The following is a 51,652-nucleotide window of genomic DNA, read 5'->3' on the forward strand; positions in this document are numbered from 1 at the left end:
GCTCTGGCCGTCAAAGACTCAGACAGATATTTTTAAAACGTTTTGGCTGTGCTTGGTGCCGTGTTTCTCCCCACTTCCTCTGGAATCAGTTCCAAAACTGTCCCGGGTTCCCCCCGTCTATCTCCCCTAATAATACGTTCCTCCCTGTTTACTCTCTTTGCGCGGCCGGCTTGGGTGGGGTTCTTCTCCTGCGCCAGTTTCGTACGCAAGTGGCGTAGGGCGGGTTTGATAGACAGCTAGGGATAACCAATAGCGCGGCAACGTCTCTGACTAGCTAGCCAATGGCGGAGCGGACCGGCGGCCGGGAGGAGGCGGGGCGAGACTCAATCAGGGCAGGGAGGGGGAGCTGTGGAATGGCGGACGGCCGGGCTGGCCCGCCCTGGTGGTAACGAGCTGAGGGGGACGGAGGGGACAGCCGCGGAGAGAGGTGAGTGCGCGAGGGGCGAGCGGATGCTCCCCGGGCCTCCCAGGCCGTCTCTTCCTGGGGAAGAGAGGGGGAGGCGCTGGGGTGGGCCGCTAGGCCCTTGCCAGATAGTGAGCTATGGGGCTGAGCCTGTCACTGTTTCCTGCCACATAGTGAGTGCCCGCCTGGTGCGGGCCCCGGTGCCCCGGGCCGGGAGGCTTGGGGCGGGCCTGGGTCCGGCCTGGGGACGGGGACAAGGAAATGGCTTCGTCCCCGGGCTGACACTTGCCCAGCCCCTCCCGGGGGCCAGGGCTCAGTGCAGGGTGTGTGCCTGGGCCGGGCTGGCCGGAGGGGCTGGGTCAAGGGGGAGGGCTGGCCTGCCCCAGGGGTGGGCAGAGGCCCGGGCCGGGGTAAGGAAATGCCGGGCTCCCGGGCTTTCCCGAGGCCTCGCCGGTGTCCGCTGTCCTGGGGCCGTTACGGAGGGCTGAGTCAGCGGGGAATGGCTTGGGGAAGTTGGGGAGAAGGGGGGTGCTGCAGGGTCCCCTCTAAGGGGGCAGCAGTGGTGCTGTGCTGGGGGGTGGGGGTCCCTCCCTTTCCGGGCTGGTTGCAGCCTTTACTGCCTGGGTTTGACATCAGTGCTTGTGAAAGCGTGTGCGTGTCAGCGTACAAAGTCTGGCTGGCTCTGAGCTGGTTCCCTCCTTGGTACAAGTTCTGGTGTTTGTGCTTGTGGAGTGTTGCTGCAAAAGCAGCTTCTCCCTCTGGGCTGTCTTCCTGCCCCACAAGTGGGTGCACCCTTCAGTATGTCTGCGTGTACTTTAGAGGTGGGTGTAAGCCCCTTGACTAGTGAGTAGCCACCCGAGCACGTAAAATCGAAAACTACTTGGGGTAAGGTTGTGTGGATGCTGTAGCATGCTTTGGAAGATGTTTTACCCGTTATTAAATCTCTAGGTGTGCTCTGAAAACAAGCTTTGGAGGGTGTAATGAGATATGGTCAGGTCAAATGCATTGACCTCCAGGTGATCTCAGACCATATTTCTTCCAGAGAAGAAATAAGTTGTTAGGGAATGCATTTAGGTTTGTGTTGGGGTCACTCCTTTGGGATACAAATAACCTGTGTCCTTCGGAGAAAGGTAAGAGATAGCAGCTCTTCCCTGTTAGCTGTTATTTGACCTGAAGGACCTTCCTGTGGTACGATTTTTTTTTTTCTGTCAAAAGTTTCACATTTGGTATTATTGTTTTACTTTCATTAGTAGCAACAACAGAATTGGGCATCTCTACATAGATCAAGCCACTGGTGGGACTGCGTGGTGTGTTAATGCCAGGAGTAGGCCTATTCAATAAGATGCTAGAAAATACTGAAAGTCTGTCTTTCAGCACTGCAGATGCTGGTGGGCATGAAATTATAGTGATAAAAAAACTCTTAAGTACAGTACACTGCCTGTAGACAGGGTCATAATTGATTGAGCCCTCTAAACCTCAAGCTTGTGTGTCCTTTCCAAAGATTTGTGAGATGGAAAAGCTGAAAGCAAAAGATGTGGGAAGTCAGCTCTGTGTGTGTGTGTGCTTCCCTGTGACAAAGCTGATGCAGAGTGTTACTTTATGGGAAGTACCGAAGTCTGTATGCTTGGTCACACGAAGAAGGGGAATAGTTATATTTTCCACCCATTTTAAACATCTGCAGAATCAGTTGCTACTAAATGCTGCAGGAATTTAAAATGCTGCGTTGCGACACTTTTCATTCCGATTTGCCCCTTATTGACCTTGAGTGGGTTTTTGTCATAGAAACCGATACAGAGTATAATCCAAAACTTGGTTAAAAACAAACCAAAGCTAACATCTATCCACTGAAAACACAGCATGTTGATAAGAGTGGCTTTGAAAATCCACTTGCATTCACAGCCAAGGACAAGCTTTATCCAGGAAGTGGGGTGGAGCAGCCCAGGCATTCCAGTTCTGTGCATTTTTGGGTTTTTTGTTGGGTTTTCTTTTCTTTTGGAAGGATTGTCCTTGAAAACATGAAGTTTGACAGAGAGAGCTTGACCCAAGCTTTAAACCCCCACCTGAGGCTGATCTTTGGTCAAGCTGCAGTTGTCAGTATGGTTCCTGGGTGGGTTGGTGACAGTAGGGATCAAACCCAGAACTTCCATCTTCCAAAGCATCAGTTTCTGCTTGGGTAAAAGCCTTGCTCTCTTTGGGGTGAGGAGCAGGTTTACCAGCTCCCTGTGCAGCCCAGCTGAGACAAGGTGAAGCCTTGCTGTACTTTATAAGTATGGGTTGTAAGAGGATAAACTTCCAGGGGTGAACTGAATATAAACTTTTCCCTAAACTGCATATTTTTACTGCTTTTAAAAAGAAATGTGATGTCTTTTATCTGTCTGGTAATAAGTCCAAAAAGTAAATGCCCCAAATTCCATTTTATTTATTTAAAAAAAAACCAACCCAACCCTAACCTTCTGATGGCTCATGCCGGTCGGGCTCCTTCCCCTTCACAGCTGTGAAGATAAAACCTTTCCAAGCTGTCTGCTGCTGATCAGGTTTTTCCAAGCCGCTGCATGATGCTGTTAGCAAGACCCCTGCTCCATTTCACTGTTCCCGCACCCCTGTCCCCAGCCCTGCAAAAAATCAGCAGCGCAGCAGAGCAATGCCGCTGCCTGATCTCAGCCTGCGGGCTCACGCCCCGTTTCTTACTTTAGTTTCTGTCGGGTCTACAGTCCTAACAAATCTTTCAAACGCTGGTTTTAACAAAACTATGCTGGGGGTGGGCAGGAGGGTGCAGGTTGACGCTGCAGGAAATAAAGAAGGAAATAACGTGTGTTTCTGGCTACTTTATTTTGTAGAAGTCCTGTTTGAAATGTGCTCTGAAGCGAGTGGCTTGCTGAAGAAGGGTAGAGGCTGGAACTGCAGCCCTTGTGTCTTCAGAGATAACACTGCTGGAGTCTGAAGTAATGAGTTAATAGTAAAGTTCTTTTAAGCAGAGTATAAAACTGGTTTCCCTATGAATAATGTGACACACCGAACAGAAATGGTGTATTTTTAAGTTACAGCTCAGAAGATATTTGTGAGCAGTGATTCATTAAAAAGAATACAACCTTTATGATAACTACCAACCCAGTTTCTCAGCATGCTTTGAATGTATCTCATTCTTCAGGGCTGGTCTAGGAAAAGTTGATTTCATTCACAAAGGTTAGATAATCGTCTGGTGTGGGTGGAGGGGTTAAAATTTCAGTGATTGCCTCATATGCATATAGTTACAGCAGTAAATCCATCTCCTGTTTTTTTTTATTTTTTGTGGTGAATAGAGAAGGTTCTTAGGATTAGTATTTCCACAAAATCAGGTTAGTTTTCTTTGACTGACTGTAATAAGGAAGATTTCAACAAGTGTAAGACTCTGCTTTAATCCTTCCAGATAAAACTATCTTTTGGGCTTTCTGGACTCAAATATTTAATAACTTTAAATGTAAGGTTTCTGTTTGGCCTCTGCTAGGTTTGATGACAGTACTTAGCCCTCCCTGGGTCATCCAGGTGAGCAGTATATGTTGCAGCATGTGCTGCACAGGTCAGTCACAAACCAGGAAAAGGACTGAATAGCAATTGTGTTTGCATGTGTGATGTATAAAATTCCCGCTGTCCCCATACGGAAAGGGATGCCAGCACCTGGCAAAACCACGCACTGCCAAAAGCTCCTTCCGAGGGTTAAAATAGCCAGAATAGGCCCCTGTCTGATGGCTTAGTGCTGGGCTTGCTCCTTTATGTAGTTTCTCAAGTAATGCTGTGCAAAAAGCACAGGAGGCAAGCCAAAAGTGACAACTTTCACTGTGCAGAAGCCTAGGAAAGCAAAATGCAACTATTTTCCCAGGCTGTCTTATGGTGCGTTACTGTTTTCGGCAGCACTCTTGCTTCTAATGGGATCTGTAGTAAGAAATTGTGTATTTAGTCTCACTGTGCAAGGATAAATATTTGTGAGATCAGGCCCTTAGTTACCGTAGATTAACATTTATTTAAATATTTTAGGTATTTATAAACACTGGATTTAAAAAAAGGCGTGTGGAAGTGGCTTCTGGGTAATAAGCAAATGACTGCTCAGAACAGAACCACCCTGGTGACATTTACTTCCTTTGTATTTTTGCAACTCTGTGTAATAAAAAGACCGTGTGTTTTCTTTTTGAGGAGGGGAGGCTACCGGTGCTGCTGATCAGGCTTCCCTGCAAAGGGCGTGCTTGCTAAGAGGAGCTTCTACAGAAGTTTATCAGACTCAGGCCTGATTCTGATTTATATAAGACTTGGTTTTCCATCTGAAGGTCTGCAGGATTTTTTCTTTCCCTGCCTGGGAGGCAGTAGGGGGGAGGTCCCCTCCCAGAAGAACTGAAACGTGAACTTCCACGTTATTTTGTTGAGCAAGCAGCGCAGCGGCAGTGCAAGGCATTAATCACATTCTCCATCCTGAGCTCGCCTTTGCTGCAGTAATGGGCCTGGGAAATAGTTCCTGTAGATCCTACCCTAATTCTTGAAATAGCAGTAAAGCTTTCTGGTATTATATTGCTACTGGAGAAGTGGTGGAGCGTAGGCATATCTCAAGTATGCATCTGCCAGGGGCTTTGAGGAAGAAAAAGGACCAAGAATCTCAATTCTGTCTCCCACAAATGGGGTTGCTGGTGACCTGCTCTGTTCCTTCTGTGCCTTCTGTGTCATCTCCTCTTCCAGAGCAGTATCCCAGCCCTGTTTTGGGGAGAGGTGGTGGTTTAAAGGATGCTGTGGTGCCAAGAGAGGAAGAAGGGAGATGCCTGTGAAGCAGCAGCATTTAGCATTTGTTCTTGAGGGCTTAAGTTTCTGCATGGGAGGCTGTTGCTGTGCTGCCGCTTCAGAGGAGCTACTCTGAGATCACTGGTGGCCTGTTGACTTGGAGGTATTGATTCTACTGTTGGAAGTGGGGCACAGTCGAGAATGGCATGGACAACATGCAAAGAGTTGTCCGCTAAAAATAATTTATTCTTACTGCTGCTGTCAATCAAACCTAAACCATGACTTTATTATTTTGGTTGCTGCTGAAAGTGCTCAATAAGCATCGAGAGCTTCTCTTATGTTGTCTGATGATGCAGCCTGATAACCTTCTTCTCAGAAGGTGCATGTTTAATGAGAGTGGCGATGCATTTGTTTGAACAACTCCTTTATGAAGTGAAGGCACACATAGCTTTGAGATTAAAGTCTCCTAATTGTAAAGTGGAGGGCATAAAAGGAAGCGTCTTTTCACCTAGCATATGATAAGTGCGGGAGTTACTGCCCTGGGATTTCATGGGTGCCGACTGTTTAGATGAGTTCAGAAGCTGATGAGACCAGTTGATGGAAGTGAAATCCATGAAGGACAACAAAAGGTAGTGTTTGTTTCCGTGTGGTCTTAAGGTATGGTGGGATGCTGTGGTGTGAAAAAGGACAGCAGAGAGAACTGTTGCCCTGTGCTTGCCTTGTTCTCATGGTCTTTTTCTTTACACATCTGATACCTGGCCACCAATGGGCAGAGGATGTTGATTTATCTGGAGGCTGGATGACCTAGCATGGCTATTCTGAAGTCCTGTGGCTTAGGGTTTCTTGTCTTGCTTGTTCGCTGATGTTTCCGATGATGTTGCAGAGCAACCTGCCTCTTCTGAGCCTCCATTTCTCCCTGCTCATAAAACTGGGCTAATGACTCTGACCTTTTGTTTGTAAAGCAGAAGGAAGAGGATCAACAAAATACTGGGAGCTTATTTACTATCATTACTGAAATGATGAGCAATGCCACTTTGCGGCACTTCAAAGAGGCTTCGCTTATAAGATGCTGGAAATCCCTAGAGAGAGAAAATGTTTCAGATGGAAAAGGAGGAGGGGGGGGCTATTCCTCCCATTCTCATCTCGGAAGTGTACTCTCCAGCAAGGCATGGAGGTGGTGTCTCCAAGCCATCTCCCCTCCCAGCCGGGCTATTTAAAATAGCTGCTGACAGTCTTTGCTTTTTTTCCGTAAGAGCCAGACGGACTGGTGTCACTGATCGCGTAGGAGTGAGTTCTGCATAAGTTGTTCACATGCTGTGGAGTTTTGTGAAGTACTTTGTTGACCTATTGTATTACCACTAATAAGATTGAATGTGGTTTTAATTTCTCATTTCCTCTTTTCACTGGATGCCCTTTTCCTACTTCTTAGAGTCTTACTTCAAGTCTGTATAGCAAAAGTCTTTTTCTGTTGCTCAAAGAATGAATGATGCTTTGCTTTCAGGCAGCTCCGCACTGGAGGGCTTTAAGTGGCATTCAGAGGAGGCTATCAGCCACAATATCTGATGTATTGGTGTAGCTGCGGTTCATGCATGGAGTGTAAAAAATGGGATTTAATTGGGAGGGAGGGGGAATAGCGGCCCTGGCTGAATGGATGGGTGAAAGTTCCCCGACCACCCCTTAGCCCAGCAAATAGTTTGTTGAGTGCTTGCCAGAGCGGAAGCGAGTTCCCTTTCAGACACCCTGCTTTTGTGCACCGTAAGAAAAAGCACACACTCTTATGGTTTCGGCCTTGCAGCTGCAAAAAAAAAAAAAAAAAGTGAGAGAGAGAGAACTCTGCACACACCCAGATCCTGTTCTTTCAATACCAACAGCTGCTGAGCTGATCCTTTGCTGGAGGAAGGCATATAGCTATAAACACAGCTTGTGAAAAACCTTTACCTTCTGTCTAGGGCAGCATGAAGTAACTGGCCGCTTCCCTTTTGGAGGCTAAATTAAAAAAGCGTCTAATTAACTTATACAAAATAGCCTTTTTGGTTGCTATTGAGAATTCAATATTGTATCAAGGAGGTTACATCTAGGGTCTGGCTTCACATGAGAGGTTTCCATAAAGCAGCTTATTATAGACCTTGTGGTGAGCTTTGATAGAAAGACTTGCATCCTTAGCATCCCTAATACGGTCTAATCTCTCTTCTCCCAAAAACATCACTTCATTGAACTGATCGTTTCAAACACTCTGAAATAGTTTTGGATGCTCCATAGCCTGGAGTTTGCACTGCAGATTACATAAGGTGAGATCACTGCTGGGCTCAGAACATGCAAAATGGAAACAACTACAGCTTAAAAAGAATATTTTTCTGACTGTCCCAAGGAGATTACATAGGCATTTGTCACCAAGTCCAAGCTGAAATTTGATGCTGCTCTGTCAGACCAGGGGGGCTGATTGAAACACTAGGGCTTTGCTGAAGTCTGCCTGGAAGGTTGTCCAGTCCCACTGGCTGCGTGGATGGAGAAAGTGAGTCCGAGGATTGTCATGCTGTTGAGCAAAACCAGAAGACTGCTACTTGCAGCTTCCTGCAGCTCTGCCTGAAAATTCCAAATGGCAACCTGGGATCATGTGCCGTGCCCGTACGTTGCACGCACAAAAGCCAGATTTGGTGTTGCTGTGGAGTTGCCTTGCTGGGCACCTCTACAGAACCACTGGTAATCCCAGCTCTGGGGCAGATCCCTTTTTCCCTAGCCCTGCTGGGTCTTCCCACCCTCGGGCAGGACAGACCGTAGGCGTGGGGAAGGAGAACTGCCTGGAAAACCCCAGACACGTGGTGGCTTTTGGTACTGGTGGGGTGGAGGGCTGCCTGTTCTGAGTTCATAGTGGTACCCATCTCACTTGACTCCTGAGATCCAGAAAGTATATTCATGGTTTTAATGTGGCATCGTATGTATTTTTTTTTTTAACTCTCCACAATAGAAAACCCATGTGTTATTTTGACTTCATTAAGACGCTGTTCATAAACCATTTTAATTTAGGTGCTCAAGGCTGTTCTCTTGTTTTTTTGTGATGGAAATCCCAGCAGATATAACACTTCTGGAAAATATCAGGGAGTCAGTGTCTTTTTTTTTTTTTTTTTTTCCCTTCATGTCAAAGGTTAACTTAAAATATTAATGCTGCAAAGATTCATTTAAGATATTAAAACTGTTCAGGCAAGAATACATGTACATATTGTAATTACTTCCTTTTTCTTACAATTAAAGTAATTGGATTATATTTAATGAGCTATTTACATTTAATAATTAAGAAAAGACTTATCTTTCCAGTATTCCCCAAGTGCAGCAGAAGGGTGGGGGCACTCAGAGCTGTGATATAATTATCTAGGCGTGAGTTGAAACTGAAAGAGCAGTTGAGCTGTATAGAAAACACTTGGAACTGGTTTGTTCCTACTCTTTCATTAATCAAAATAGTGTGTGTTAAAGGAGAGGAGGCTGAGCTTAGCTGCAAATGAGACAGAGTTTATCTGCTGAAAAGGAAGGTTAAAATATGTTCAGACTTCAGGAATAAGTCATTTAGGAAAAAAAAAACCACACCCTCTCTTTCCGTATTAATTACTGAGCGCTGCCCTAGAATGAAAATGTGCTGATGTATTGTGAGAGCTGTGCTTTGCACCGAGCGCTTTGTTAGTGCTAACAGGCACAAGCCTTTCCTCTTGCTGGAGGAGGCTGGTGTGAAGGAGAGGAAGAAAACATGCTATCCTCATTAGCAGTAATTCAGCCTGGGAATGAGCGATTCAGCGGTGTTTGCTTTAGCAGCCGTGCACCATTTGCAGAAGTTGGCCCGTGGTTCTGCGCAGGCATCCTGCAGCGACAGCATGAGGCTTGGGTACCTGCAGCACCTCCAAATGAAGCTGGTGGGAATGGTGCCGCTTGTGTTGCCACCTAAATTGCATCTTTTCTAGTCAAGACCTTTTGAAGTGAATTCAGTGCTGTTACAGACTTCAAGGCTTGGAAAATGAGATCTGGTGGTTTTTGTCCAGAGCTGCTTTTGCCTGGGTTGGGACAGAAACAAATGGATGACTTTGCCAATGAAAGCTCCTCAGCCTTGACCTTTAGGGACTGGTTTTTGGGGCAGAGTGGCAATCCTGTTCTAGTAGACATCTCTTGCTGGGGTTGCTGTGGCTGCTGACCCTGGTGGTTGTTACTGGTTGGGGGACTTGTTTCCTGGGACAGGTTGAGACGGATTCCTTTGGTCTTGTTGGCTTTGGACAGTGGTTTGGGCTCAGACCAGGTGTTGTCAGACCTCCTGCTGATGGACTGAAACCTGCCCACTGCCCAGGCCCCTCCCCACATACTCCAAAAATGTTTGAGAACCTGTAGTGGGGTTTCTGTACCCAAGTACACCAAAGCTACCTGTTGATTGAAGCTTGCAATGCTGCTCTGTGTTGTCACTGACCTTGCATCCTTGCCAAAATTATTCATAGGTTTAACAGAAAGCATTCTGCTCCCTTTGCTGCTCCTGTTTCCTAGGAAGCAGCAAAGCCAGAGCTTTTCTGGTGCTGAAGGAGCCCTGCCTCTCTCCTGATGTATATCCTCACGGCAAAGACCTTGAAACCTTTCTGTTCCGGAGCTTTAATTCCTGTTTAATCAATAGTTCTGTATTCTGAGAATCAAATCCCTGTGACAGCTCTCTTTAATTGAGCTAAACTGCCTTTCTCTTGTCACATCTCTTCTAGAGTTTTATTTAAATGCATTTGTTCTGCCTGTATCCTAGTCAGGTATTGATAGGAACACCAGGTGACCCTCTTTGTTTAACTTGTTTTTCAGCTAAATGAATGGAAACATTAATTAGGGCAGTGGTGTGGTTTTTTTAGGAGTAGGAAAAGCCAAGAAGTCTAGGTCAAACTGCTGGCTGTATTTGCACGCCAGCAGAAGCTAGGAGGATCTGTATGTTCTCCATTAGTGACACCCCCATCCTTCCACCCCCAGCTTGATTTCTGCCAGCAGCTTCGAGCGAGTCCCTCTCCAGGAGAGCAGGCTGGCATTTATTCCAGCAAGATCATCTTCACTAAAGCTGATAACAAAAGTTTAAAAGGAAGAGCCAAATTTTCAGTCACACCTGTGCAATCCCCTTGAGGGCAGTAAATGATGATGATAATGTATGAGCCAGACAAAAAACACAGAAAATGGCTTTCTGAGCCTCTTTTGCATTTTTCAGAACCAGCAGACTAGAGGAGGGAGGGGGGAATGGGGGGAAGGGGGTGGGGGGGAAGAGGATTTTTACTCTGGGAACTGAGCGGGCTGGATGTTTGTTGTCTCAAGGACTCCACAGTGCAAGGTACAATGCTTCGTTATTCTGCAAGATCATGGCTGATGTTTCCTAGTGTCAGAGCATCACTGTGGAAATGTGCGGCACCGCTCTTGCCCCACGCTATTGCCGAAACACTTCTTTCGTAACGCTGGCAGATCGTATCTGCAAAGTTCTCTCGAGTTGGTGATTGAACTGGATTATTAACATACAGAGGGGTCGTGTGCGTATTTGTGCTATCGGCTAGCTGTGTTCTCCTGAAGGCCCTGTGTTTTCTGTAGGTCCTGCTTCAGCAAAGCTTTTGTGCGATGGTGGGTGAAAACACAGCCTGCGCTTTCAGTCTGAGCGGCTGGTAAGAGATGGTGGGCAACGTTTTCCCTGGCGCTTGGAGGTGTTTTACCCGTGCATCTCTACCGTGGCTTTTGGGGAGAATAGACCACTGTGAAAGGAAGCAGCCCTGCAGCTGCCCTTCACTGCTGACTCCTGCTCAGCTGCTGGCAGGCTGGGCTGTTAATGACAGATGAGCCTGTGACGCGTTTTTGGGAATGAATACTTGTTACAGCTGGCGGGATGGAGTAGTTTGTGGCATCACATGGCAGTTTGCTCTATAATTTTACTCCCTATTGCTCGGATGCCGCACTGATTGCTAGGTCTCTCTCTGAGCATGGAACTGTAGCATTTCTGATTGCTGCATCCCACTTCTCTGTGGCTGCATTGTGAGCTTGGATATAGCCCTGAGCACTCAGCAGAGCCTTCTGCTGAATTTTTCCACCCCCCCCTCAGTTCTGTGTGTGTGTGTGTGTGTCTGCTGCTTCCCTTTCTGCTAGTCTTTTGGGGTTACATAAAAGCCAGTCTCTTTCTGGCCATTACAGCTACATGGGGGAGTAGTTACTGCTGAGAGAAGCTTGAAATTTGAAGCAGAGTTGTCACAGACATTAGAAAGAACAGTCAGTCTGCGTTGGCAAGCTACTGAGTTAAGTCTTATTTCATACTGATGGGAATTTCAGATCTGATTATCTCCTTTCTCCCTCATTCCCAAACCTGCTGGTGTGTCTAATCCCCCGATGGGTACTCCTAAAGGCTGCTCTCCAAGGCGCTTAGCTGAAGGCTTGGTCTCCTTGACTATGCTGCTTGTTTGTGTCCAGGCAGAGGATTTTTGTGAGCCCTGCTGAGGGCAGGGTGATTGGTCACCCTGATGTACTTGCAAATCAAGCCTAATTTCCCTCCCCTTCCCCAAAAATGTGCTCTGTCCTCCTTAGGTGCTTTGTGCTACACCAGACACTATGACAGATGATATCTCTGCTGGGGTCCAGATTTATTTGCAGATGGTCCCTGATCTAAGAGGTTGTGTGTCACATTGAGTGGGGAATTACCCAGGTGACTCCCAGTAATGCTATGCTAGCTGGTCAAATACCAGGGAGGAGAACCTTGCCAGATCTCTCCCTCCAACTCACCTGTTATTTACAGCTCTTTGTGTGCGTTGCATACACACATCTCACCTTGTAGTCCTGCCTGCCTTCTCCTCTGCACCACCGTGTTGACTGTGCGATCTGCCTGCTGTACAAAAAAAAAAATAAAAAAATGAATAGGCTGGTTCCTCTCTTGCTGTGCAGTGCTGTTTTCTGCTCTGCTCCAAACTGCTTGTTAAGGAGTATTTGCTCTGAGTTGCTGTTTTCAGTTGAAAGAACTCGTGTTGGAAAGCAAATACTCAATCCCAAAATGTCCCTGTATTGCTTCTCAATACTTGTAATCAAAGTCTGTCTCCTTTATTGTTCGTAACAATTGTCCAATTCTACTGTGCCAGCCCTATTTATTAAAAATAGTCAATAAGATGCAGCTTTGTGCAAGGGGGTTATAGACTGGCAGTTCTTGTTTGAAACAAACCAATTGTACTTGATTCTAATCCAGAACTGGGATTCCTGAGTGATCTGCTACAGCAGAGCTCATGGGGAGAGCGGTCAATGACTTGCTGATAAGAAATCTTAGAGCAGTGCACTTATCTTGAATGTCATAGAATCCTAGAATGGTTTGGGTTGGAAGGGACCTTAAGGATCATCTAGTTCCACCCCCTGCCATGGGCAGGGACACCTCCCACTAGAATTTACCTCGTGCTTTGCTTGAAGTGCTGGGATTTGGAAAGGCAAAAATTGCAAGTCACAGTTTTGGAATTGGTTGGAGTTTTTTTTCCTCCCCTTTACGAGCCTGTGTTGCACCACGCTTGTTCCCCAGTGCCCCACGAGTATTTACAGAAATAATTACTGAAGTCAGAATCCACTTAAAAACTGGTGAGCAAGCCATTGGGGGCGAGAGCTTATTGCGGAGGGAGCTGCGTGTCAGATCGGCAGCCGTGCAAAGCAGCACTACACGGGGATCCTGCTTTCTTGGAGGAGTACAAGGTGTCAGAGACCACTGTGTCCGTGGTGGGAATGCCCAGGAGTTGATAGGAAGGGTGATGGGGAGCAAAAGCCCAGTGAATCCTGGAAATGAGTTGCCGGTTGTGGCTGGAAGATTGGTAGGAATGTAGGAGTGGTGAGCTCAGCTTCCAGGGCTTTTGTCGTGCTCAGCAAACTTCTTTCTGGGCCGGCGCAGGGCTGTGGAGCGGGCCAGGGCTCGGCAACGTGTGCGTAAGCATTTTGGGAGAAAGGAAATTATGAGGAATTCTGGCAATGCCCGGCTGGAGGTGGGGCAGCATACAGCTGTGGGGAGGAGAGGGGGAAAGAGCTACAGGGCGAAGCTGGGCCTTTCGGATGGTTTGGCTTTTAGTCACTGCCGTCATAACAAGGCTTGGAGCCTTCTTTGATTCAAGCCGTGACTTGGAGACTTCAGAGGAAATGCTTGCTGTGAGCAGGTAGGAAGGTTCTGATTCAAGTGGGAGAGAAAAATCATTTGTTACGGTAACAAAAGCCCTTACTTCTTGTTTTTAAGAAGGTGTGAAGCACGGCAGTTGGGAGGATGAGGATTTTGAACATCAATTGATGCAGCAGTGTTTGTGGATTTGGCACCTGAGCAGCTTCAGCATCAGCCCATTTCCTTACAGCTCTCCCAACCGGTGTTACTCTGCAACCAGCAAAGATCACTTAACTTCTTTCCTCACATAGCTAGCGCTGTGTTTCAGTTGGATGCCTTTCTTTGTTTTCCATATTCATTAGAAATCTGTTGCAGACAGTTTTCTGTTTCTAAGAGGCAGTTTCCTTTTACTTTTAACATACTTGATCTCCTCTCCCATTACAGTGGCATTGGGGCAGGTCACCCATGCCGTGTGTTTCTGGCAGCTGCTTAAAAACAGCGTGTAGACCCCAAACTCTACTGCTGAAACAAATTTAATCTTCAACATTAATAAGCAAATGGAAACACTTATCTTTGCCTGATAGATAAGGATTTTTTGGCCTTGCAATTCATTTAACTTGCTTCTGAATGGTAGGATTTAGTTATAATGTATGGTCTGCGGTAGTTACGTGACAGTGACTAATGCTGATGACCAGTCTGGCTAGCTGGGGTGGAAAACTGCTGTGCTGTCATGCCCTGACCACTGAAAGTAAAGCGGTTCTGGATGGCCCTTGCTTGGTAGCATGCTGTCAATTGGCTTCTTAATGACTCTCTTAAAGAATAAAAGCAAGAGCCTCCTGGAAAGCTTTTTTAGGTCTGTCCGTTCCTTGTTTCATTTACTGTGCATCTTCCCTGCCCCCAGCCGTACGCTGTGTGCTGTCTCCAGGGTTTTCCTTCCTCCTTCTGCCTCTGCTCTTGTACCTTGTCCCTTCTCCACACTCGATTTTCTGCCCCACCTGACTGCTGTTCTTGAAATACACTGCTTAGTTTCCAATCCAGTCTATTAATCTTTGTCCCACCTACTCGTGAGGCATGAAGGTTTTACAGGAGCCCATTAGCTGTTACCTCTGTACCTACCCTCCAAAGACATGGAGAAAAACGTTCTTCTGGGGCCAGTGACTGCTCTTTTTGCTAGTGTTGGCACCAGGCTCTGGTTGTAGGTCCCAGGCTTCCTATCTGCCCGCCTCGCCCTACAAAAACATCTGAAACCTTGAAGCTCTTTGCCCTTCCGCTCAAGGGAAGGAAACTTTGCTTCAAAATGCTTCTTATCCCAGAGGCTGCTGGGTGAGCAGAAGGGTGGTTGTCCACAGCCCATCCTGTCCTCTGTGCCTCGCTCGTCTCCAGTGCTCCGTGGGGTTAATCTCTTGGTGTGACTGCTGCTTGCTGGATCCTGACTGGTTTTAGGAGCAGGAGCGCGGCAGCAGAGCCGTCCAGTCGCCTTGAGAAGAAGCGGTGCTGCCGTACTCTTGTGAGGAGGGCTGTCGTAGCGATCACAAGGGCGAAACTCTTGATTCTGCAGTGGAGTGTGGCAAGCTGTGCTGGGAGGGTGGGGGTGGCTGGCAGGATGAGCTAGGCTATAAAGGGAGTGCTTTTCTTAGCCCTTATCTCTGCTGTCTTGCACCGGTGCAAATTCATACTGTACGTGTGCTGTACCATTGTTATTTTTCCAAAAAAAACCCAAAAAAGCAACTTTCAGCACTAGTCCTTGCTCTTAGTTTCAAAACATGCGTTGCAGGCAAACACTTTCAGTGGGGATGCATGTAGACAACATATTCTGAGCCTTTGTTTATTTGTGGGTATTTGGGGCACTACTCCATTTTCTGCCCTGTTCTCCCCGTACTTGCGGAGGTTACTACTATCTGTGCCTGTCTGACCCGGCTGCACGCTCACATCTCAAAACCCACCCACCCCCCTCTTTACAGGCTTATTTTTCCTCTTGCTGTTTTCCTTCTGTCTGTCCTGCACCTTGGAAGGTTTCCAGCCGGGCTGGGTGGACGGGCTGTCCACTCTGGCCCTGCAGATCCCACCGTGCGTGCTCGCGGGCTGAGCCCTGGGGAAGCACGGGGGAGAAGCTTGATGCAGGCAGCCTGCAAATGCTGCCTTGTTTATGAGAGCTGCTTGTTGGTGCAGACTGCAGTCTGGGGGGAGCTGGGAAAGTTTGTCTGGCATAAACCGCTAAAGCTGACAAAAGATTGTAGGGCTTGGGCTGTAATCGATAAAACACGGGGTATTTGGAAGCGAAGGTCAGAGTCCTTCCTTAGTTCACCCTGTTCTTTAAATATCCCAGCAGTTACTGATGGCTGCTGCAGTGCTTGGACACGGTGAAGAACATCATGGGCTTCAGTCCTCGGAGAGCCTCTGCTTTTATTTATTTGGATGCAGATCTCACACCCCTCTCCTGTGAGGTGTGCGGTTTTGGGGACCCTTTCCTTGCACAGGAGCCAGCATGTGAAATCCCTCATGTAGAGGCGTTGCAAAATGGCAACCTACATCTGCTTGTCTGGGAGATATCCCAGCGCCTGGTAGCTGCTGCTCTTGAACTCCTCTGCCTTAATGGGTCAAATTTAGCAATTCAAAATCTGGGTTGTGAGGTAATTAGGAGGGATAATGCCCACTTCTTCCTCTTAACACCCTGATAGAAAAGCATCCAGGAAGGACTCCTGGACCTCAAAGATAAGCTGCCAGCTGCCACAGAGACTATCAAAGGGTGGCTCAAAGTCAAGAGCAAACAGCTGATTTTTTATGGTTCTTGGGTTTTTGCTGTTGGTGACAGGAAGCCATGTTCCCCAAGCTGTTAGCTTCCTGTTTTATTTTTACACCCAGCCCAAGCAGATCAGCATGCCTATCACATGGGAGCTGGCTGCTTCTCTTGGGTTGTTCCTCAGCTGACCTAGAAAAGTGATTCTTTCCCCTTCTAAATTAATCAAGAAGTTGGGATGTATTTGCTTTCACTTAGTCTTAAAGATTTCAGGCATGTATCGTGCTCCTTGTTCTGAGCTGTTTACCCAGGTTTCCTCCTCTCTTTTGGAGGCAGATGATCTGAGAGGGAGCCGTTTGTTGCTTCCAACGTTTCAGCCTGTTAGCAAAGATGATTTTTGTTAGTTCAAGGCACTGACCTGCACATAAAAGAGTTTTCTGTCCAAAGCATAACTTCCGGACACTTATGTTTTTGTCTTTTATTTTATTTTATTAATTTTTTTTAAAGAACTGGAAGTTTGTCCTGACTGTTGTACAATCAATCTTGACTTCTTTCTGAGCACACTCCAGTCCTGCATCCTGATTAGAGCTCCCTCAACTTTAAACTGCTGTAGCAGGAAAACAATGGTCCAGTGTAAACCTTGGCCCCGGGGGATTTCCCAAGGGAAGAGGGGTGCAGCCTGCAGGATAAGGAACAGTCACCAGAAAGTTTCCTGGTCAGCTGCAAGCGCTTCCTGTTGTTTCAGGAGAGCCCTGCCTGCTGCTCTGGGAGGGAGGCACCAAACCTGCTTTGGTGTGCCTGGTTGTTTTGGGGTTTGGTTGGGTGTTCTGGGTTTGTTTGTGGTTTGTTTTTTTTTTTTTTTTTTTAACATCTCCAGTCTTCATCCACTCAGTTAAATCTCAGTTTAATTTATTGATCGCAAGTCTAAAATTTTTCTGAAGAAGAGCTTGTGAGACTCGCCAAAGACGCCGTGCGTGAGCACGGGAGGAAGGAGACTGCTCAGAAGCGGCGGATGGGTAGGAAGGGAACAACGGCTGTGGTAATGCCAGCAGCACCTTGCGTGTGGGCGAAGATGTGCAGTTTTCCATCTCTGCCTCTGTACCTGAGCTGGTGGGGCTTCGCTGTCACTGCAAGTCGTAGAACAGCAGGGTCTTTATTTCTGATGAACCGATTTTATAAGGGTGGGGAGGGGGGAAAGAAGGCTTATAAATAAAGCCATTTGAGAGCAGGAAAAACGAACACCATGGCTCTGGTGTGCCTGGAATTTGCGGTTGAGTAATCCTTTCCTGTTTCTTTTTTGGGTTGTTTTTCATCTTTCAGAACAGTGCCTGAAGCAGGTCCACCATGCCGTTAGTAACGAGGAACATTGAGCCAAGGCACCTGTGCCGTCAGACGTTGCCTAGCGTTCGAAGCGAGCTGGAATGCATGACCAACATCACCCTGGCAAATGTCATTCGACAGCTGGGCAGCCTGAGTGAGTACCATGGCGAGCCTGCGCGTTGCCCTCAGGAGTCGCTAGTGCTCTTTATTTAGCTCCCTTTCTACTCTCGTGTTCCTATTTCTCCCCCATCTGCCTTCCCTGGGTAATGCTAAAATGTTTTCCTAAAGAAATCTGATGCTAATTTCATATCCCTGGTCCCACTGCCTTCCTAGCTAAGAGAAAATGGGGAGGGGGGTGTGTGTATGTGTGTGTGCGTGCGTGTGTGAGAGGCTGCAGCGAAACTGCAGATGGAAGGATGGAGCACAACTCAGGCTTGTAAAATGGGAGGCTCTCCGAGCAGCCAGGATCTTGTATCAGAGAATGTGCCTGTAATTGCACGCGCTACTAAATGGAGCTTGACTGTGTTGAATCTACACTGTGTCAGTAGTTTTGTGTTTTTTTTTTTAATGAAAGATAATTAAAGCGCACATGCAGAAGCCGCCTGTTTGCCCCTGCTGTTTGTTGCGTTGCAAGACCCAAAGTCCCCAGCCTGAGCCAAGCGTTGCCTCTGGAGTATTGGGGGTTTGGGGCCGCTGGCTCAAATGGCAGCACGAGCTATAAGCGATGCCTAGCTCAGCTCTCCAGTGGGCTGACCGATAGCCTTGTGAAGGCTGGAGGGAAAACATGGCCTTACATGCCGTAGAAGAAACAAAGAATTATTTGTGGTCTCTCCAGGATGAGTCCTTACTCTGTTGAAATGCTCTGGATTCTGATTAGCCACCTTTGCCCTTGAAGCCAGACTTTGAAAATCAAATTAATATATTGTTTAGTGGCTCTGTGGTGTTTGCAAGCACTTCTGCTTGCTCTGCAAAGCAAGCCCCTTGTCTTCCACCATAGCGTGAATGTGGCAGGGAAAGTTTCGGTGCAGTCTCTTTCCAGCAGTGAAGACCATGGCTGTCGCTAAAATCTGGGCCTGTGTTTGCTGCCAGTCGGTATCACATTCTGTTGGGTTGTAGAAATGTCACTGCACAGGCAAGGCCAGTCTCCCTGCTCGCGTTCAACTGGCCGTTGTTGTTCATTTGTTAAGTCTCATAGCCAAGATGGTCGTGGAGTGTGAGTAAAATCCATCTCGTGCATGTGAAATGATGAGGAAGGAGGCAGTAAAGCTGTGCAAATCTCAGCTGCGGAGGAAGCTAATCCCAGTCCAAAGGCACACAGTGGGTTAGTGTGACAGAGCCGTGGTGGGATCCTTCAGGTTTAGACCTTCTTTGCACAGCTCAGATATTCAAAGCTTCTCTGCTTCTACCTCGTCAGAGAGGGTGAAGTGCTGGAAGTCAAACTGCAGCCTGGTTTCTTTATTGGGAAGGTACCCTGGGAGCCTCGCTGGCGATGTGGGGAGGGAGGTGCGTGCCGCTGGACCAATGGCAGGTTCCTTGAGGAGAGTGCTGGAGGGGAAACTCGGGAGAGGTGGCTCTTGCTGACACTTGCGTGCTTGTCTGTGTGCGAGGGGAGCGAGGCGGGTGGGGAGGAAATGCTGAGCACCATCTCTTATCCGCTTCCCTAGGGTCAGCAGTATTTTAAATGAAGCAATATTTAGGCTAACTGCTACAGAACGCTCGCGCCCAAATGACCAAACTCCTGCCCCCTCCTCCTTTTCTCTCTCTTACTTCTGAAAAATAAATCCGCTCCTTCCTCGTACGTTGAATATTACAGGAATGTAAAGCAGGTTCAGTAGGCTGTGACAGCCCTGTCAAGTGAATAATCAGCCATGCCTAGTGCACCACAGTCTCTTTACAAAGATGCAAACATAAATCTTGTCAAACTTTCATATTCCAGTGAGTTTACCCTTCGTTACTATCACAGCTGGTAGCACTTTGTATAAGTCGACTGTGCGTTTCTGTGTGATTTTATAGAATCCACAAGCTAAAGATGGAAAGACCTATTAAATCATGCTGTCTGTCTTCCTGCCAGTGCATGACAAAGATAATTCTGATTGTAAGCTGCACTTTTGCAGTCAAAGTAACTAAACCAAAAAATTAATCTCTGCCTTACCCCATCTAAAAGTGTACATGAAACACAGAACGGTATGTGGCATGCTGGATGGTGACTGTACAGGTGTGCTGACACAGGCAAGGGAATATGGAGCATCCCTTCTTCTCCCTCCAGTGTTAAGACTGGTATATGCAGTGCTGTTTATCTATTATTTTATGCTTGAAATGTCAGTGTTGCAAACAAAAAACTTTATTTTTTCCCTAGCACTTGTTGCAGTTCCTAGTGAAATAGAGAAATTACTTTCAGTTCTCATTAAAGTAGAAACCAAATTGCAACTTTCTCTTTTTTTTTTTTTTTTTTTTTTTCTTCTGAGCTGTTGCTGGGAGGTCTCAAATTATCCCGTAGATAAATGTTCGCTCTCTGGTCGAACAGGAGGTCTGGTCTTGCGCTGATGTTGAACACTGAGAGCACTTTATGAAACCTGGCTATGGCAGGAGCTACTTGGCCCTTAGGTCTGCAGAAATAAAATCCTTCTCGTGAGTGTGGGGAAAGCTGGTTGGGCTTGTTAATGAAGCGTATATGGAGTTTGTATTGTCTAGGAGAGTGGAAGGAGAAGGTCAGCTGAAGTTAACTTCTAGCATTTGCTTTCTACAAACACTTCAAGCTGGTATTGCCACCAGAAGGGGTGGAGGAGGTTGATTTTTAACCTGGCTGGTTCCCCGTACTTGGCAGTGTAAGGAGAACTGCATGGGAGTATGAACAAGTAGCTGATATGTCAGTTTAGATAGCTGCGAGTATTTTTGCAGCTGGGCTTCGGGGGATGCCCTCGCATTGCCTTGTGGAAGGGGTGCTTGTCTTTTCGATGTGACTCATTGCAGACAACCAGATTTTTCAAAATTGCTGTTAAAGTTAGGCTTCCAACTGGTTATCCTTCCCTGAATGTTGGAGGGGATCTTCAGGAGTAACAGATTCCAGAACAAACTGTTGACCATATGATGATGCACTTCAAAACCAGACTGCTTATTGGGAGCAGCCTTGTACTCAACAGCCGTGGCTGGAAATGTTTCCCATCAGTGGGAGCTCCATGGGCCTGTGTCTGCTGTCAGTGCCAAGTCTGTTCTGATCAGCCTTGTCCTCGGAGTGGTTAGGGCTCCCTGTCTTGGGTTATGCCTGAGAGCAGAACAAAAAGACTGTTCTCGTCATAAGTTCGTAGGGTTTTTTTTTTCCCAGTTCTCCCATCTGTCTACCTGTGGTCATCTCTTGTTGCGTGCATAGATTTTTAAACTCTTAAGGACAGGGGATATCTTTTTGTTATGCTTCTAAGTGGTGCAGCGAGCTCCTCATCCAAGCCCCTAGGCACTCTCGCAGTCCAAAGGATGGATGATGTTTGTCATAGCAGCCCACTGGGCAATCCAAGCTGTTAAAGAGAGAATATCCTTGTTTGAGAAGTTCCCCTTTGGTTTTGATTTAGAATAAACGTGAATGCATCAATTTTTCAGACACTGCCACCTGAAGGAACAAAAGGGTCAGTGCTTTCGTCTGTGGTTGGAGCTCAGGCTTTAGGATCAAGGACTGGGTCTGCTCTCTAGTTCCAGAGTACTTTGAGCTTGTAAATATGTGCCAGTTACCCTGGAGGCAGGCCTGCTGGAGACTGGGAGCCTTTGAGATTCTCCAGAGCAATAAAAATCTAACTGTATTTGCTTGTGTAATAAACACGACAGCAGAGAATCTTAAAGGACCTACAGACCCATGCAGATTCAGACCAGTACAGTGTTGTCAGCCCTCTTTATTTCGTTACTTTAACAATGACTTGAAAGTATGTCTTGATTGTTTCTTTATTGCTTGAAGATCCCTTGGAAATGTCAGGTTTTGGTGGAGCAGAGCGTTTTCTTCCTGGATGTTAAACTCAACCCTGACAAACTTGAAAAGAAGCGTGGCTCGGTCTGTCTTTCTTTCTTCTTTCTTCAAGAATGCCCACTGGGAGACTGAATATGGTCTGATGCGGCTCACAGGGGTAATGTGGACACTTTAATATTCCAGGTAAATTTGCAGAAGACATATTTGGAGAGTTGTTTACTCAAGCCAACACCTTTGCCTCACGGGTGAGCGTTCTAGTCGAGAGAGTTGACCGCTTGCAAGTCAAAGTCACTCAGCTGGATCCCAAAGAGGAAGAAGGTAATGGAGTGGAGCGCAGTCCTTGCAGACCAAGCGTGGTATAGGTTCTCATTGAGTCAGCGTGGTTGGTTCATGCACACAAAATGAACATGACACTGCGATGGGTGTTGGAATGTCTCCTCTTGGCCTAAGAGGGACAGTTTCCAGAAAAAGCACCGTGCTGCTCATGTCATGTGGATAGCCTTTCTGGCTGAGTCTGGATTGGCTTGTTAGCAAAGTCTCCGTGTGGAAACTGGCTTTTCAGCAGTTTGATAGCGGTGCGCTTCTCAAGGCTTGGTCACAGGAGTTCAAAACCATATCGGCAACTCTCAAGAGAGCCGTGTCTATACAGCAGTGGATCTTGGCACGGCATGATCTGAAATTTGCTGAGTTTCCCAAGAGATCTGTGGGAAAAGGAACCTGACCTTAAGAAGTGCTAAGCATGCCAAGAACTCCAACTGAAATCAGATGTTCACTACTTGGTCTTCAGTGTCATTGGCCTGGGTCAGGCTGTTCTTCACTTGCTCTCTCCTCTTTCTTACAGTCTCCCTACAAGGCATTAACACCAGGAAGGCCTTCAAAAGCTCCACTACTCAGGACCAGAAGCTCTTCGACAGAGACTCTCTCCCCGTGCCTGTCCTTGAAACCTATAGGACCTGTAATACTCCTCCACCTCTCAACATTCTCTCACCTTACAGGTATGGCTGCAATACCTTCTTGGCCCGTTGCTCCCTTGCGGAGGAGTACCTCTTCCTCCCAACCTGCCAAGGAGGTCATTTCCCACCTGTGCTGTATTGAAGTAGCCGTTTACAATGGGAAATTGAGTTGCTAAACCGAGATCCACCAGGAAATCTCCGTCCTCTGGATTACATGAAACTTTGCTTTTGGGGCTGTACAAATGAACGTAGCTAGAAAATTATATATTTGGTTACCTGCTGTCAGTTTTGTGACTGCCTTGGGGCAAGGCTTGGCTGGCACTGCATAAACATGCTAGGTGTTGTGCAGATGATGCATTTTTCTTGTGCTTCTCTGTAGCCCCATGGCTCCTCTCCAGAAAGCCGCAGTGCAAACTGCAGAGCATACATCTGTAAATGGCTCTCACCCAGGTGGGTGCAGCTGACTCCTGTAGATCTGGAGATGCTTTCTGTGGCCTTCTGTGCCTGGTCCGAGACATCCGATGTGACCTACGCTGGCTATGTACTCAGTTCTCCTGAGCAGTCCCACTCTGATTTCATCTTGTAGGTAGTAGAAGTAAAGGGGGTCAGAATACAGAGACTTAGCCCACATCCATAAATATCTTTTGAACAGGTAAAAAGTAATTACAGATAGCTGGAGGCAGCTGTCTTCTGCCAGACGCGGCTGCACTGCAAAGTAGGAGGAGAGTGTGTGTGTGTGCGCGCACTCACTTGTGAGTTTCAAGGACGCTGCTGGTCTGATTTAGGGTTCCTGAGCTGGAGAAGGCTTGTTGGGTTTTTTTTTTCACACCAGAAATACAACAGAAACAAGTGGGAGTTGAAGTGAGAGACCTGCTGCTCTCCTGGTGATTGTTCAGAGCAGTTGAGCCCTTCAGGTGCTGAGTGATGGGGAGTTTGTGTGAGGGCAAAAGCAGTGGCAAGTGGGAGAGCCAGGAAGAGTGAGGCTGTGGGTTTGCAGCCTGTTCTAAAATGGGGGACAGAGGCGAGAGCGGTGTGTTTGACCTACTCGCTGCAGACTTTTAAAACTGTCATCTGGGGTTGTGCTTTGTGTTTTCTTTGGGCTTCAAACAGATGCATGACTTGGTTCCTGTTTGTGTGTTTTTCTTTCCCCCTCCCTGTTCTAGGGATGATGGCAAAGAGGCGCTTAAATTCTACACAGATCCTTCATATTTCTTCGACCTTTGGAAAGAGAAAATGCTTCAGGACACCAAGGATATTATGAAAGAGAAGCGGAAACACAGGGTGAGGAAATAGGAGATCTCTGCCCATAGAGGCATGTCAGGGAAGCATAGGAGGTGGGAAGTGTTAATAAATCTTGGGCTCCAAAGTTGCTATCCAAAATCCAGGTTTTCTCTCTTAAACTCTTTAGGGATCAATTCAGTGAAGTTTTTATCTGGTTTGCTCTCATCCTTGTTAATTAAAAAAAGAAAACAAAGATACCCTTAATCTGTTTTTCCAAATGCCACTGTCTTTGTATGGTTATAATGGCTTAATTTGTAGTCCTCAAACATAGCGCTGGTGCAGTCTGCAGGGGAGAAAGTTGTGTTGGAGTCTTTTCTGCACTTCTGATGCTGCAGAGGGGGTCTGGTTGGTGTTGAAGCAGTGCAAATCCCACTGCCCCAGCACTGCAGCGTGTAGAGTGGTGTAATAAATTCTACTGTGGAAGAGTAAAGAAAGGAGAAAATGTCCCTTCAGGAGTGCAAAACTAGGGCCTGATGTTAAATCAGGGGCAAGCAGGAGGCTTAACAAAACCGTTTAAGCTGAAAATGCCAGGTAGAGTTGCTGGTTTGGTTGCCTGGGGATTTGGACCCATGTTTACCAACACTGAAACTTACACCATAAAAGATTCAGTTTGAGCATACTTTATTTAGCTTTTGAGCAACTGGAGTATTAAATATCAAACCAGATCATGATTTTTCAATCAAAATAACACAGGAGAGATTTAGAGCACGTTAGAATGCAGAGCGCAAGGGTGGCTAAAGCCCGTTTTTTTGTAGACGGGTGTCCATATTGCACCCCAAAGCACTTAACAACAGCAAGGTGATGGTGAGATTTGGCAGTCTTGACACAGAGGCCAAAAACTGAATTGATATGGGAAGCTGAGCTTTCACTCTGCCCTCAAGGTGGTCGTGCCAGGGAGTAACGATGGCATCGTGTCTGGGCTGCACCGGGGAAATCTGATGTCTGTCTGTTTTGTTTTGGGGTTTTTTTTTGGGTTTTTTTTTTATGCTATCTGTGCTCCAGCTTCTTTGTATGGGAGATCTTTGGAGCTTGCAGCAGTTGGGAAAGTAAATTAAAAATCCTTGCCCTCTTTGAGAATGTATCTTCTTGAAACTGCTATGAGTCTGTCATATCCCTCCCTATTCCCAGTGAGTTTAAAGCGAAATAAGGCTTCTGTCTGATTCCTCCTCCCTTAGAAAGAGAAAAAAGAGAATCCGAACCGAGGAAATGTGAATCCGCGGAAAATCAAAACCCGGAAAGAAGAGTGGGAGAAGCTGAAAATGGGACAAGAATTTGTTGAGTCAAAGGACAAACATGGCCCTGCTGGGTAAGCAAGTCTGGGGCTCTCTGCTCAGCTCCCCAGTGAGGGGGAGCGGGCGGGCGTTGTTGATTGTAATGCAGTTCACCCTGCTCTGCAGCTTCTCCAGATCCGCTGCACAGTGCGGATCGATACTGCCACTAATCAGATTCTCCAAAGTAAATCCGTCTGCTGATTTAAAATTTGCTAAATACATCAGGGAGCTGCACGGTTTGAACAAGGTGGCAGGAACAGCTTTTGTAGCAAGTCTGCTGTCGGCTGCCTGTTTTGTGGGCATGGAAGTGTTGAGAGCTTTGGCTCCCTACCCCATCACGATGCCCTTCCCATCACACCTAGCCTCTGGGCCGTACGCTGAGGAGTGGGGTGGCATCTCGGTGGTATTGTGTGACTGCTTTGTTACATTTCGCAAATGGCTCTTCACACCCTAAAGTTGAAGCGGGGGCTGTCCCCATCCAAGTATTTCGAGCTACAGATCTCTCTTCAGCGCTTCTGGCTTGGGAATACATTTAACTTTTGACACCAGCAAGGCTGGAAGCAGACAGAATTCCCCACAATGCACTTCTCGCTTGCTCTCTCCTTGCAGCTTCCTTTCATACAAGAAAAATCTCTCTTTAAATCACACTCTCCAGCTAAAAATAAAACTTGCTTTTAGTTTAATAGGAGAACAGGTTTGGTTTCTAGCAGAGGAATCGAGCAGCACAACAGCACCGTTTTCTTGCTCCTCTCTTCTCTCATGTGAGCATGTTCATGCATTTGAATTCACTTGAGGTCCAGAGCGCCCACGAATGGGGTGGTTCCACCACCCCACAGGGAGATGAGCTCATTAAAAGTTCAGTGTGAGAGTGGTCTCTTGCTCTGGTACCATTTCAGTTTTGGATACTTGCTTTTAATGGCATCACTGTTTCTTGGGTTCCTTTTTGATATTCTATTCTCAAGCTTATTTTTTGGCATCTTTGAGTGCCTCTTTTTTTTTTTTTTTTTTTTTTTTTTCTTTTGCTATTGATGCCCACTGTAACTGGGAGTCCTTCAAGTCCAGGTTGGTCAAAATACTTTTATAAGTGGTTTTTTTCTATAATCAAATATTAAGAAAAATATTTTTTTATTTTGGTGTTTTCTTGTTCACTAAGATATATACTCATGCTGTTCTGGTGTGTGATAGCCATCAACAAACATGAGAGCATATGGACAAATTCTAGCTGAAGAATTATGCAGAGCAAACTAAAACAGCTGGACATGGTTCTTCAAATAGGATGCTTTGAGAAATAGAGAGTTTTTTATTTTTTTTCTTTAAATATTGCTTTAAGGTTTTGTGTGTCCTGTTGTGGTGGTTGATAAGGTCCCACCTAACAGCAGGTCCCACTGTGCTGGGAAAAGCCATTCCTGCTAGAAAACCTCATTTCTAAACCTTGCAGGTTGATCCATCCACGTGGTTAATATGACTGCTGGTCGGTGGTTGAACTGCTGCACTGTGGTTTGTTGTAACCCTTCCAGGAGGCAAAGCCGTTGCGAGCGAGGGGAAAAATGAGCTTTAGACACTGCCTTGAACTCTTTAAATAAATTGCTTGCCTTGCTTTCACTCAGGTACCCCTCTAACATGGTGTATCAGAATGGCAGCATCGGTTCAAACGAAAGCATGGACGTGAACTGCTACCCGCCACCGCCGCAGACTGACTCTATTGTGCCACCACCTCCTTCGTTCCCAGATGACAGCCTGCCTCCACCCCCGGTGGAATTTAGGTAAGCCTACGGGATCCCTTCTGTCACCAAGGAGTAGTAGGTGGTGTAAAAGGATGACATGAGACAGGCTGAGATAGTTCAGCATAGCTTCCTAACGGGTGTTGTACGGGAACCAGAATGCTCCTGTCTGGAGGGAAAGTGCAACTGCAGGCAGGGACGGAGGCACAGGCAGCACAGCTCTCCGTAAATCCCAGCCACTGCTGTTGTTCACGTATAGAAGGGGAAAATGGGCTTGGGTGAGAACTAGAGTAAATTTACCTTGCTTTCAAAAAGACCAGGATCCCAATTAATGGTCTGGCTCCATTGCATGGGTTTTCCAATGCAGTTGCTCCAGAGCGTGTAACTTACGTTCCCGATAGAGCTTTGCAAAGAGTGGCTTCTTTCACCCTTTTTATTTATTTATTTTATTTTTACCGTTTGCCCTATGATCTTTGACAAACACACAACATGGGCCCTGAAGATGTAGATGTAGTTAAATTTAAAGGACTTGTGCACACCAGCTGACTTCTTCCCAGAGATGCTGGTGCAAGTTCAGGGCAGCTGCTTTGTATCAGATGAAATGGTGACTTCTAGTCACCTCTAGAGATGAGAATTATGTTCCAACAGTGGCTCAAGACGCAAAGAGTGAAACAAGAGAGTAGCCTTTTTTTTTTTTTTTTAAAGGCAGTAAAATAGAGTCAAGAGTAACAGGAGGAAGTGTGTCTGATAGATGGGACTGCGTTAGCTTGTCTCCATCTAATCCAAAGGCAGCAACGCTGCAGAAAAGGCTCTTCTGATGTGTCAAAGAGACCAAGCACTCCACTCTGCAGCATGTTCCTCTAGGGCAGAGCAGAGCAGAAACGAGCTTTCAGATGAAGCTTACGCTGCCTTATGCAGTTGCTTAGATCTCTGCTTAGCCACAGAGCTCTCCCCTCTCTGGTTTTGTTTTGGTGGTTGTTTTTAAAGAACCCTGGGAGCTAGGTTTGATCTCCAGTAGTCTGTCTTGGATCAGCACTGTGCACTGTTAAAAATGGTGACGTTTTTGTGGCGAATGCACTTTATTTTTCTGTCTTACCATGGGAGGGGATGTCACTTCAGGGCTTCCTTTACACATATGTAAGATATTACAGTGTCTTATGGGCAGCAGTGTTTTCTGGTGTAAACACGGCTTCCATAAGTGGGAGATTCAGTCACTCATGAATCGGTGTTTTCCTTAAGAGCACATTGGGTTTCCTTGTCTTCCTCTTCACTCCCCATGGCGAGCTATGAGACATGGCTGCTGCGCTCCAGCTCTGAGCCATGGAATCCAGTGAAGAGATCTGTTCCTAGCAGGTGTTCAGAGCATATGCTTTCCTGGCACACCCACCAGTCCTTGTGCGATTTATCATGGTAGATGTCCCCGCTTGGCGTGTCATAAGTCTGACCTCAGCATGGAGGGGTAGCGGCTTTCATTGCTGCAGGAGCTCTTAAGCCAGGAGGCAGCTCTGGGCTCAGACATGACGCCTGGCCTCTGGCGGAGAGGTGAGATGGCTCATGTTCTTGTCAGCCTGGGAGATGGGACGAATGATAGCATTTCTGCCAGTCCCCAGAAGCTTTCCTTTGTTCTCGTGGTGTAGGCCAAAAGAAACACTGCGAGGGAACTAAACCCAAGAGTGAAGTCTCATGGAAACACCAGTTAAAGCTGGAACTTAGATTTTTGTCTGGACTGCAGCAGTCACACATGATTTGCATTAACATCGAGATTGTACAGTCTAATCTGACCTCACAGCTTATAGCCTTATGTCTGTCTCCTTCTGTTGCAACAGCTATCCTGTAGACAACCAAAGAGGTTCTGGTTCTGGAGGGACCAAACGATCCAGCCTGGTTAGCCCAAGCCACCCGCCACCAGCTCCTCCGATCGGATCCCCCTCAGCGGCCAGGCCGGGCTTTGCTCCTCCTCCGGCGCCACCTCCGCCACCACCATCAGTGATAGGAAGCACCCCGCCTCCACCGCCCCCCTTGGGCTTCTCGACCCCGGGAACCCCACCACCACCCTCACCCCCTTCTTTCCCTCCTCACCCTGAGTTTGCTGCCCCGCCACCCCCACCGCCCCCTCCAGCAGTCGATTTTTCCAACGTGCTCCCACCTCCGCTGCCTCAGCTGGGCAGTGGGAGTGCGCCGCCTCCCCCGCCACCACCACCTCCTCCAGGCCCACCACCTTTGTCTTCCAGTGGCCTGGATGGTCCCCCACCCCCTCCTCCACCCTCAGACACCTCCTCCTCCAAGCCCAAGTCATCCCTGCCTGCGGTTAGCGATGCCAGGAGTGATCTACTTTCAGCTATTCGTCAAGGTAAGGTTTTGTTTCAGTACCAACTTTCTCCTTTGCTTCTGTAAAACCCCACGGTATCCGAGTGAGAGCCGTCACACGAGCAGTGGTGCGACTGCCTCGCTGCTTGAGACCTGTCCCTTGTGGTCCTTCCTTGTCTACCCACCCTGATGACCACCTCAGCAGGTTTTCTGCCTCCGCCTGCAGTTTGGAGACTGCAGCGCTGGAATTGGTGTGGTCGGTGCTTATGAGTGGATTGAATGGCAGTGGTGTTAACCCCTCAGCGGAGCACGGAAACGATTTGCTTCCCATTCCACCTGCCCACCCAGCCTGTCTTGGCTGTCATTCACCATCAGTGTTACCCCACAGCATGTCCAGTACTCGCTGGCAGAGGACAGGCTGCCTTGCCTAGAGGATTGTGTCAAAGGGATGGCTGCTTTGAAGATTTCAGTGTGACCAAAGCCTTTGCATGATCCCCTCTGTTGCCTTCTTCCCAACAGGCTTCCAGCTCCGCAAGGTGGAGGAGCAGCGGGAACAGGAGAAGCGGGACGTTGTAGGCAATGATGTGGCAACGATCCTGTCACGCCGCATCGCTGTGGAGTACAGCGACTCTGAGGATGACTCTTCGGAGTTCGATGAGGACGAATGGTCGGATTAACCACAGTCCCATCCCCGTCTCCCCCTTCTGTCCTGGGTTAACATCTTAAAGAATCAGGTGGCCAAACCTTCCACCACTTCCTTTTTCATCCCGTAACCAAAGATGTGCCAAGGGTTTTCAGACAACCAGCAGCATATCTCCCTTCTCCCTCCCCCTCTGGCTTTGGCAGGACTTTGTGCTCTGCCTTTCCAAAAGGCATCATGGACGCTGAGGATGCGGTGTTGGGATTTAGCTGGAGGGGGTGTAACGGTTGCTTATTTAAAAGAGAGCTAAACCTTCAGATTCTCGATGCCACCAGGCAAAGCACATATAAACCCTCCATCCTGAGGGATTTTTAAAGTAAAGATGGATGATCCTGTTGTGGCCGCGTGGCCTTTCAGATGAAGGACATTTTCAGCTAGTTTTCTCATTGCAACAGCAGACAGTTGATCTGATGGCTCTTCTTTTCCAGTGAATACTGGTAGTACTGCAAGAAAATGGGCTTTAAATGTCAGTTCTCTGCTGCATCCCACTGTCAAATAATCCGGTTTTGGCACTAGTGCACAATTCTTTCCCCTCTGACCCCCTAGTATTATTTCCAGACTACCCTGTGTGGGGTGCGCTTCCTGGCTCTAGGGCTGTGGAGTGCATTGGGTGCAATGTGAGGAGGGACTTTTTTTATTTTAAAAGCTGCCTTTACCTTCCTCAAATCTCCTGGACTGCTTTGCCAAGTCTGCCGAAGGAGACTTGCACAAAGGGATGCAAAGCCGGGGCAGAACAGTTGCTCGGCCTCCCGCTTCTGGGAGAGCAGAGCTGCTGCCCCACTGAGACACATCTGTGTGGTCAGCACTGAGCGGTGGCGAAACTGCCCTTTGCTGATTTCTCCAATTCATGCTGAGAGTGTGTTTAAAAAAGAAAAAAAAAAAATTAAAAAAAAGTGCCTAGAGCAGGGAGATGGTGTGGGGAGGGGTTCTCTGAACACCAGCCGCTTTGGTTGCCTTTGGCCTGTTCAGGGCAATGCTGCAGTCACTTTGAAGAGGTGCTTTTTCTAGCCGGGTGACCATGCTTTTTACACAGGGACTTGAGTAGCAAATGCTGGTATTACCTTTGCTTCCTCCTCCTTTCCACCAAAGGAGGGGAGTTTGTGTGCCTAAAAATTTCTTCTGTGTGAATTGAGTTGCCCGTCAGTTAACATCGGACCTAACCTCTACGTTGTTTCCTGAAATTTTGTTATTCTAATTCGTTAGTTAATTTTAAGAAAGCATTTCTTCTCACTAACCCTATGAGTTCCTCGGCTGCTCACTACAGATACAGTACTGGCAGGGGGAGAAAATGGTGAACTTGAACTAGCTGACCTAGGTTTTATTGCTTTTTTTTTCTATTACCTTACGTAGAATATAAGCGTATCTTGGAAACCTAGAAACAAACACCCCTGATGTTACAGACGTGTATTTTAATTTGGACATGACTCTGTCAGGGTCATGCAGGAAAGCAATTCCAAAGCCTTTTGGAGATCGTGGGTCCAGCTGTTGTGGGGTGGGACCACCTGCATGTCCCATTAAGACCAACTCTCCAACCTCTTTGCCTTTCCTGTTGTACAGTATTTTGCCAGCCTGTGCCTGTTCTTCTCTGGCTTGCCTTGTTTAATGATGTTGCTGGTACCTGGAATGCTAGGCCCAGCCCGAGGCGGCCACGTTGCTGGAAATCCTTCTTGGGGTTTGATTGATGGCTTCAGTTGGTGCCATTGGGTTCTTCCTGATTTCTTGTGTGTGCACATTTTTAATCTTTGACGGCGCAGATGATGGCCCGGAGGATGGGCTTTTCTGGGGTGTGGGTCAAGCTGAGATCCAGTGCGACCCTGAGAGATTTACTGGATCGCTACACCGTCAGCTTTTGTCTGCAAATCAGCTGCTAGGCAGGATGCAAAGGGCGTAGACAGCGAGGCATCCTGATGGGCTGGGAACATCTGAGCAGCGCTAGTTCCAGGTTCTGGAAGAGGGAACAGACCCCTCGAGTGCTAGTGAGCCATTGTGCAGTGGAGGGACTTGGAAATGCAAACTGATTACTGCTGCAAGCTGCGTAAGGGGGGTTAGAGGAGAATTACAGCCTCTTGTTTTTCTGCTGTTTCTGTAAGCGTCCTCCTCTGGCTTCTCTCGGAGACAGGTTCCTGGGGAAAACGGACCTTTAAGCTAACCCGGGCTGACAGCGTTATCACACAGGGAAGCGAGGAGCTCGCAAATGCCAAACCTGGGTTAATTTTAAATTGCCTTAACTAGACTTGGCCCCTGTTGGGAAAGGGGAGCGAGTATTCCTGTCGCGTGAAATACAGAAAAGTGCCATATTCTCTGTGACCCAGATGGATGGTCTGTCAGGCAGGGCCGTGCCTCAGGGCATTAGGGACACGGTTGCCCCATGCGCTGCCTGTTGCACAAGGATGCTGTGTGGGCGATCTGGCATGGCTGCGGGTGGAGTCGGCTCCTCCGACCGCCTCGCCTGCTTGCAAGGTCTTCCTGGCAATGGGAGGGATGCTGCTTTGTCCGTGCAAGCCTGCTGTAACCACCCTCTGCTTTCAAACTCCCATCCCAAGGTGAGAATCAAAATGGCTGGATCTTAAACAGAAGGGTTGTGGACTGGTAGGAAAGATCGGTTGGGGTTTTTTTATGGTTGATTTTATATTTATTTTTTTTTTCATCTCCATTGTTTGCAAAAAGAAGTGGTATGAGCCTAGCGTGGAGATCCCTGAGAAAAACTAGTGTAAAGCGACCGTCTTTGAGTATCGTTGCAAAATCACAGAGCACTGGGCCACCAAGTAAGCTTAATATTTCTTAAACCAGTAGGGGAAGAGGAGAGGTGCCAAAAACAACCTTTGCAAGACAGAGCAGCTGTGCCGTAACTGCAGGCTGCAGCCCCATGTAGACCGAGGGCCTGTGCTGGGCTCCCCTGCCATCTTTGTCATTTCATGTTAACTTACTCCTTCCTCCCCTTTTTTTTTTTTTTTATTCCCGTGTAAGGCTGGGTTGAACGGCACGGCGGGCGAACCTCAAGCATTTCACAAAGCCAAAAGCGAGAGCTGGCAGCTGGGGTCCTCCCCGCTCTCCACCTGCCCGGGGGGAGCCCCCGTCTTTCCATTTCAGCCCCGAGCCGTGTCCGTACGGAGGTGCAGAGCCAGAGCAGCCATTTCATCTGTCCTGGGAGCCGTTCGCTGGAGGCGTGCAAGTTTGGGCAGGCCTTCCCCTTCCCGGCGCCACGCTCCTGGTTAAACATTCTCCCGGTGTCCTCGCCCGCAGTGCTTGGCTGCTGCTCCCGGCAGCCTCTCCCCCGCCGCCCCCCTGCCCGCTCGCTCGCAGGGAAAGCCTCGTCCCGGCTCCCCGGGCTCAGCCTGGAGCCTCATCCGCAGTCGGTGACCTTCACTGCTTTCTCCTCCTTATCAGACCCAGAGCACCAGACCAGAGCGAGGGATGGGGCTCCTGGAGGTCCCAGATGGCCGAGAAACTGTGCAGAGTGTCGTTTCAGGGAAAGGATTTTTTTTTTCTATTTTTTCTTCAGTCCATGAACTTATTTAACGTGCCTCTTTTGAAAGTACCTGCCCTTGACGGGCGCCGGAGGGGAGCTGGCTGGCAGGACCTTGCGTGGGGCAGATGCAGCTGCCCCAGCTCAGGTTTCCTTGCTGTGGGATTTCGGGGGGGGGAGGTGTGTGTGTGCTTTCTTCTCTTCCTTTTTAAACAAAGCCTTGAATTGGGAAGTGGATCCGATTGTTTTTATTACTGTATTAACATTCATTTTAATTCATTTCAGAAACTAACCCATTTTTCTTCCTGATTAGAATGTCGTAGAATTAGACAAGCTGTAACCCTCCTGAAGTGCCTTATTTTCCTACATGATATAAATATATTTATAAGAGTAATTATTCCACTTGTATCTTAGGGGTTTATTGCTGAGCAGATGTGGTGGGAGGAGAGATGGGAAGCACCCTTGAAGGACCCAGCCAGGCTGGGGGTCGGAAGGGTGATGTTTGACGGATACTCTCAGGGTGCAGGGGGTTACTCACTTCAGACCAAAGGAGTTTCAGCAGTGAAACTCTGCTTAGAAAAAAAGAAAAAAGAAAAAAAAATACCACCCACAAAACAACAACCTCATGAGCAAAATACTGTAGACTTGTTTGGTTTTCTTACTCCTGCAAAATAAACACTGAGGGCCAGATTCTGCTGCCTCGCGTGCACGGGTGCAGCAGGCGTGAAGCTGCTGCTGCTGGGGGAGCGGAGCCTGGTCCGTGCCCGTACCTGTGCATCGCGGCGCAGACTTGCTGCCTCCTGTTTTCCCATGTAATGTCTGTCTGTGCTTTTCCCTGTCGGTTGCTGTGTAAGCCAGGCTTTCCTGCTGCCTTTTTTTTTTTTTTTTTTTTTTTTTAATAATCAGCTCAGTAACCCCTGGATGAAGATCCCCTTTTTTTTTGTAATGTACATGTAAAAAAAAAATAAAATTTTTTTTGATTTTTTTTTTTTTTTTAACTGTAAACTTGATAAAACCTTTCTCTCTGATCAGTGCCTGCGTGTGTTCCTCCGGGCATGTACTGGGGAGCTGCGGTGTGGTTTGTGGCACATGGACGTGGTTGGTTGGGGGCAGAGGGGCTGCTGCGACTTCTCTGTGTGGGACTTCGTCTGCCCAGCAGCACGGGGAGGTGCTGGGGCACCTGAGCAGCTGGTGCCTGTGCACCTTATGTCCTGCAGTGCATCTTCCAGGGTGTTGGGGTGTGATCTGGGGAGCCTGGCTGCATTCTGCATTTCAGGGAGGGCGCCCGGGCTGTGTCCTGTCCGCAGGTGCCTGGGCAGAGCGCTGAAGAAGCCAGCGGGTCCCAAGCTGTCTTGCAAACACCATCCGTGCAGAAGCCTCTTGCAGTACTGAAATGCAGCCGTGCCAAGGTGGGTTGAGGATTATCGATGGTGGTGGTTAGTGCTGCCGGCGGTGGGTAACAGCGCCAAGGAAGCTTTATCCAGGAGGAGCTACCAGCCTCCCGGGTGTGCTCCCTGCCATACGAAATGAGCCCATGCTCCATCTTGCAAGAGCAGAGCTGCTGCAGCTGGGGTGGGAGGGGGCTGCTTCTGCTTTTTTTTTTTTTTTTTTTTTTTTTTTCCCTCTCCTTTTTTTTCCTCCATTTCAGCTGCTCAAGGTCCCTTCTGCAGTTAATCTGCCTGGCCCCAGCCGCAGCAGCAATGGCTCCTGGCCCTGTGTTCAGGTGCCTTGTCTGGGCTCGGTACGTGAGCCTGTTGTGCGGGTCTATTTTCTTGCCGGTCGGTGGAGAGCAACAAAAGGATCCGTCCCTGCTGCTCCTCGTCCCTGCTTTTACTGCGAGCTTTGCTCTGCCAAATTCCCTTGGCTTCTAGGAGACACCCGTGCGCTCGCTCTGCAGCGCTGTGCCTTTCTTGGCTGACAATAGTCCCTGGCTGCAAAACCTCATTAGATTAATTGGCCTTGCCAGCTTCTGAACAAGCAAGCCCTTTAGTCGTGCTGGGGCACGGAGGGCAGGGGAAGGAGGGATCTCTTGAGCTTCCACGCTCCCTGGTGCTGCGTGTCCTGGCTCTTGGCTCTGTCTCGAATCCGGGAGGAGCAGCCGGCCCCCTGGCTCCCTGTCTGGATGGGTGCAGCTGTGGCCAGGGCTAACTTGGTGCCTCTGCTTTTTGGGGGTACACGCTAGCACTGTGGTTTTGGGGTACCAGCCCTTGAAAGTCATCTTTGGGGGTTGAGGGAGGTGTGTGTGTGGATAGTGGAGAGCGTTGTTGTGCTGGTTTACCTTCCGAAAAGACAGGGAAGTGCCAGGTGTGCCTTCCCAGGTAGCCCAGTGAGGAGATCAGAGGGTCCTGTGCTTCGCCCTCCACCTCCACCGGTGCCGGGGGGAGCTCCTGGAGCCCGGGGAGCCCCCCCTGGCCCACGCTGTGCTTCTCCCTGGCGCGGGGTCTGGCTGGGTGCAGGAGGAGAAGCCCAGCCAGCAGCGTGAGGAACCGGGTGCTGGTGCTCTGGACGCCCGAGCCCTTTCCGTGAGAGCAGTTTCCTACGGCGGAGCTGCTCGGCCCGGGGGGAGTCTCCGGGGCACTGCGGAGCCTTGGCACTCTGGCCTTGGCCCCAGCCTTTGATGTGCTGCCTCTGCCTCTTCCACCGCGCTCACTCGGCAGCGCATCACAGCTGGCCGAGCTCCGGCTTCACAGGAGCCCCTGTCTCCAAAGACCTATTTAATTTTCTCCTTCAAGGTGGTGTCAGCAACACCCAGAAGATGCTGCCGGCTGCCTTGGACGAGTGGGCTGCGTGTCCTTTCCACCACTGACGTCAGCTTCTCTCCCTTAATTCCCCCTCTGGGACCAAAGCGAGTGCAGGCGCTGCCAGCTCTGATCAGCGTTAACAGCCTGCTCTCCCAGTGTGTGGCAGCGCTCTGCCTTGCCAATGTCACCCCCGACTCGCGCTGCCTGCCTTCGCCAAGCATCCCTGGGTGGTGGGAGAGCACTCCCCTCTTCCAACTCCCCGGGAAGGGCCCGCTGCCAGCAGAGAGTCCCCATTTCTTGCACGTAGGTGTGCTGAGATGGCAGCTCAGCCCCTGTAGAAATGGCTGACTCCTTCTCTCTCGCTCTCTTTCTGCCTTTTTTTTTTTTGCTTTTTTTTTTTTTTTTTTTTTTCCTCCCTCCTCCCTGCCTTTGCTGTTGCCTACGCGGTTGTGTGGGGAAGGCAATCGGCTCCCGTGCTGCGGATGGCTTTATCTGTAACTCTTCCATCTGCTCACAGCAGCTCACAAATAACCACGGGGTGCCAGAGGAATTATGTATTTGGAGCTCAAGTTTCTGCAGTCTGGCAGGGCAGCAGCTCTGCGCTGGGCTCATCCGCTCCCGCAAAGGCCAGCGCCTGCATGTGGAGCGCTTACGGCAGCCGGCGCGGAGCTGGGGCTGCGGCCGGGGCCAAATCGTGCTCCCGGGGCCGTCTCCAGGCCTGGGTGAGTTGGACAAAGCCCCAGCCCGAGCCAGCGTGGGGACCTGGCCCTCGGCAGCCTGCCCAGGGGGAGCAGAGGGTGCTGCGGGTCCTCGTGGTGTGAAACCACCTTCTGCCTGGGACCTTGCAGCGGGGTGAAATGGGTGCTGCATGGTGCTGGAGACCAAGCGGCTCTCCAGCCTGCTCTTCGCCATCTCCCACGCGGAGCAGTGCTTTGGGATGGGCTCTCCTCCCCAGGACATGCCGGCTGATGCCTCCTGGTGCCACGGCTCCGGGGGTGGCTGGGGATGATGCTCCACAGCCGGAGCAGCACAGGGAACTGCCTCCCGCTGCCCTGCTGCCTTCGGCATTTGGTAAAACGCTTACAAGCAGGCCGCGTTTTCTTCATTTCCTGCCTGCTCCTGCTTCCAAGGAAACAAAATCCCCCAAGCCAGGGCTGAGGTTTCTCATTTAAATGTAACCCATTCCAATAACCAGAGCTGCTCAGCCTCCCCATGGCCCAGTGTTCCCAGCCTGGGTGCCCACGGTGCTGTGGGGGGGAACATCGGGGCTCATGAGCTCCACTGGGATGCAGCCATCACGGGCACCCCAGTAAACAGAGACCCGTCCCTGGGATGCGGTGTGGGCGATGGGCAGCTCTCAGCTCTGCCACGGGCTGGTCAGTCAGGGTCCAGGGTACTGGCGGGAGGTTTTGGGGTAGCAGCAACCTTCCTCCCCCCTCCAATCTTCCAAAGCCCCTGTGTTTTTGGTACCAGAGCTTGAGTGGAGGCTTCTCAGCGGGTGGGGGGGGGGGGGGCTCTTGCCTGGCAGGGACCAGCCCTGGCTTTGCTGTGGTTACTGCCAGCGCTCTCGCCTGGCATCGCTGCTGCCAGCAAGGTGGTACAGGGCTGGTGCTTGCAGCCGCAGGCAAGCCCCCACTGCTGCCAGCAGGACAGGAGTTCCCACAGCAGAGAAGGGGGGAAAAGCCTGCCCAGAGCCCGCCTGCCCTCACTGCAGCACAGGCAGCGTTTGGAGGCAAGAGGCTGCCTGCGGCTTACAGCATCTGCTGGGAGCCGTGGTGCCGGGCAGGGGCTGCCAGATGTGCACGCACAGCTGGGGTCATGGCATGCCCACGCCTTTATCCTGCTCACAGCCTCTTAGCTCATAATTTAACCCCAAAGATGGGCTGCTGGTCCCCTCTGAGCCCCTCCTGCACATCAGTGGCGTGGGGGTGGCTGCTTGGCACTCAGGCGCCTTCTCGGATGGGTTTGGTTATTTATTTTTTTTAGACCGCCGCTTTCTGCATCTTTCTCCACCAAAAAAGGGAGCAGGCTGGGCCCTGCTGCGGGCTGTTTATCTCCCTGCTCAGTTCTGCCTGGTCCATCCCCAAAGGCCTGGAGCAGCTGGGAATGTCTCCAGACTCAGCGGCTGGTGTGCCGGGAGAGAACCAGCACCGCGGTGGGGCTGGGGTCCCAGCTTCATACAGCCCCACATCAGCCTCGGCTTTCCTCAACCATCCTGGCAGGAGAGAATCGGACACAGGTAGGAGCCGAAGGTGCGTTTCCCAGCTGGGAAGCAGCACACAGGGCAGCCACGTGCTGAGCGATGGCTACCACGGTGGCTGATGGTAGCGGGGGACAGGGCTGTGAGGGGTGACATTCTCAGGGGACCCGTGGTGGTGAGCACGAGGGCTCCCAAATCACTGGCTGTGGGGGCAGCTGGGTGCCAGCAGCCCCTTTGCCTGATGTGGTGACATGTGGCTGGGTTGGTGGTGGCTCTCAATGCCGGGCTGTCCCTGTGGGCTCCCCCCAGCCCTGTGGGCTCCCCCCGAGGTGAATTCTGCCCCTGCCAGGAACAGAGGGCTGCAGCCCTGTGTGCACCATGGTGGGTGGGAGCCTTGGGGGGGGGATGTTCCAGCAGACCTGCATGGTGCTGCCTTAATGCCGTGTGCCTGCACACGGTGTGGTAAACCGTGGCTCAGCACCCTGTCCCCAGGGGAGGTGGCAGGGACCCTAGGGAGCAGCAGAGACTGGCTGGGGCTGCCCAACGTGGAGAAGAAAGGGGCTACGGCCGCTCCCTCTGAAGACATCAGCAGGGGAAGCACGAGGAAAAGAAAAGCTATTTAAGCTGCTGTACAACACTGACATAAGAACAACCAGGTATAAACGGCCCGTGAATAAAGCAGGGCTGGGAATTACAGGATTTTTCACTGCTGGGGGAGGTGGGCTTGGGAATTATCCCCTGGCTGCAGGATGGAGGGTCTCAGCTCAGCCCTGGGCCACAACGGGTACCTCCAATGCCTGGGCTTTGCTCCTTTCCCCCTGGCTTAACCTCAGTGGGGACAAGGGGAGCCCCGAACTCCCCAACCCCATCCCCAGCGCTGAGCCCAGCCCCTGGAGAGCAGATATTGGTCCGCGGGTCCTTCAGCCTCCCCACAGCCCCATCTTCCCTCGACGCTTGCTGCCATAACCCCTTTCCAAGCACTCCTCAGCTGAGAAGCAGAAGGAAAATCTTTTATTTCCTTTGCAATAAACAGCACCCAGCCCTCTGGGCTGCCACCAGGTCCCAGAGCCCAGGTGAAGCGAAGCCTCAGGGGCCGGCACAAATTCTGCATTGCAGCACCCAGCCAGGCGCTGGCTGCTCTTCAGCCCTGGGCTCTGCCATATCCCGGCGTGTCTGCTGATGCACAAATGCCTGTAAGAAACCTGCTGCTCCCTGACCGGGGCGGGCAGGGGCACGGGGGGCTCTCGGGGCGCAGAGCCCTGCTACCGGAGGGGACAAGCTGCCCTAATTAGCTTTGCCATCATTAACCCTGTCTTCCCTGCAATGAGCGCTCTGTGCAGATAGCATGGGCAGCAACGATGGGCATCCCAGAACGTATTTGAGTGGTGGCTCTTGCAGCACGGGGACCTTGGTGCAGGGGTCTCGGGCAGACCCTCCCTGTGCCACCCTTGCCAGGAGAGGGGCCAGGGTGCAGGCAGCTGCCCGGGATTTTGCTGTGATGGAGGCAGCAGTAACAGCTGGATGCAGCCCCGCTGCCTGCTGAGCGCTGTGAGGATGAGGATGGCCAGGGCCTTCAGTGCTGCTGCCCTGGGGCTGGCTCCTGCTAACAGGATGTGATGGGTGGGGGGAAGTGCTGTCACTTGGGATTTCTTATCCAAGCATGGGGAAACGGAGCGGGGAGAAAGCCCTGCCTGGGCTCGGGGACCTCAACCTGCTGCCTCCCCCCTCCCTGGGAGACACTATCCCAACCCATCCCCTCACCAGCACCAAACAGCCACACCTCGTATCACAAATTACTTTTATTCCCCCACCCCCCCCCGGTTGTAAACAAGAAGCAGCCCCCCCCCAACCCCTGCTCTGCAGCACCCACCAAGGGGTCCCCATTCCACAAGGCCTCTTCACATCCATCACATACACCCACCCCAAAATGTGCAAATCCAGTCCCAGTGCAAAGAAAGGCTTTGGTGGGGGAGCCCTGGGTGCTGGGGGAGGGGGGGCAGCACACAGGGGACCCCGAAGCTGTTGGGTTTGGGGGTGCAGGGCCTCCGGCAGCACCCTCTGCCCAAAGGCAGTGAGCACTAGAGGGCAGCAAGCCCCAGTGCTGGGCCGGCAGGAGGGAGGCATTAAAATCATATTAAATAATAATTAAAAATAAATAAATAATAAATAAATGGATGGACAGCTGGGAGAAGGGGGTGGGTTTGAATCCCCTCCTCCTCTGGCAAGCGAGTCTCTCCCCTCCCTTCCCCAATCATACAAAATATATTTTAACTATCTGAGGTAAATAATGAGGCTGTAAAAAAAGGAAGAGGGGAGCGAACGTTACCGGCATCGCACCCCCTTAAAAAAATAAAGCATCATAAATAGTTTTAAAGAAAATATGAGGATCTGCTCCCTCTCTCTCACGCGCGCACACATAAATATAGATTATATTATGGATAAAAAATATGTTTTTCTCTCCTGCAAATTCAAAAAGTGGAAAAATAGAGGAAGAGAAGGGGTTGTGCCCCAAAAGGACGGGGCTGGGAAGAGCTTTCTGATTCTGTGAGCTCCTGCCATGTGTCTCTGGGAATGAAAAGGAGGTGGGGGGGGAAAGAAAAAGGAAATCCCCCAACGGCAGTCGGTAAGTGAAAGGTGCGGAGAGGCGGGGGAGGGGGGACGTGTCAGACGTCACTGGGGGAGCGGGACCAGAAAGGCATGGTGGAGGAGAAGCACCCGCAGCAAACGGTCCACAGCACTTTCTGGATCTCCTGGTTCCTGAAGGCATAAATGACGGGGTTGATCATGGAGTTATAGGTGGCGGGGAGGAGGGTGATGTAGGTGTAGAGGGCTGGGTAGCTGTAATCCCCCAGGAGGCAGTAAATGGCGAAGGGCAGCCAGCATGAAGCGAAGGTGCCCAGGATGACAGCCAAGGTGGCGATGCCTTTTCGGGTGGTGACATAGTGGGAACTAGCCAGGAAATGTCTCTGGACAGCGATCTGGTGGGCGTGCCGGCAGACGATCTTACAGATCTGCACGTAGAGCTGGAGCATCACCGCGAAGACCATGAAGAAGGAGACGGAGAGGATGATGAGGTGGTTTTTCATTAGGGGCTTGACGACGCTGCAGGCAGAGGGCTCCTTCAGGCAGTTCCAGCCCATGATGGGCAGGAGCCCATAGCAGATGGAGGCTCCCCAGGTGAGAATCAACATGATGTAAGTCCTGGTGACCGTCCTCTCCGAGTAGTAGGTCAGGGCGTTATAGAGGGACAGGTAGCGGTCGATGGTGATGGTCAGCAAGCTGCTGACGCTGGCCGTGAAGGAGGTGACCAGGAGCCCCACCGTGAGCAGGCTGACCGCCTCTGATGGGATGAAGTAGACAAAGGCAAAATGCAGGATCAGCCCCAACCCGGCCAGGAGGTCAGCTGTGGCCAAGCTGCCGATGAGGAGGAACATGGGAGCCCGGAATGTCGGGGTGTAGAAGATGACCACCACCACGATGGCGTTCTCGCAGGAGATAATGGTCCCAGAGATGCAGAGGACGACATCCCATGGGTTCAAGGCGAGGGGTTGCACCACAGACTCCAGGTCCAAGGAGGTGCCACTGCCGTTCCCAGCCGCCAACCAGCCTTGGTGGCCTCGGCTGGAGTTGAGGGGCCCTTCCTCCATCATGCTGGCGGAGGCTGACCTGCCACAGCCAAAAGCAAGAAAGCGGCCCCCTCAGCACCCGCTGCCCGCAGCGGGGAGCCACCCAAGCTGTCCTTGTGCCACCGGCCAGGGACAGTCCTGCCTCCTCCCCAGAAAAGTTGTCTCTGGGAGGAGGGGCAACGTGGCGTGTGTTGAGGGGGTGCTGTTTGCTCAGAGGGGGATTGTTCTGGACAAGGTGGTTTGGTCTTAATTCTTTTGCAAGCAAAGAAAAAGAAATATGTGAATAAAGGCGGGGGGCTGGCGGGGGGGATGGAGGGGGGGTGGTGGAGGCGGGGGGAACCCCCGCTCTGCCCACGTTAGTGCTGGGGTTCGTGCACTGCATGATTCTGGTGGATAATACAGGGGAGCAGGACCGGCACTGGCTCGCCCCCCCAAACTGACGGGATCCCAAGCAGCAGGTGAAGGGGGCAGCCATGCTACCCCCGGGACGGGCACCCCGGCGCGGGGAGGCTCCCTCCCAACCCCACTCCCCCACGTCCCCACAACCTGGGGGGTCCCTCTTGCTCTTGCCTTGGGGTTCTGCCCCTCCCGGGGTGCCTGGGCGGGCAGCACAGCCCGGGGGGGTGTGGGGGGGACACACGACATCTGCCCCTTACCCCCTTTCCCATCGCGCTGCGCTTCGCCCCAGCGAGCTGCCCCCCCTCCCGGTGCCCCCCTCCCCGGTGCCAGGCACTCACCTGCCGGGATGCTCGGCAGCGGCCCGGGCTGCGCTGGGCTCCCCGGCCGGGGGCCCGCTGCCATGGGCGCTGCCGAGTTATAGTGACCGAGCCCCGCCGGGGGGGGCCGGGGGGGTGACTCACCGCCGCCCCCCCCCAGCCCCGTTCGCCCCGCTGTGACGTCAATGGGGCGCCGGAGCCAATCAGCGCCCCGCGAGGTAGCGCGGGCGCGCGCGCGCCGCATAGTAATCGCGACGGGGATGGAGTGGCCCATTCATAAAAACAGCCCCCGCCCCCGGCCCACGCCGCCCCCGGGACCCCCCAGCCCGGGTTCCCCCCGCCACGTCCTTGCGCAGCCTGTGCAGGGCCGTGCTGCGGGGGGGGGGGGGGGGGGCGGCGGCGGCTTGCCCCGCTAGCCCCCGCCCCACTGCAGAACTCCGGGGGCTCCTCTGAGCGTGGGGTGTGGAGGGGGCGGCCCGAGGGGGCTGGGGGGCGAAGCTGGGTCCTTCCCGCTCCGCACAGCCGGAGGTGCGCAGCCCCCCTCCCCTGGCTTCCCCGGCGGGTCCCCGCGGCCCGGCTTTCCCGTGGGGACCTGCATAATTCATCGCCGGGAGAACCGGGAAGGCCCGGCCCGGCCGCGGGGGCGTTGCGGGAAGGGCGGCGGGCAGGGAGCCCACCTCCCCGGGGGGGGGAGAGGAAGAAGGAGGAGGAGGAGGAGGAAGAGGATGAGGCAGAAGGCGTGCGCACCCCCGGGACCCTGCCGGGACTCTTCCCCCGCGCCGGTGCCTCGAAGCCCGCAGCCCCCCAGCCCTTGCCCGGCCCCTCTGCCAAAGCACGGCGGGCCCCGGGGCACCCGGGCCGGGCTGCGGCGCTGCCGGGACCCCGCGGGGGTCGGGAACCCCCGGTGCTGCTGTGCCCGGCCGCGGCCGCCCCCTCGGCTCGGCCCGGCTCGGCTCGGCCCGGCCCGGCCCGGCGGGAGCTGTTCGCGGTGCTGAACGCCGCCGCCGGCGCGCCCCCCCCCCCCCGGTATCTCCGGCGGCTGCGTCCGCGTCCCGGCGGCACCGGGGGGACCGGCGGGGGGACCCGCCGCAGCCCGGGAGGGTGTCGGTGCCCCGGGCACGGGGCTGGGGGGCTGCGGGGGCGGGGGACGAGCGGCCCTGGGGGGCGAATGCGGGGCGTGTGCGGGGCGCGTGCGGGGCGCAGGGTGTTCGACGGGCTGTGCGTGTGCGGTGTGCAGGGAGTGCGGGGTGTGCGGGGCGCAGGCAGTGCGGTGAGTGCGGGGTGTGCAGGCAGTGCAGTACACAGGCAGTGTGCAGGGTGTGCAGCGCACTGTGCTCAGCAGCAGTGCGCGCAGTGTGCACAGGATATGCAGGGTGTGCAGTGCGCTGTGCTCAGCAGCAGGGTGCGCAGGGAGTGCAGTGCGTGCACACACGGTGTGCAGTGCAGTGTGTTCAGCCGCAGTGCATGCTGGGGGTGCAGTGCGTGCAGTGCGCAGGGGGTGCAGTGCGCAGACACTGCAGTGTGTGCAGTGTACAGGCAGCATGTCCAGTGAGAGCAGCGTGTGCAATGAATGCAGTGTGCGCAGGGTGCACAGGGCGCTCAGTGCACTGTGCCCAGCAGCAGTGTGCGCAGTGTGCGCAGGATGTGCAGTGTGCACAGGGTGCACAGGGCGCTCAGTGCACTGTGCCCAGCAGCAGTGTGCGCAGTGTGCGCAGGATGTGCAGTGTGCGCAGGGTGCACAGGGCGCTCAGTGCACTGTGCCCAGCAGCAGTGTGCACAGGGTGCGCGGGGTGGGCAGGGTGCACAGTGTGCGCAGGGTGTGCGGTGCACTGTGCCCAGCAGCAGTGTGTGTAGGGTTTGCAGTGTACGCAGTGTGCACAGTGTGTGCAGTGCACTGTGCCCAGCAGCAGTGTGTGCAGTGTGCGCAGGGTGTGCAGGGTGCGCAGGGTGCGCAGGGTGTGCAGTGCACTGTGCCCAACAGCAGTGTGCGCAGGGTGCACAGGGCGCTCAGTGCACTGTGCCCAGCAGCAGTGTTTGCAGGGTCCGCAGGGTGGGCAGGGTGCACAGTGTGCGCAGGGTGTGCAGTGCACTGTGCCCAGCAGCAGTGTGTGTAGGGTTTGCAGTGTACGCAGTGTGCACAGTGTGTGCAGTGCACTGTGCCCAGCAGCAGTGTGTGCAGTGTGCGCAGGGTGTGCAGGGTGCGCAGGGTGCGCAGGGTGTGCAGTGCACTGTGCCCAACAGCAGTGTGCGCAGGGTGCACAGGGCGCTCAGTGCACTGTGCCCAGCAGCAGTGTTTGCAGGGTCCGCAGGGTGGGCAGGGTGCACAGTGTGCGCAGGGTGTGCAGTGCACTGTGCTCAGCAGCAGTGTGCGCAGGGCGTGCAGGGTGCACAGGGTGCGCAGGGTGCGCAGGGTGTGCAGTGCGCTGTGCCCAGAAGCAGTGTGCGCAGGGCGTGCAGGGTGCGCAGGGTGCGCAGGGTGCGCAGGGTGCGCAGGGTGTGCAGTGCGCTGTGCCCAGAAGCAGTGTGCGCAGGGCGTGCAGGGTGCGCAGGGTGCGCAGGGTGTGCAGCGCACTGTGCTCAGCAGCAGTGTGCACAGGGTGTGCAGGGTGCGCAGGGTGCGCAGGGTGTGCAGTGCACTGTGCTCAGCAGCAGGGTGCACAGGGCGTGCAGGGTGCGCAGGGTGTGCAGTGCACTGTGCTCAGCAGCAGTGTGCGCAGGGCGTGCAGGGTGCGCAGGGTGCGCAGGGTGTGCAGCGCACTGTGCTCAGCAGCAGTGTGCGCAGGGTTTGCAGGGTGCACAGTGTGCGCAGGGTGTGCAGTGCGCTGTGCCCAGAAGCAGTGTGCGCAGCGTGCGCAGGGTGCGCAGTGCACTGTGCCATGCAGCAGTGCGTGCTGGGGGTGCAGCGCTCGGAGCCCCCCGAGAGCAGGGCAGCCCCGGCTTTCCCACAGCCACGACAGCGTGCAGGCGGCGCGGGGGGACACAAGCACCTCTGGAGCGGACCCCCCCCCCGGGCCGGGCCCCCCGGGGCGGGGCGGGGCGGGACGAGGCGGGGCCGCCCCTGCCCGCCCCCGCCGCCGGCGGGGCCGCCTCCCGCGGGCGCGCATCTGCCCGCGGCTCCGCTCCGCTCTCCCGGGAGCTCCGCGGCGCCGCAGCCGACACCTCCCGCTGGGACCGGGCCGAGCCGAGCCGGGCTGAGCCGAGCCTGGCTAACCGAGCGCAGCCGGGCCGGGCCATGGCCCCGCCGTGCGCCGGGGCGCTGCGCTGCGCGCTGCTGTGCGCGCTGCTATGCGCGCAGGGGCCCGCTCCCACCTGCGCAGGTACGGCCGGGGAGCGCTGGGGGGACCCGCGGCCGGAGGCGGGGGGGGAGGAGAGTTTGTATCTTTGGGGCAGATGAACTTTTTTGGGGGGGGGGTTTTTCCAGGGGTTCCCCTTGCCCCGGCCCCCACGGGACCCCCTCGCCCGTGGCGGGGCCGGGAGAGCCCCGCTCCCTCGGGTGGCCCCGCTTTGAGGGGTGAGTGGCTCCGGCTTCTGCTCCCAGCCGGGGGAGCTGGGACCCCCAGGGCCAGGAGGGGTTCCCGATGCGGGGCAAACCGGGTGCGGGGCTCCTCTCCGGTGAGCGGGTGGATCTTGTGGCGGTTTCGGGGAGGGGGGGGAAGCGGGGAGCAGAGCCATCATTCTCCTGCCCGGGGTGTCTGCAACTCCGGGCATTAATTATGCAAACCCCAGGCTTGCTTCTGCTCCCCTCCTCCCATCCCCCCGCAGCTCAATGGAGATATTTCCACCCTGACTTGTCCCACCGGGACCCACGCGTGTTCCCAGGGCACCCGTGGGGCTGGGGATGCCCTCAGCCAGCCCCGCTGCCCCCCTTTATTTGCCTCTCCCTCCCCACACCTGAGGGCAGGAGCGGGAGTTGACAACACTTAAACGCGCACAAACGCCTGTTCCTGTGCCTGCCGCGATAAAAATAACTTAAATTATAAACCTGCCTGAAACCCTTGTGAACAAAGTCCTACTTTCCCATTGGCTCCCGGCAGGTCTCTAAATGCTGGAGGAGGGGGCCCGGCGGCGTGGCCACCACGCCGTAGCCATGGCAATGGTCCGCAGCATCCCACTTTGTGCCTTACGCCACCAGTTGCCCCCTTTGCTTTTGCTGGGGGGGGGGGGGGGCACTGGGAGCGGGAAAGAGCCTCTGCTATCAGCCAGGCATGGCCCCAGTGACCAGCAGGACCCTAAAAGCTGGGGGGGGGGGGGGGGGGGCGAAGCTGCCCACCCCAAAGGGTGGTGGTGTAGTAGGAAGTCCTCTGCAAGTGCTGGTGGCAGGGCTGTGTGCAGCCATGCGGTGAAGCCAAGTGCAAGGCTGGGGTGGTCCCTGTGTGGCAGAGACCCCTGGGGAGCTGGTCCAGGGGGGTGCCAGTCCCCAGCCCCCTCCTGGGAACTCTGTGGGGGTTGTTTGTCCCCTGAGAGCCTGGAAGCATGTCCAGGGTGGGAAATGGCTCCCAGCTCTTTCCCAGGATGGTGCAAACGTAGGCGTGGGACGCAGCGAGGTGCAGGCAGGGCCCGGCTGCAGCTCCCCGTTGCAGCCTCCCTCGCTGACAGTCATTGCTGTAAATTAATGATGAGCGTGTGCGTGTGGGAGAAGAGCTCATGGCAGAGCAGCTCCGCAAACACCGGAGTGACTCACCGCCCTCGCTGGGGTGATGGGGAGCAGGGGGTCCTGTGGGACACTGGGTGGGGGCAGGGGGCTGATACTGCTCAGGTAACCCCAGCCAGGCTGCTGGGAGCAGCTGAGCTGGTGCTGCTGCCTCATCTCTTATAAACCTCCACCAAAAGATCCTGGGCTGGGTGGGCTTGCCCTGCACTGTAGCCCACCATGGCTGTGGGCGATGGGGTGAGTCCTGCGTGTCCTGGGTCACTGTGGATGCTGGGGGCTGTGGGGCGCAAGATGTCCCCTCCCTGGAGGGCTGGTGGTGCTACAAACACACCTGCAGCCTGCTGGGATGGGTCTGTCAGTGGGCTTGGTGCTTCAAGAAGTGCCTTCAGCCCTTGTGCTGCATCAGGAGAAATCCTCCTCCGTGGAGCAGAGGGTCCAGCCCTGACCCCAGCTGATGGGGGGGGGGGGCAGATGCTGGCCCTGCCCTCACCCTTTTGCCCGGCTTTGGCAGGAGAGTGCAGCGAACTGAGGTCCTGTGAGACATGCATGGCCAGCACCACCTCACACAACGCCACCGGCTGCATCTGGGTGGGCTGCGGGACCCCCGAGGAGCCAGGTGAGGGGGTGCATCTTGCGGGGACAGCAACGGGCTCCCACAGCCAGAGCTTACTCCGGGCCTGCCACCAGCCTTCCCCAGCCCCTGTCCCTGGGCTGGGGCTGTGTCGGGATGGTGCTGGCAGCTCAGCACCCTGGGGTGCCTGGTCCCAGCTGCCTTCCATGGCCAAGGTCCATCTCACCTGACCTATCCTGGGGGCAGGCAGGTGACCCGTGCCAGCCCAGCAGGGTGTGGGATTTTTGTGTGTGCTACTTCCAGCCACGCTGGGCTTGGACTAATGCTGGGAATCCTCCACTTTGCCCTCCATGGAGATGAGGATGGAGCAGCACCAAGAGATGGAGATGGGAGAAAGCTGGATGTTGATACTTGTTTGGGGCTCTTCCCTATGGGGATGTGGATGCAAGCCTGAGCTTGCAGCCCCTTGGCTGGATGCCCACCCCTGGGAATGAGTCCCTCACCATCCCAAACCCTTGGGTGCCCAGGGCAGCCCTGACCCCAAATGCCATCGTCTGCACTGGGTGCCTCTGTGGGATGGTTTGCTGGGGGGTCCCTTGGGAAAACCCTGCTCCCTCTTCCCGCAGAGACAGGGAGCTGCGTGCAGAGAGGGGCAGCAGTGCGGGAGACCTGTGCGCTCTACAACACCAGCACCTTGTGTCGAGGTAACTCTGCTCCCCTCCATGAAAGCAGGTCCTGCCAGACCCCAGCAGCACCCCCAGACCCAGCAGCCTTTGGGACAGAGGTGCTGCCACAGGTGCTGGGGCCGTGGGGATGAGATCCCACCCCCAGGACAGGGACATGGGACAGAGGATGCACAGTGATGTCCCTTGACAACCCTTTTTCCCCCCTCCCTCTGTCACTGCCTCCAGCAGCACTGAAGTCCCCCACCGAAGAGCCTCCATGGTCCCATAGCAAGGAGCCGGCAACACACTCGCCAAGTGAGTGGGTCTGGGGGGGTGGGAGGTGGTGGAATGGGGTGGGGGGTCCAGGTGCCCCAAGGAACAGCGGCCAGTGGGATGGGACAAGCCACTTCCCTCTGTGTTTCACGTGCCCTTGGGAGGGATGAGCAGAGCTGCCCTTGGGGTTGCATCTGCCTTGGCTGTGCCCCCGGAGGTGCCAGCGCTGTCCCCGGGGTCACAGCTCCATCCCCATCCCCGCTCTGCCCTGAGCAATGCTGCCGTGGGCCTGGGGGGTCGTAACACCCTGCAGCCCCCCCAAGAACCATCCCTGCTGCCATTCTTGCTGGGAAGTGCTGTCTCCAGTTGGGCTGGAGCAGAGGCTGGGAGCGGAGAAGGAGCCTCTTCCAGGAAGCAGGAACTGGAGAGCACTGGGCTAATTACAGCGGGTAACCGGAGCCCAGAGCCCTCTGAATTATTGATCCCACTGGGATCTTTTTGCTGCTGGCTTCTCTCCCATGCGGTGCTGGCTGCTCTGGCATGGGAAGAGGCCAAGCCTGTCCCTGCATCCACATGTTGGTGGGGACATCCCAGCCCCAGGCTGGGAAATAGCCATTCCTCCCCATGCAGCTGCTGGGGTCTGCGTGGACCCCACATCCCCTCTCCTTGGCACGAGTATCAGTACCCAGGGATGCCAACAGCACCTGTAACCCCCCCCACCCCATTCTTCTCTGCCATTAGGGACCACCACCACCAGCGCCCCATTGACAGGCAGCCCTGAATTTCACCCGCCTGGCTTTGACACAGCCAGCTTCATCGGTGGCATCGTGCTGGTGCTGAGCCTCCAAGCCGTGGTCTTCTTCATCGTCAAGTTCATCAAGTCAAAGGACAGCACCTACCAAACGCTGTAAGGCTCCCGTGCCCCCAGCCAGGAGGGAGGGGGGGGGACCCACACCGGTTCATGCCTGGGCCAAGCCCACCCTTGAAGCCATAAATGGGGGTCAGCCCCAGTGCGTGGGGCTCCGTGGCCCGTCTGGCCGTGTCCTGTCTCGCAGCTGAGTGTTGTTTCCCGTGGCTGTTCGTGCCGGTCCACCCTCACCCAGTGGGGGGATGATTTGGGAGATGGAGGGGTTTGTCCTCCCTGGCCTGTCCCCTTGCCGGTGTCCGGCTGTCCTGTCACCTCCTCTGTCTGTTGCTGCCTGGCTGCATCCTGGCTCTGAGCCCCTTGGGGAGTGCAGGACCCCAAATCCATCCCTCTGAGGCTGAGCCAAGTGGGGGCCTGTGCTCTTCGTGTGCCTGGGGCTCGCTGTGTCTAACGTGGGGGGCTGTGCCCCGTCTCTCTTTCCTTGCACGCTGCCAGAGAGGACAACCAGTAGGTTCTGGGTGCTGGCTGCAATGGGGAGGGGGCTGCTCCCATGCACCCCCTGAGCTTCACCCTTCCCTCGCCCCTCCCTGGGGGCGGGATGGCGTGGTCCTTCTCTCCTGGTTTGCATGAAGGGGGTTTCCCAGCTGGTTTGCTGTTTTCCTGGGAGTTGTTAGCAGTGGAAGGGAAGGGGGTGTCCCTCCTCGCCCCCCCTTTCATGCACGGAGCCCCTGGTGGGACACAGCTGATGCACGGCCCCTTAGCACATCCGTGCCACCCAGGCGAGGTGGCCCTGACTCCCCCAGCCCCACGGCGGCAGGGTGCAGCCCCAGCTCCCCCTGAGCACCCTCAGCAGGATGGGAGCTGCAGGGTCTGGTTTGGCCCCAGTTAAAAAGCACCTAGCAGCCCCCCCCCCCCCCCCCCCCCCCCCCGGGCACCCCCTGCCCCATTGCTTCCCCACAGCCTTGGGGCTCCCTGGGAGGGGGGCTTGGGGTCTCCTTTTTCCCCAGTGGGCTGTCAGGTGCTTTTTCCCTTCAGCATTTTGGCTGGAGCACCCAGCCCCCTGCTCTGACTCCCCCCAGCCCCTGCCCACCCCGGCCCCCCCCAGCCCCTTGGTGCCCACTGGAGAAGCGGAGCCAGGGCTCGCTGTGTGCTTTTGCTGTGCCTCTGTGTTGCTGTGGGGGTGTACGGGGGGGGGGTCCCCAGCGCCCCCCCCCCCTTTCTGTGTGCTGTTTTGGGGAGGGGTGTGCGTGTCGTGTGCTGTGGGGTAAGATTTGTAGCTTGGGCTGCCCCTTATTAAACTCTGCGAGGTGGTGTCTGTCTCATGTCCGGGGGGAGTCTGTGTAGCTGGGGGGGTGGGTGCCGGGGGGGGCACGGCTGCAGAAAGCCTGTGTCCCCCACCCCTCCCCTGTGGTAGCTCCCACCCAGTTCCCAGATGCAGGGCCAGCCCTTCCCCATGGCATCGCCACCCACGTGGGTGCAGCAGGGTGGTCACTGGGGCACCCCCTCCTGCACCCCACTCTCCGGGGGCTGCGAGGGGCTGGACCCCCCCAGGGCAAAGCCACCCGGGTCCCTTTCTGCTACGCACTCTTCTCTGTCCGCTGCCCCAGGATCTGAGGCCACCACGCGCCCTGGGCTGGGGAGATGCTGCCCTCGTCCTCCCTGGGGCAGGCGGAGAAGATGCCAGAGCTGCCGGTGTCCCTGTTCACTGCCGGTGTCCCTGCCTGGTGCTGGCATCCCTGTCTGGTGCCAGTGTTCCTGCCTGTGGCCAGACTGTCCCCTGCAGGGCCCCACACCACAACTATGCAATGCTGGCTCTGCCCCGGGGTGCCCGCTCTGCCCCAGGGGACACCAGGGTGGGAGATCTCACCCAGGCCTGGTCCCTGTCCCCACAGCGCGGCTGGGGATGCTCCAGCGGGGGTTGCACCCAGCGTGGCCACAGTTGCACCCTCTAGCTGCTCCCTGGTGGGGGCCGAGCAGGGTGGAGGGGCGCAGCTGGGCGCGGGGGTCCCATCCAGCCCTGAATCCCAGCCTTGGGGTCCCTCTGCCTGTGTTTGGCAGGAGCCTGGGGGACCCAGGGCACCCCAGGGGATCAGAGGACACGTGGCCATGGCTGGCAGCAGCGTGGCCCTTTGCTGGCCAAGCCCCCAGCCCCACGCCAGGCAGAGACGGAGCTGGTGCAGGGGGGACAGAGACTCAATAAAGGATTTTCCTCTTATTCCCAGTGTCCGTGTCATTGTCACCTGTCACCCCAGAGCCCTAGTGGCAGGTGCTACCCCGGAAGATTTTGGTTGCAAACCCTGTACCTGCAGCTGGGGACGTGGCTGTGTGGCTGGTGTTGGTGGGTGGCCCTGAGTGACTCCAGTCCTCCCAGTGACCAGGGGAGGGGAATCAGTATGGGGATGGGAGATGCCATGCT

At 53.2% G+C, this 51,652-nt stretch overlaps 3 protein-coding genes across 6 annotated transcripts; 2 read left to right on the forward strand and 1 right to left on the reverse strand.

Moving 5' to 3' along the window:
* Positions 1-322: 322 nt before the first annotated feature.
* WASF2 (WASP family member 2) lies at positions 323-33,549 on the forward strand. Of its 2 annotated transcripts, none has more exons than XM_037380256.1 (9): positions 323-427; positions 17,281-17,434; positions 21,413-21,547; positions 22,071-22,224; positions 23,346-23,463; positions 24,639-24,769; positions 26,342-26,497; positions 28,282-28,805; positions 29,282-33,549. In XM_037380256.1, exons 2-9 carry the CDS (start codon positions 17,305-17,307, stop codon positions 29,437-29,439), a joined length of 1,506 nt encoding a protein of 501 aa, XP_037236153.1. In that variant the 5' UTR covers positions 323-427; positions 17,281-17,304; the 3' UTR covers positions 29,440-33,549. The 2 variants fall into 2 exon arrangements, with proteins under 2 accessions (XP_037236153.1, XP_037236154.1); XM_037380257.1 differs by lacking the exon at positions 323-427 and adding an exon at positions 16,852-16,976.
* Positions 33,550-37,641: 4,092 nt separating this feature from the next.
* On the reverse strand, positions 37,642-42,345 carry GPR3 (G protein-coupled receptor 3). Its single transcript, XM_037381818.1, has 2 exons — positions 42,233-42,345; positions 37,642-41,535 (listed from the first exon to the last, which is right to left on the reverse strand). Exon 2 carries the CDS (start codon positions 41,517-41,519, stop codon positions 40,533-40,535), a length of 987 nt encoding a protein of 328 aa, XP_037237715.1. The 5' UTR covers positions 41,520-41,535; positions 42,233-42,345; the 3' UTR covers positions 37,642-40,532.
* Positions 42,346-45,186: 2,841 nt separating this feature from the next.
* CD164L2 (CD164 molecule like 2) lies at positions 45,187-51,451 on the forward strand. 3 transcript variants are annotated; one of them, XM_037381820.1, is made up of 6 exons: positions 45,187-45,528; positions 47,374-47,478; positions 48,060-48,137; positions 48,348-48,413; positions 49,113-49,278; positions 49,732-50,837. In XM_037381820.1, exons 1-6 carry the CDS (start codon positions 45,444-45,446, stop codon positions 49,745-49,747), a joined length of 516 nt encoding a protein of 171 aa, XP_037237717.1. In that variant the 5' UTR covers positions 45,187-45,443; the 3' UTR covers positions 49,748-50,837. The 3 variants fall into 3 exon arrangements, with proteins under 3 accessions (XP_037237717.1, XP_037237716.1, XP_037237718.1); XM_037381819.1 differs by having other exon boundaries at positions 45,192-45,528; positions 48,345-48,413; XM_037381821.1 differs by lacking the exon at positions 49,732-50,837 and adding an exon at positions 50,844-51,451 and having other exon boundaries at positions 45,193-45,528; positions 48,345-48,413.
* The last annotated feature ends 201 nt before the right edge of the window (positions 51,452-51,652 follow it).

This window comes from Falco rusticolus, chromosome 3 (genome assembly GCF_015220075.1).
Source record: "Falco rusticolus isolate bFalRus1 chromosome 3, bFalRus1.pri, whole genome shotgun sequence".
NCBI classification, from domain to species: Eukaryota; Metazoa; Chordata; class Aves; order Falconiformes; family Falconidae; genus Falco; species Falco rusticolus.

Bases quoted from the DNA above. Each gene is read 5' to 3' on its own strand.
- CD164L2 (XM_037381819.1), top strand. From the start codon at position 45,444: ATGGCCCCGCCGTGCGCCGGGGCGCTGCGCTGCGCGCTGCTGTGCGCG. The intron at 47,479-48,059 runs GTGAGGGGGTGC...CTCTTCCCGCAG, and splicing joins CGGGACCCCCGAGGAGCCAG to AGACAGGGAGCTGCGTGCAG. The intron at 48,138-48,344 runs GTAACTCTGCTC...CACTGCCTCCAG, and splicing joins CACCAGCACCTTGTGTCGAG to CAGCACTGAAGTCCCCCACC.
- GPR3 (XM_037381818.1), bottom strand. From the start codon at position 41,519: ATGATGGAGGAAGGGCCCCTCAACTCCAGCCGAGGCCACCAAGGCTGG.
- WASF2 (XM_037380256.1), top strand. From the start codon at position 17,305: ATGCCGTTAGTAACGAGGAACATTGAGCCAAGGCACCTGTGCCGTCAG. The intron at 21,548-22,070 runs GTAATGGAGTGG...TCTTTCTTACAG, and splicing joins GGATCCCAAAGAGGAAGAAG to TCTCCCTACAAGGCATTAAC. The intron at 26,498-28,281 runs GTAAGCCTACGG...CTGTTGCAACAG, and splicing joins CCACCCCCGGTGGAATTTAG to CTATCCTGTAGACAACCAAA.